The 72089-nt window shown below is 37.0% G+C and overlaps 1 protein-coding gene across 3 annotated transcripts; it reads right to left on the bottom strand.

Moving 5' to 3' along the window:
• Positions 1–19561: 19561 nt before the first annotated feature.
• LOC149564655 (NEDD8-specific protease 1-like) lies at positions 19562–58338 on the bottom strand. Of its 3 annotated transcripts, none has more exons than XM_089818216.1 (3): positions 58196–58338; positions 20072–21012; positions 19562–19818 (listed from the first exon to the last, which is right to left on the bottom strand). In XM_089818216.1, exon 2 carries the CDS (start codon positions 20775–20777, stop codon positions 20109–20111), a length of 669 nt encoding a protein of 222 aa, XP_089674342.1. In that variant the 5' UTR covers positions 20778–21012; positions 58196–58338; the 3' UTR covers positions 19562–19818; positions 20072–20108. The 3 variants fall into 3 exon arrangements, with proteins under 3 accessions (XP_089674342.1, XP_089674341.1, XP_089674343.1); XM_089818215.1 differs by having other exon boundaries at positions 19562–19809; XM_089818217.1 differs by lacking the exon at positions 58196–58338 and adding an exon at positions 58041–58166 and having other exon boundaries at positions 19562–19809.
• Positions 58339–72089: the final 13751 nt, after the last annotated feature.

Genomic DNA, 72089 nt, shown 5'->3' with positions numbered 1-72089 from the left:
AGATTTAATGTGGAAACCCAATTTGGGAAAAACCACCAATTGCAACTAGTTAATAATTTTCACTCTTCTAAAGTGAGCCCTATTAGGAGCCAACCCTATTAAAGGTTACAAAAAACTTCAATCTAGAAATGCCACCTTGTTAGAGGATTTATAAATAACTATTAAGCAAACTTTGTTAAGAGATTTAGATCACTACTACAATGGTTAGAGAGTAACAATGAGATTACCTAATTTTTGATACAACTAAATTGTTGATTACATATCTCAATTCTAGCTTGAATACTTGATCCTTCCTGATCGAATGTATCTTTGCAGCTCCTCAAGGATATTCTGCTTATCCTTCTAATTTTCTTCCTCTAAGCATCTTATATTCTTCCACACACTTCCACACATTCAATACTCAACTTGACCTTATACTTATATCATATCCATTGTCAAGTTAGCTTGAATGTAACTTAGAATAATTAATATTCATCTCCTTAGTCGGCTAGAACCAACAAACAAATCTATTGAACTCAATATGCCAAAATAAGAAAATCCTTTGTTAGTTGACCCTACTCGGTAGACACTAACGCAAAAGTGATTTTCCTATGTTAACCAAGTGAACTCGGTTAACACTACATCTTCAAAAAGTTCCTTTGGTAACTAAGTGAGCTCAGTTAACACTGCTTCCATCCAACATTTCCTTTTTTACCCAAGTGAACTCGGTTAATACTCAACTTCTACAAACTTCTCTTTGATGCCTTAGTGAGCTCGGTGGACACTGACTTCTAAACTTGGAAAACATTGGAATGCTTGGTAGACATAGAAAACTATCTTCATCACTTGAGTGATCTCAGCATACACTGACTAGTAAAGATATGATATTTTGTGTAACATTAAAGACTATACATAATTAACCAATTGTTTTCAACAATCTCCTTCTTTGGCATTGGTGGCAACACAACATGTCATAATACAATGAAATTTCAAATAAAAATAAAGTAAAGAAAATATCCTTAGTTTCATTCTGATTCTCATCCATGAGAACTCCCTTTATCAGTGTGAACTCCCTCTGCCTTTAGTTTCTCCCTCTGTCATAAAACTCTATCTTCAACATCTTCTTCGGATAGCAAACACTCCTTTCATATTAGACCAAATTCTTCCACTTTGACATCTTTGCAAATTCTCCCTCTTCACGAAACTCTCCAACTTTATAAAATTTCTACAAATATGACATTAAACTCTCCCTCTTTGACATCTTGTGTTGAGGACAATATTCAGTAAATATCAATGTACCTCATGTACAGATTCATATGCAATCTATCATTTTCAATATTGTGTCAACTTGATTGATCTTCAACATGCACTAGTTGATGCATCACTAAACTTCATATAGTGAGCTTCAAATAGGGGAATAACCCCTAACTTACCTCTTAGATACAAAAATACATCCTTTGGTAATGTCTTAGTGAATATGTCTACAATTTTTTCTTTAGTATTCACATATTCTAATCTTAACTCTTTATCTTGCACCAATTCTCTCATAAAACGATATTTTATAGCAATGTGCTTGGTCTTGGTATGCATCACAAGATTATTTTATATATTAATTCTACTGGTATTATCATAGAAGATAACCACTGGATCCTTGATTTCTATCTTTATACCTCCCAACAATTGTTTGAACCAAACAATATTGGAACAGTTAACTATTGTTGCAACATACTATGCCTCTATTGTAGATTGAGAAATGAAATTATGCTTCTTAATTGTCCAAGACACTAGTCTTTTACTAAGAAAGAACGCTCCACCACTAGTGCTCTTCTTGTCATCAACACTTCTTGTCAATTCAACATTTGTGAAGGCCTTTAGATCCAAATTTCCTCCTTTCTTGTTCCATAATCCATAGTCTTTAGTACCCTTCAAATACCTCATGATTCTCTTGATTTCCATCATATGATTTTATTTAGGATTTGTTGAGAATCTTGCCACCATACCAACTGCTAATGCAATATCAGGCCTTGTATACACTACATATTGCAATTTACCAATCATTGATCTATGTGTGGTCTGATCTACCTCTTTGGAATCATCATTCTTGGAAATCTTATGTCTAGTAGACATAGGTGTTCCAACTGGTTTTGAATCCTCCATTCCAAACTTCTTTAGTATCTCCTTGATATACTTAGATTGAGTAATGTAGATACCATATTTCTTTTGTTGAATCTGTAATCCAACAAATAATTTTATCTCTCTAAACATGAACATCTCAAATTCTTTACTCATCTCTTCTAAAAAAGCTTTGCATAAATCATCATTTCCAGTAAATGATGTGTCATCCACAAAGATTTTTTCCAACACAATCTTCTTGTCTAGTCCTTCTTTGATGTATAGGTTTTTGTTATCATTTTTTCTTCAAAAAGTAATCTTTATCAAATAGTTATGAAGTCTTTCATACCAAGCTTTGAGAGCTTGCTTGAGTCCATACAATGCTTTGTATAGTTTACAAACCATATCCTTTTTTGCTAGGATCTACAAAACCTTCAAGTTGTTCTATGTAAACTTCTTCTTCAAGAATTTCATTCAAGAATGTAGATTTCACGTCCATTTGATAAACTTTAAATCCTTTATGTGCAACATAAGCAAGTAAGGTCCTAACACCTTCTAGTCTTGCAATAGGAGCAAAAGTTTCACCATAATCAATACCTTCTTCTTGAGAATAACCTTTGCATACTAACCTTGCTTTGTTTATGGAAACTTCTCCATCTTCATTTAGCTTATTTTTGAAAACCCACTTTGTGCCAGTTACATTTTTATCCTTAGGCATAGGAACAAGAGTCTAGGCTTTATTCCTTTTTATCTATTCTATCCTTTCATTCATTGCTTCAATCTAGCTTTCATTATCCAAAGAATCTTTAACTGATCTAGGTTCAAATTCAGTAAGAAAACATGTACTTTTCAATTTATTTCTTATCATTGTTCCATCTGACTTGTCTCTAATGATCTGATTAGATGCATGGTGCCTTCTAACATATCTTGCTAACACAAGTACTTTGGATCTAGAACTTGTTCCACTTGCCTCACTGTGATCTTCTGTATCAAGATCAGGTCCCACTATTTGTGACTCGGGTCCTTAAAAATCAGTTTACTCTAGCAACAGCTCAGTAGCTTTTGACTGTGACTAAGGTCCTTCATATTGTGACTCAGGTCCTTCATACTATGACTCATGTTGCACTGGATGCAACTCGGTAGCCTCTGGAGGTTTTGGGGACTTAGGAGGTGAAGTCTACTAACTTCCAATTAGATTTGGCAATATATTAGGTTCATAGTAGATAAACTTTATATAATCCTCAGGTTCTTTTCTACTCTTTTCTTCACTCTTTTCTGCAAACTCATCAATTCTCACATGTACACTTTCTATGATCTTATGAGTAGATGAATTCAAACATTTATATGCTCTACTTCTACAATATCCTAGGAATATGCCTTCATCACCTTTGACATCAAATTTGTGTTTCCTAGATTCCTTCAAGATATACCATATTCTACCAAATACTTTTAAGTAACTTACATTCGGTTTGTAGCCATACCATAGTTCATAAGGAGTTTGATTTACATCTTTCTTTAGATGTACTATGTTGAAGGTATGCACTGCAGTACTGATTGCTTCCTTCTAGTATTTGATTGCAATATTCTTTTCTATCATCAAAGTTCTTGCACAATCCATGATTGATCTGCTTCTTCTTTCAACTATACCATTTTGTTGTGGTGTACCAGGGGCTGATACTTGTCTTTTAATTCCTCTTTCAGTGAAGAATTCATTGGAAATGAATTCACCACCTCTATCTGATCTTAAACACTTTATCTTCTTTCCAATTTCCTTCTCTACTCTTGCTAGATACCACTTAAACTTTTGAAATTCTTCAAACTTATTTTTAGATACATTACAGTCATCATTGTAGAATAATCATCAACAAAAAGAATAAAATACATATCTCCACTATAGTTGTCAATTCCAATAGGTTCACATAAGTCTGTATGAACCAGCTCCAAGACTTCTTTAGAATGATAGTTTTTTCTTTTGAAACTTATCTTGCCCATCTTACCAATTTGACAATTTTTGCATAGGACCATATCAGGTTTCCTCAAACTAGGAATACCTCTCACTCTTTTGTTTTTGCTTATCTTGATCAGATTATCAAAGTTCACATGACGTGAACAATCACTATCAATAATCTACGTATCATTTTTGCTAATATAAGAAATAAGTGCCATTTAATCTTCTTCATCATCAGATTCATCTTTTACAACAATATAGACCATCTCATCATCATCACTACTATCTAAATCTTTAGCCATAAAACAAGATTTCATACCTTTATCCTTGTAGTCCTTGAAGTTCTTGAAATCCTTCTTTCCTTTGAACTTGTTATGCTTCTTTTCATCTTTGTCTTCTCTATTTGGACACCTTGCAATAATGTGACCAACTTCTTCACAAGAAAAAAAATTAAAAGAATTTTACCTTTATACTTTCCTTTTCCTTCAGGATACCTTGCAAGTAATGCTTCAATAGTTTCAAGATCACTGATAGAACTATAATAGTTTCAAGATCACTGATAGAACTATCTTCTTCTTCACTTTCAGATTATTTTCCTTTTGACCTTTTAGCTTTCTTCTTGAGTGACAACTTGGCTTCAAATGCAAACTCAAGATTGCTAGAACTAGGAATATAATTGCCATTGTTGTCTAGCTCAAATATTGTCAGTCTTCCAACTACTACATCCAATGTCATATCATTCTTTCGATTGCATCTCATTTCTTGAATTGTTGATACTTTGATTTCCTATATAGGAAGATGTGTTCTAAGAAACTTACTTTACTGTTGTCTCATCTTCCATATAGAAAGAAGTGTTATAAGAAACTCACTTACCATTGTCTCATCTTCAATCTTTCCTCTGAAAGCTTTGCTTGCACAAACACTGGCTTTGATTTCGTCATTGTACTTTGCAATGTTCTCATCTTCTCTCATCTTTATTTGATCAAATTGTCCTCTAAGACTTTCAACTTTAGCTCTTCTTACATTATCATCTCCTCCATAGATGGCTTTTAGCTTGATCCACATCTAATAAGCAGTTCCATCGTCTTTGACTTCATCAAATTTGGCATATTTGAGAGATGAAGCAATATCAATCATATAATGTTATGGCTCTTCTTCTTTGTAATTTCTTCAATAGTCATAGTTCCAGTAGGTGTCATATATTTGGTGTCTAGGTACTTTAGGCTTGAATCTCCAATGGTTGCCAAATGTAGTCTCATGAGTTCTTACCATGCCTTGAACTTATCTTTGTTCATCTTAGGGATCTCCCTTCTATAAGACATCCTGATCTTTATCTTAGGTCCTTGAAACCTTTTCTACAAGCACTACAGGCTCTGATAACAATTGTTGAAAATATAGGAGTAATTGAGAGGGGAGGGGTGAATTATTTACCACTAAAATAAATCCCAAGTCCCTTAGATGTTAGTACAAAACATAAACTGTACAAAAATATTGTAGCTTGGCAAACACACAAGCACTCAATTAAAACTGATAATATGTTGTAACTCAGTAACCACTGAAATAACAACTATAACTTGGCAAATGCTTAACATGCAAATCTTAAGATATTATCTATGATTAACCTTAATCAACCTAGTTGCATACACATGAAAGAAATAGCATGAACACAAGTGACACCAATATTTAACATGGAAACCCAATTTCGAAAAAACCACCAATTGCAACTGTTTACTGATTTTCACTCTTCTTAAGTGAGCCCTGTTAGGAACCAACCCTGTTAGAGGTTACAAAACACACTGTTAGGTGTAACCCTATTAGAGGATTTAATCACCCTATTAGGAGTGGCCTTGTTAGAGGTCTTTAGATACTTCAATCTATAGATGCCACCTTATTAGAGGATTTACAAATAGTTGTTAAGCCAAGTCTATTAAGAGATTTTGGTCACTTCTATAATGGTTAGAGAGTAACAATGAGATGACCCAATTTCTAATTCAATTGAATTACTGATTAAAGATCTCAATTCTGGCTCGAATACTTGATCCTTCCTGATCGAATGTATCTCTGCAGCTCCTCAAGGATATTCTGCTTATCCTTCTAATTTGCTTCCTTTAAGCATCTTCTATTCTTCCATACACTTTCACACATTCAATCCTCAACTTGACCTTATACTTATATCATATCCATTGTCGATTCATTTTGAATATAACTTAGAATAATTAATATTCATCTCCTCAATCAGCTAGAACCAACAAACAAATCCATTGAACTCAATATGTCAAAATAAAAAAATCTTTTATTAGTCGACCCTGCTCAGTAGACGCTAACTCAAAAGTGATTTTTCTATGTTAACCAAGTGAACTCAATTAACACTACATCTTCACAAAGTTCCTTTGGTAACTGAGTGAGCTTGATTAACATTGGTTACATCCAACATTTCCTTTGTTCCTCGAGTGAACTCAGTTAACACTCAACTTCTGTGAACTTCTCTTCAACACCCGAGTGAACTCAGTGGACACTAACTTCTGAACTTGGAAAACATTGGAATGCTTGGAAGACACGAAAAATTGTCTTCATCACCTGAGTGAGCTCGACATACACTAACTGGTAAAGATATGACATTTTGTGTAACATCAAAGACAATACACAATTAACCAATTGTTTCAACACCAGGTTCTCTACATATCCTCCCTTCTCAAGGTTTTCTTCTCATTAAACATAGATACAAAAGACCTAAAATCAATATCACGATATTCCTCCTTCACTGGTACGTTGAATATAGACTACATCAAGGCCTTGCTTATCGAGAGAATGATAGGCTAATCAAGAAGCAAGATTTGATTTGTCTCTAGTTTATATCTTTCTATGCATTCTTAAACAAGCTCTAGAGCTTGCACAACCATGGGAAATCTAACTGCTTCCACCAATCCGCTTTCTTTCAATTTCTAGGTAATCAGGTGGATGGGCTAAGAATTAAGCCCAAGGTAAACTTTAAGAAACCTTCTTTCAGAAAAAGATATAAAAGATTGGCAAAATTTTCATTATTTTGGAAAACAAAATTATTTCTTTTGGCAAATCTCTCAAATATTGGACAATTTCAATCTTAATAGGAAGTTCATTAATCACCATGGAATATTACAAATCAAAATTGAATATATTTTACCTCATGGAATATTATGAGGATCATTGCATTATATTTTAAATCAATAATGAAAACTGAATATTGGTGATATATCCCTAAAGTAACTAATAATTATGATAATTATTAGTGAATTAATTTTAATTTTTCTAATAATATATAATATTTAGTTGAATCAAATCTAGTAATGTATTGAATATTTTGGCGAATCTTTGAGTTTAAATTTTCAATGAAATAATTTATTGAGCAATCTTAAATATTTTAAAACTAAATTTAATAAAAATATGGAGATTTAGGTTACATGAAATCTTAAATTATTAGCCAAATTGCTAGCCAAAATTCTCTAAAATTAGCCAATTGGTGAATATTAGCCACTTAAAAATACCTTCATTTAAGCCTTCTGTGAAGATCATTTAAATCATAGAACTTGAATGAGGTATCAGTAAGATCCTTAATTCACTTTCCAAGCCTATAAGTCTATCATAACCTATTGCCTTGATTTCCATTTTCTATGATTCAAAGAGGATGTGATTCTTGATAAATAGCCATTTAAAACAATGAGGAAATAAATTTGAGGCAATTCTGATGAAATAGATGCAGAAATGCGAATGTTGGCACCACACGAATGAAATTAAGCATAACCAACGATCATAAAGGCAACATTTGCAATAAATTTGATAATCAGCGGCTATTTGAAACTTTCTATTTCTATGCACATAAAGACTCATAAATTCGAAGGCCATATTACTTCACTTAAAGTAGTATAGTGAGAAGCCACTCACTAGAAGAAGGGGTTTTAGTTTAACAGAAAATGCCTTACTTCAAGATCCAGAATAATAATTCATACAATAACTCATTGCATACGGAGGAGAAAGCGCATATCTATCTTTTTGTAAGCTTATCTTTCCTTTTATTTGGGATCATAGTGTAGGAAGTTTGCCTTCGATACTTTGGGCACTTCAATTTCTTATTCTTTGTATCGAGAATTTGAACACTTGATTTCTTTTACATCAGAAATGCACCTCTTGGAATAACTTTACCATAAGCATCTTTTAGGCATATCCGTAGAATATGCTCATATTATAGTCACATGGTTCTTTATCCATAGGCTCGTTTCTCTTCATAGAAATGGATTTTACCTCTGATCTTTGACTTGAGAGCTTAACTTTGACTTGCATTTTCCTAAATCTTTTCAACATAAGTCGATTGAGTGTACATATGTTAACATTTATCATGACTTTTTTCTTTGGTACATGCTTGATGAAGTTCACCAAGTCAGATAGCTAGTTGAACTACTTAGAATCTGAAGGTCTCAAGAATGCTAGAGTAAGAAAGAAGTTATGGAAACAATGAGAACTCACTTCTCATCGAGAAAAGGCTTAAAACATATCCCAATCAAACCTATATCACCTAAACCCCGAATGCATTAAAATGACAAGAAACCTGCATGGAGGGATAAGGAATGGTAAAGACAAGGGAGGTCAAGAAAAGATGCAAAGTGGGATCCTTGGGAATTTGATGAGAAGTGAATTACCTAGGGGCTACCTTGACAAGCAATCTTGAAAAAAAATCTCCATGCAAACCAACAACTACAAGCTCACAGGGGAAAAATTGAAAGTTGGCAACACTATTGTTAGAGTTGTTTGGATCTTGTGTAGTCTTGTTGAACTATTACTGTAATTTCTTTTGTAATTGGTCATAACCAAGAAGGCCTTACAACTTGAATTATTGCATGTAATAAATTGTTTTATGAATAAAGAAGTTGATTTTGATATAAGATCTTGTCTCTTGCATTTCTATTGTAGTGTTATTAGCTAGGGGCTTGGACCATTCGTTTGGGGATTCTCTAGGCCCTGCACAGCATCAAGAAGTTGAACTAAGAATCAAATCATCAACATATAAAATAATAATGACAATATTATTTTGAGTATGTTTAATATATAAGTTAGGATCATTTTTACTTTTATCAAAACCTTGAGAAATAAAGAAAGAATTAAATTTGGAATAACACTCTTTAGGAGATTTCTTTAAACCATAAACAGATTTCTTTAGTTTACATACTAAATGTTCATTACCTTCTTTAACAAAAATAGGTGGTTGAGAGCCCTAGTAAAGGTTTATGAATTGAATAATTTGTCCAACTCCCAAGCTGACCGCCTACCAGGCAGTGGGAATATATTCTATACGTAACATGTCAATGTTGCCCCCACCAGATATTGCTAAAAGGTGCTCTGTCCAGACAAATGTCATTTTCGGGAATCCCAGGAGGGGCATACAAAAACCTTTGCTACGGCCTTTCCACCACCCCCAAGTCTCACCCCTTAAAATAGTAGGGGCTAGAATACTCTGAACTCACAAAATTCTATGGCAGCCTACGATTGAAAGGGGCCTGTCAAGCCCTTAGAATAGTAGGAAAGAGCCGATTATTGCCCCTTCAAATTTCCTACTATTGAAAGTGTGGGCCCCTATCAATTCTAGGGTTCGGCAAAAGCAAATAATTTGAAAGCCCTAGCTGTTAATCACGAATTCCCCTTTTGTATCTCGACTTGTAGGCATATTACATATAGAATATATCACTTAAAATTCTATGGTGCTTTGTTGTCTCACGTCCAAGCCATATAGATTACTTTTATGATTGTTATTGATAAGTTGCCTATCATTTTTCTTTTCAAAAGAATAATTAGTTAAATGACCATCTTTCCTACAATAAGTATATTGGGGTTTTCTAGTAGGAGTATTATGTTGATTAGGATGGTTATTATTAGAAACTTCAACAGTCATCCCTTTAGGAGTCATATTGGAAGCCTCAACTTCTATTTCTTCAAAATTAGACCCTCTTGACTATAACTTGCAATGCCTAATCAAACTTGTTTCTTTGGTACCACTATGATGTAGAAGTAAACGGTAAAAGATGGTTTTTATAGGCTTAACCCCACAACTTGCAAGGAAAATAAGAAAATGTGTGCAACACTCAAGATTCCCTACCCAATATCTTAGACTCTTCTTTAATGACAAATTTTATGCATGCTTTATATGAGAAACCATTTGATCTTTCCCTTTAATATAGGAACCCTTACTATTTCAAGGCTTATAAAAAATGATATGAGAGGATTCCTAAACATTGTGAGCGGATCAAGACATCTTCTATTTGCTAAATATGACTCAAAATCACCACTAAACTAACCCCAAATAGTACTAGCTTGATTCTTGCAGTATGGCCTATTAAGGAAACCTAATGGAATCAGGTCGACAAAATGAGTATTTTGGAATTAGTTTCCAAAACTCATAAAAATCCCCCCAAAACTAAGCACAATTCCTAATACACATTTGGAAGCTCTATCAAATTCAAGGTTTCAACTCCTAGTTTGATTATTGAGTACAAAACCCCCAATTTGGTCCTAATTGGACAACTATGCCTATATGTGTAGATTTAGACTACAAGTACTCTCTACAAAAATGGCACAAACTTGGTAGGGTTTGGGAAAGTGCTAATATCACTAGAACATTAAATCCACCATTACTTGGTCTTGATCCACCATTAAATGCTTGTTTCAACCAATTTTTCCTTTGTTCAATGGTTGATCAAATAGAGATGCTCGATTAGGGCTAAGTGGAAAAAAATAAGATTTTCTTGCAAAAAGCTTTTGGGAAAATGAAAGTGCATTGCCTCTACTTAGTTTTTACTAAAGGTCATTGAATTCCAATAGTGGAAACTCAAAATGTAAGCATTTTCTTGTGAAACCCTTGTTAAACTAAGGATTATGAACCAATGACTACTTGTCTATTGATATCTCTTTCAAAACTTTACCAAATTTGACCAAATCAAAGCCAAGTTAGTCTAGACTCATTCTCTGTCAAATTCAGACAATAATGAATGCAAATCAAAGCATGAACACAAATGGAAAGGATCAAAACACAAAAATTCTAAGAAAAGGTAGTTATTTTATTGCACTTCCTATACCAAAACTCCTTCATGTCTACTTATTTAGAATTCAACCCACGGAGTCTTAAATAGGTCGACACCCTCTCAATCAACCAAAAATTTGAACTTCCTAGTCATTGAGAAGGGTATTTAATCATTAGTTTAAGGGAAATTGCACTAAATGTTGACAATGTTGTCAAGCAACATTGTCAACATTCACAGCTTAAAATTCTAGGAAAAGGTAGTTATTTTATTGCCTTCACCAAAACTCCTTCATACCTACTTATTTAGAATTCAACCCACAAAGTCTTAAATAGGTCAACACCCTCTCAATCAACCAAAATTTGAACTTCCTAGTCACTGAGAAGGGTATTAAATTGCACTAAATGTTGACAATGTTGTCAAGCAACATTGTCAACATTCACAACTTAGAATTCTAGGAAAAGGTAGTTATTTTATTGCCTTTCCTTCACCAAAACTCCTTCATACCTACTTATTTAGAATTCAACCCACAGAGTCTTAAATAGGTCAACACCCACTCAATCAACCAAAATTTGAACTTCCTAGTAATAGAGAAAGGTATTTGGTCACTAGTTTAAGGAAATTGCACTAAATATTGACAATGTTGTCAAGCAACATTGTCAACATTCACTACTTAAAATTCTAGGAAAAGGTAGGTTTATTGCCTTTCCTTCACCAAAACTCCTTTATACCTACTTAATTAGAATTCAACCCGCAAAGTCTTAAATAGGTCAAAACCCTCTCAATCAACCAAAATTTGAACTTCATAGTCATTGAGAAGGGTATTTGATCATTAGTTTAAGGTAAATTGCACTAAATGTTGACAATGTTGTCAAGCAACATTATCAACATTCACAACTTTTCACCAATGGTGCAATTTATGTGCAAATCATTTGTAGACTTGTTTATTTAATGCCCTATGACTCAAAAATTCCTAGGAACACTAAATCATACTTTACAAGGGACCCTTTTCTTTTTCATTTGACAACTTCTGCATAGAACAATTTACTTTCTCTACATTTTGTTTTGTACTCCTATCACAATCCAAGTATGGCCCCTTTTTTCCTCTTTCTTTGAAAAATAGATCTAATTAGTTTGCCTATGCAGGAATATATATCTTATACTTGATAATTAGTGCCCTATCCATTTATCTACATGTCATGAAAGCAGCTTCAACTATAGAATTCAAATTAAGCGTGTATAGCTCATATTGGATGTGTTCCTTGAGCATGCGAAGAAAAATGTTAGTCAAACTTCCATCTCTAAATTGTCTCAATTACAATGATAGATTGCAAAAATTGGAAATATAATTCTTTACAAATTTTATTTGTTGTTGGTTTACTAATTGGCGGAAGTAATTATTTGTCATATAAAAGTTTACACACATATGAAATGTACTGGTTAATCACTTCCAACTATTAGAACCACTTTGATGTATATTTTTGATTAAAAAAATTAGTTGGGAATGATTCACAACCAAAAGCCTTTAACTGATTTGTTACCAACTTGTCGTGCACAAGTTCTATGTATATGTGCACAACACCAAAGGCTACAAATAATGATGTTCACACAACTCTATGGCCAATTTCAAACAACGTACATTTATTGTGTAAGGTTTAAAATGCTCATAATCACAACATTCAGTGAAAGAATTTTCTTTAATAATCAATAAATCCTATTACATGTATGTGAACATTTACCAATTCACAAAGCTGGCCATTTTTGTATACATTTAGTTTTTATCTACTTGTCCTCTGTGTTAGTTTGGGTAGCTTGGACAGATGTTCGTCCATATGTGATTAATTAGCAAATAATTGTTTTACTAACTAATGGGTTAGAGTCAAGACAAATATTTGTTAATTAATTGAATCCTTCTAGAAGCAACTAGTGACCTATTGGTTAGGTTGTTTTAATCAAGAAGCAACTAGAAACTTCTTGGTTAGGTTGTCTTTCGTCAAGAAGAAACTAAAAACCTCTTGGTTATGTAGTATAAAAGGGGATCAAGGGAGGCATTTGGACAACAAGAAGTTGTAGAAGCATTTGCAATGTTATCAAATGAGTTTGCAGTGATAGCAAACAGTCTTGCAGTGTTAGCAAGGGCACAGTGATAGTGTTGGGGATAGCAGTGGGGAATATCAGTAGGAGAAATTATGAGGTTGTCTCAATTCTACCAATGAGAGGCAAGGAATTTTGTATCTCTTGATTTGCTAAAGATAATGTATGTTCCATCTGCAAAAATGGTTTTCCCTTAGGGGTTTATCTAGGAACAATTTGTCCGAAAATATTGTGTTCTTTGTGTTGTGAATTTTTTTCCATATTTTATTGATGAAGTTGCAATTGTGTTATTTTTTTATATTAGTTGTGAATTATTTTTTCATCAGTTTAATAATCGTTTACGATAGGAGATTAATAATTCGTGGCTAGAATAAGAATTTTCACATGGTATCAAAGCATTGTTGAGAGTAGAAGAGTTTTGTCCTAGGAAAGAAATTAAGGGTTTATATAACCTAGATTGATCTCTTTAGATTTATTATTGCTTTAATCCTTTGAGATGGCTTCAGCTGGTTTGAGAGATTGGGATAGATTGCATGGTCCCTCAAATTTTGGTGTCTGGAAGGCCAAAATTTCTTTATTGTTGGAAGAGAATGGTATCAAAGATTATATTACCAATGTTGTAGCTGTAGCAACAGATGCGACACAGCTTGCAGCATATAAGGACGATGCCAAGGCAAGAAGCATTATCCTTGATGGTGTTAAGGATCATATTGTTCCACATATCTCAAAGCTATATATGGCAAAGAAGATGTGGGATGCCATTTTGAATATGTACAAGAATGCTACCACCAACAGGGAGATGATTCTCAGAGAGAAGCTAAAGAATACTCGGATGAACCAAGAAGAAGATGTTACAAGTTACCTAACCAGGCTTAGACTTGTCAAGGACGAGTTAGCTGTTGTTGGAGATAGTCCCAGTGATGATGAGCTAGTGAGAATAGCCCTAAATGGGTTTTCTAAACAATGGAGTGTCTTTGTTCAAGTTGTCAATGGACGAGATACCTTACCGAGTTGGGATCAACTATGGACTAATTTCACTCAAGAGGAATTTAGACTAAATCTTGTCAATGGGGCCAACAAGAGTCAGAAAAGTGAGGTGGAACATGAGAACGTAAACTTAGTGGGGAAAGGGAAAGAAAAGAAAGGGTCTAGCAAAGGATCAAATTCACAAAGCAAGAAGGACCTTTCTAAGATCAAGTGCTTTGGATGTCATGAGTATGGCCACTGTGTCAGTAATTGCCTAGAAAGGAAGAAGGCAACGAAGCAGATGGCAGCTTCAACAAGTGCAAAAGAACTCTCCAATAAAATGGAAGATGAGTTTGCACTTATAGCTTGTATGGTGAGCTCAACCTCATAGACTATTTGGTATATAGATAGTGGGGCGTCATTTCATATGACAGGAGTTAGATAGTACTTCTCTAGTTATGAGGAAAACACCAATATCCAAATTTCTATGGGAAACTTGTACAAACTCAACTCGATTGGGAAAGGGATTGTTCAATTTCAAAGGGAGAATGGAAAGATAATTCCAGTTCATAATGTGTTGCATGTGCCAAGATTAGATATGAATTTGATTTCTATATATGTTCTTTAGGATAGGGGGTATAATGTACTCTTTAGAGGGACACGTGTTGATTAAGCACAAGAATTGGAAATCACCCATAACTATTGGAGTTGGGAGTGGTCGCCTTTATAGGTTGCAGTTTGATACTCCTAAGGCACTCATGAGCCACAGTAATCCTAGAGATCTTGGAGAGCTATGGCATAGGAGGATGGGCCATATTCATCATGGAGCGCTTAAACTGCTTCGTGAGACAGTGACAGGTGTTCCAAAGGTGAGCACAGAGCATGATGATGTATGTAAGAGATGCGTGTTGGGAAATTTTGTGAAATCACCTTTTCCAAGGAGTGACACCAGATCTAAAGGTGCTCTTGATCTAGTACATTTAGATGTTTGTGGACCGATGTCGACAAAGTCTCTTATAGGATGAGTACTATGTTACTTTTATTGATGATTTCTCCAAGAAGACCTATATATACTTCTTGAAGACCAAGGATGAAGTTTTTAGTCAGTTCCAAGAGTTCAAGGCTCTTGTGGAGAACTCTATGGGAAGGAAGATAAAGGTTCTTCGGTCAGACAATGGAGGCGAGTATAAAGGAAATAACTTTCAAGAGTTCTATACTAGAGAAGGAATCAAGAGAGTGGATTGTTCCTTATAATCCATAGTAGAATGGAGTTGCTGAGAGGAAGAACCATTCTATATCAGAGGTGGCAAGAGCTATGCTACATGACTAGGATATGTCCCGCTACTTATGGGTAGAGGCGTGTAGTATAGCAGTCTACATTCATAACAGGGTTCCACATAAGGCACTAGGAAAGATGACACCAGAGGAAGCTTTCACAAGAAAGAAGCCAGATGTTGGTCACTACAAAATATTTTTGGGAGTTTGGCATATTGTCATTTTTCAGGTGATACACGTACCAAGTTAGATCAAACTGCAAAGAGAGGGTACTTTGTTGGGTATAGTGAAACCTCAAAGGCATATAGAATTTTTATCCCCGGGGCCAAAGAATTTTTGTCAGACCTGATGTAAAGTTCATGGAGGACAAGGAATTTAGAAGGTCCAGAGATTTCCCAATAGATGATCAGAGTGAGCAACCAGCAGAAGCTCCAAGGCCTAGTCAAGGGCCAAAAAAGCACAAGTATAGTTACCAGTACAAGTGTAGGCTCAAGTGGTGAAGATTCACGGAGTATGAAGCAATAGGTGCAATGGGAAATGCATCTAGAAGACTTAAAGGTTGATATTTCATCCTCTACAGTTGGCAGAAAGAATCGCGAGGATCAAGAGACACTAAGGGATACTCAGGAGTTTGTGGGAGCTCCTAGGAAGAGCACTAGACAGTGGAGGCAACCAACCAAGTTCAATGACTATGTGGCATTAGTTAGTCAATTGGTAGATAGTGAACCTTATAGCTATCAGGAGGCTGCACGACATCAAGTATGGCAAGATGCTATGGTTGAGGAGTATAACTCTATCATGCAGAATGATGTGTGGGAGGGAGTGCCTAGACCAACAGATAGAGCAATAGTTGGATCACGCTAGATTTATAAGATAAAACACAGTGCAGATGGTAGCATCGAGAAATACAAGGCAAGGTTCATGGCCAAGGGATTCTTTCAAAAGGAGGGAATAGACTACGAGGAGACATTTGCCCCAGTGGCCAGGTATACTTCTATACAAATTGTGATCTCATTTGCAGCACAGATGGGATGGCAGATCCATCAAATGGATGCTAAGACAACATTCCTTAATGGTGAGTTCAAGGAGGAGGTATACATAGAGCAACTAGAAGGCTTTATAGCACATAGCAAAGAGACCCACATGTGCAGATTGAAGAGAATGCATTGGACAATGGCCAAACATGTATTGCGTTACTTGTGTGTTACAGTTGAGTATGGGATCAAATATGTTCAAAGTGAAGGTATCAAATTGATAGGCTATACTAATGCAGATTGGGCAAGAAGTACAACGAACAAAATGAGCACTTCAAGGTGTTGTTTCAATTTGGGATCAAGAGTTGTATCTTGGTTCAGCAAGAAGCAAAAGTCCATGCTCTAAGTCAGTAAAAGCATAATACATAGCAACTAGCATGGCGACATGTGAAGCTATATGGCTTCAAAAGTTGTTAGTAGCCTTGTCTGGTCAAAAGGTTGAGACTACTATGATACACTGCGATAATCAAAGTTGCATTAAGTTGTCTGAGAATCCAATATTTCATGATAAGTCTAAACATATAGACATCAAATATTACTTCATCAAAGATTGTATACAACGAGGGGCTATTCAGCTACAGTACATACCTATAGAGGAGCAAGTAGCAAATATTCTAAGGCATTGGGGAAGGCAAAATTCATCTTCTTTAGAGATAAGTTGGGTGTCATGCAGAACAACTTCCTCGCTAAGAGGGAGTGTTAGTTTAGGTAGCTTGGACAGTTGTTCATCCATATGTGATTAACTAGCAAATAATTATTTTACTAACTAATGGGTTAGAGTCGAGACAAATATTTGATAATTAACTAACTCCTAGAAACAACTAGTAACCTATTGGTTAGGTTGTTTTAATCAAAAAACAACTAGAAACTTCTTGGTTAGGTCGTCTTTCATCAAGAAGCAACTAGAAACCTCTTGCTTAGGTAGCATAAAAAGAGGTCAAAGGAGGCATTTGGACAAGAAGAAGTTGTAGAAGCATTTGCAGTGTTAGCAAATGAGTTAGCAAAGGCACCGTGATAGCGTTAGGGATAGCAATGAAAAATATCAGCAGGAGATATTAGGAGGTCATCTCAATTCTGTCAGTGAGAGTCAAGGAATTTTGTATCTCTTGATTTGTTGAATATAATATATTTCCATTTGCAAAATTGGTTTCCCCTTGAAGAGTTTTCCAAGGAAGATTTGTCCGACAGTATTGTGTTTTGTGTTATGAATTTATTTCCATATTTTATTGATGAAGTTGCAGTTGTGTTATTTTTCGATATTAGTCGTTAATTATTTTTCGACAATTTAATAATCGTTTACGATAGAAAATTAATAATCATAATCAGTGGCTAGAATTGGAATTTTCACACTCTAAAATGTTAGAAATTTGGAAGCAAATGTTGTAAGTAATGATAAACATTACACGGAAAGACTATCAAGATACATATTTACCCTCTAACAACCTCAAATGGAGAGAAAACAAGACTCCGTTATTGATGAATTTTCAAAAGCTTAATTCCCTACACAGTGGCTATGAACATCTCAACTCCCCTGCGACAAGGTGAAATTACTCGTTGACTAAGCACGGATAAGATCAGTAACCATTGAATACATCTTGCTTATTTATGGGATGACGACTATGACACGCTAGGCGTATTTGTGGCGTAGAATGTGAACCGATTAAACCTTCCAAAAGCCCTTCAACAGCAGTTGGAATGGATAAGTCACTTTGTCTGGTGTGATGCTTTAGAATAATGTTGTAATGGGATGACCAATTTGCTCAAGGTGGCTCAAAAAGCCATTGCATCTATTTCAAAGTAACTGCAATTTTACTCTCATGGAAATTGAAACAACTTTCCCTTCTTTAACACACAATACGAAGAAAAAATGAAAAGTTCATTCAACAAAACAGAAACCAAATGTTTCTTTGAAAAAAATTCTCCCTCCGAATGACAGTACATTTTTATCTAAATTTGTTTGACTGGGTACATGAGACATTTTCGATAGCCTGCTTTTGAAATAGTAAGACCATTTTGCCCTCGACCAATTCCATCTTTCATTAAATTCTATTCGATTGCTGTGGCTTGGAAACCCATACCCCTATTTGGATGTATCAATGCAATTTAGCCTCAACTCTTAAACTGGAACATCCATCACTTTTTAAGCTGACACCACTAATAAGGATGACTAATCCATTCAATATTTTCTTAATTATTCCTCAATTACTCTCCCGGTGATAATATAGTTTTTGGTAAAACATAATTTTCTCTTGAAAATTGAAACAAAAATAATGTACTGTCTGGAACGAAACTAATTATTTTTTAAACCAAAAAGATTATAAATAGAGTTCAAATATAGTAAAGTCCGTATTCAGCAATCCTTTCGCTGTTACCAAATAATATTATTAGATAACGTATTCATAATCTTAAAACTAATAACAATAAAAAGCTCTCCACACACAGCACCTCGGGCTACTAAGACAGAACAACTCAACCCCAAAAAAGATCCCTACTGCCACCTAGGTCTTATTAATAGCTCGTGCTCCATCTTTACCTCTTATTCACTTTTGCATGTGAGGATTAAATTCTGAAGATCTATTAATTAAGAAAAATAATAATTGAATATAAATTTTAACACATGATGACCCACAGAAGGAATCAGTAACTAGCAGTGAAATGAGTTAACTTTAGACACTACAACAATGCTAGTGGTGGTTTGTCATGTTCTCTTTTTCCATAGTCCAATTTGTTTAAGAACAGCCATTGTATTTCAGATGGATGAGTGGCCTAAAAATGTAATTGAAGAAAGTAAAAGCAGTACATTAAAAAAATTGAAACATCTTTGATGATGCAAAAAGTAACACATACATTTGTTCTAAACAACTTCCTTAAAATATGCCTACAATTAAAGAAAAAAATTACATCATAGCATTGTATCTCAAGTTCTTAACTAGATAAATGACCATTTTTTAAATTAACATCGGTTAAGTGCTAAAAATTCCATATTATCAATGCCAAGAACTAAAAAACCAATTTAAGTCTTAACAATTATGTGAACATTTATAAAAATTCCATGCACAAGACATGAAAAGGATGACTCGTAGAAAGGAATTGGAAGAACATTACCAAAGAAATCAGGGTAAAAAAGAAAAATTCAATAATTGTCAAAATCATGCAAAATTCCAATTTAAATGGGGATCACAAAAAAGAACGTGCAGTTTAATTGCACTTGAAACCCTGCTATTTGAAAAAAATCGTTAACCCAATTAATGGACCAATTCTTTTTTTTTCTCAAAAAAATATTTTCTTTGGCAAGCAGCAATTTCTGATGCTTCCAGCAACTATAATGCTCCCTCTGCCACCTACCCTTTTTCCATGAAGCCTGTTAAAGCTATTAACATTAGCCCCAGATAAGTAAGTTGACAAAAACTGCATATGGGAAGTTCTAATAAATACTTCTATTAAAATATTTTTCCAATTTCTATCATGGAATGAAACTTTAAAGTAATAAACCATCAACAAAAACAGATCACTTCTATCTCTGGTTAGTTGTCTAAGTAGGGATACATAAGCATGCAGTCAATGTAAACTAGTTGATGGAGTTCTTTGGATGATAGCTCACGTAAGAAAGGAAGATTATTAACCTGTCCATCTCACTTCATTATCAAGAGCTGTAAGAACTTAACAAGAAACAGAACTCCCTTTCTGGTTGGCTAGATTATTGATAATCTCTAGGATTTGTTTTCTCATCTCACTCACTTTACTTGGGGTTACACGTGCTTTTAGCACAGATTCCCAGTCTTCACCAGAAGTGTCTCCTCTGTATGAGCATATCTCTTTTGCTATGGCAAGGACATAAAGACCACAATCATAGCCATTTACTTGCCGAGGCGTGCGGTGCTCAATAAATGTGGCAGAAGCTGAGGGAGGACCCATGAGATCTTTAATATTTGCAAATAATTTTAATGCATATGATTTGTTTAATGATGCACTGTCATAATGGTCAAACATGTTCTTCTTTCTGTCATATACAAGCAAGCTCCAATGTGCTCCACCTTCGGCCAGGCTGAAATCTTCATTATCATTGACAGGGAAAAGAACCAGCTCCTTCTCTGGAAGCATTAATGGATCAACAAATAGTTTGATGGAATCAACATCAGGAGTATTAAGAATCCAAAACGATACTGAAGGTGCAACAAGGTTGATTGCAGGAGAGATGAAAGAAGACAGATAACAGAAGTAGAACTCGATAATGCGATCATTAAGATGGTTTGGGCCTCGAAGAATCTTCAAATCAGATTTCCTTAATATTACATCACCGTAGCTCAAAATTTTTTCATTATCTCCCATTGAATACAAATCTCCAAAAGCCCCAGTGTATTGCAGTTCTTATTATACATCACCAGTATTATGACCTTAATTTGACTTGAAAATGACTTTGCCAGGCTACAACATGTTCTCCAGGATTATTCTAGAGCTGTTTAGAATTTTCAAATCTTCCACCGTATTACAGTTCTTATTGTATTCCACAGGGAATGATGGCCTGAAATTTAACTAAAAGTGATCTGCGAATCTCAAGCACATTCTGCAGGATTATTCCAGATTAGAAATAATTAGTGAAGGTGGTCAGAATTGCAAATTCTAACAAAACATCTGAAGAGAATACAGATAAACCACTAAATCAAGACAAACAAATAGGTCAAACTAAAATTAGTGAAGAGCTACGTTCAATAAGGTCATCTTAAATTCATGAATTACACCTACATGAGATTTTGAATGTCTTTAAAAAAATTAAAAATTTGTTTACATGATGACAAATGATAGCATATCAGTTGCACATCATTGATGTGGTGAGGCAAAAGTATAAATCAAACTCAGTTACCAAAAACTGGAAAAATATTAACACAAATTTAATATCAAGGGACCAAAAATGAGAGGTAAATACGTGTTTTGTATTTCTTGTCAAATATAATGAATACATAACAAATAAAAGCATAATATACTAAAAACAAATTAGGTTTTTTGGTTGTGGGCCAGCATCTCTCACAGGGTTTGCGACATGGCTTAACCGCCTAATGTGGTTCTATAAGACTACTGGTTGTATCAGACATTGACAGGTCGATCTTTTGGTGCAAAAGCAACCCTGACCAATTTAACAAGTGGTATTAGAACTTGGTCACAAGTACGAATCCACGCAGGCCGCTACATGGCCTAACCGCCTCCTGTGGTTGTATCAAGCATTGACAGGTCGATCTTTCGAAGCAATGGCAACACTAATAATTCCAACAAGGCTTTGGGTTTTATTAAAGTTTTCACTTATATGTAAGAGGGTTTATCCAAAAACAAAGAACTAGCCCTAAAATTGTAAGCAGCATTGCAGTGAACCACAACCAGACAAACCTTAATCCGGGTATATATTATAAAGAAGACCTTAAGTTTTTACGTTCAAATTTCTGATATAGAGCAATTTAATTTATACATAATCCAACTTTACCCTGACCCTGAACTTTACAGATTTAGTACATCTATATTTTCTACATTTAGCAGAAGAATGAACTAAAAACAAAGATTTCTGAATCATTTTTCCAAATGTTGCAAAACAGAACACAGTAAATTCAGTGGGTTGGAACTATTCACAATTAATCAGAAATTTACTTTATGTTGCTTGTCTTGATTATTCACAGGGTGCAGAGCAGATGAATATTTTCAAGACAAAAAAATTGGGGTACCTAAATCCTATATCTTATTGAAATTTGTATTGCTCAATTATTCCAAAGCACCACCACACAAGAATAAAATAAATATGGGCACCATCCAAAACAATAGAATCCCACCTTCAAAACCAAAAGGATGTAGGATAATATTCTCCAGAGATATGTTTGGCATAGCGCAGTCATTTTAATATGGAAATAGAAAATATAATAAAAAGTGGAAAAATGCTTACTAATAACAAAATTAGTAACTTCCTGCACAAACTACAAACAAATCATTTTGACTAGATACAATCAACCTATACACAACCTCTAGAATGATCTATGTCTGTAAGTCTCTTTACCATAATTGAAAAACTCAAACTCGGTCATAACTCAGCAAGCCCAAGACATTTAAAAAGTCAGGAATCAAAAATAACAGAGGACAAAAACATATTATTAATTTCATAGATAATATCATGGATTTCAATCACTTGGAGAAGGCTAAAACATTGCCAAACTTCATGGCAATTTGGAATGTTACCGATTGGAAGAACACAAGTGGCACTTAAACAAGGAATATCCATGAATACAAAGTTAGGTTTGCACCGAGTGTCCCCATGATTGAGCTTTAATGAGATCGCTATTAGAATGAATGCTTGATGTTGCTGGAGGTATCACTGTATAGGGGAGATTGTCAGCATGGCAGAGATGATTTCGAGAATTGGCATAATGACACCCTTTGTCATTGATGTCAATGGGGGAGAAGTATACATGAAAAACATTATAATGAGGGAGAATCAAACATTGTTGATCTAAGGGGAGAATCAAACATTGTATACATGAAAAACTCTTTACAACCTGTCTATAAGAGTGATATGTGTTTATACATTCATGAGCAACATGAATGGTGGAGCAAAAGAAGATAAGGTATAAATATATTTTGGTATTCATGGTACTTCAATGTTTGTCATCATTAGTTGTCAGCAATGCCAAAAGGGCAGATTGTTAGCATGAATGCTTGATGTTGATGGAGGTAGAACTGTATGGGGGAGATTTTCAGCATGTCAGAGAGATGATTGAGTGCTTATGTGTTGCATTCATGACTGTGTTTGTCATTGACGTCAATATATCAGTTCTCTTAGCTCAATCAGAGTTGCAGAGGAAGATTCGTTCAGCGACGTTCGTGGTCAAAGAGTTATGTTCTACACACTTAAGAGGAGAATTCAGGAACGTGTTCTGATGTTGTTTCCATGTTCGCAGAAAGAGATATGCAGATTTGAATGAGCTGCAAAAGATTTTGTGGAGACTGCTCTTAGAGTGAGTTTTTAGAAAGCGAGATCTTGTAATTGAGTTGTATCTTTCTGGTGAGGTTGAAGATCATTCGGCGGGCTTGGATTATGGTTGAAGACATATTCAGCATGCTATGGTTAACGTGGCAGAATCAGAGGTTCATTCTATGAAGATTTGTGATGTTTGTTCAGTGTGCTGTTCCCAAGAGGCCAATTGTTGTTAATATCATTATGGGAAGTGTATATTACTATATTGTAACAAAACATGTAATGTAATATCTTAGTGTGGTCTTATACTATTCTTCATAAATTGAGAAAGCCTCAAGGCCGACTAAATACTTGTTTTAGGACTTAGTTGTAATCATCAGTGAGATCATATGTTATGTTATGTGAAGCTTTGGATGTGAATTATGTAAGATCAGAGCAGAGATTGATGTTGAGGATGTATTGTGAGCTTCAGTGGAACTGTATTGGAAAAAAGGTTGTTGTTTAGTCAATTCATGTACTTCGATATGTTATCCAAAAGATTGTTTAGTGAAGACTGTCTTGAAGGAATATGGACAGCAGGTTAAATTGTCTTCCTATCAACTCCTAACAGGGTTGGCACAGTTCCTAACAAGGTTGAAATCTCCCAACAGGGATTCAAAGTCTTCTAACAAGGACTCATATGTACTAATTGTATTTCATTGGCTCCTAATAGAGTCCATCCTTTCACAAGTAACTTCTACATTAGTACATCATCTTGTGGGCATCATTCCCATTAGAGTTTTCCCTCTAACCGAGGGTTTCCCTAGTTAACAAATCTAGCATTATTATGTATGTTTATCTTTCTATCGTTGTTGCATCTTTTGATTACATTTTTCAGATTTGATAAAGTTATTATAAGTTGTTTTAAACACACAATTGATTCACCCACCACCCCACCCCCATCCCTTCTTAGTTGTGTTGGTTGGAGTTACTTTCTAACAATCAGGTCTAGGTTCATTGAATATGTAAGAAAGGAAAAGCATAAGGGGGAAAATTAACTAGATGAGTTGATGTAAGTCAATGTGTCAATGAATTTTCTTATTGGTTCCTAGATAAGTACTTCAGTCTAATTGGCCCATCAATTGATACTGTTGTGACATTTCCACCCCATTGCAAGTGGGGATCCCCACTATTTGTGTGTAATTGAATTGACATTTTGAAGCTCAAAGAGTTAAGGAGTGGATCATAACATTTTGGTCTCTTTTAAACTTAACAAGGTGACTGAACAAATTATAGTTACTACCCTCCATATTTCAATGCTATGTCAAGTTTTTGAATATTCTTAAATCCCGCAATGAAGGCTGTTTTGGTCTTTTGAAATGTTTTAAAAGTACACAGTACACACACACAAACTGGACAACTGAAGTTTCAAAGAAGTTATAACTCACTCCTCTCTGAAGAAGGCATTGGTAATTTTATCAACTTGGTCAAATTTCCAATGAGTTAACTTTGAAAAATCAAGTCATTGTAGTGATAATACAATTCATCTGGTTCTTCACAAACTTCAAAACTTTTCAAAAATGTCAATAAATAGATTGTAACTTTATAATGTTTTTGTCTTTTGAAAACGAATTGTAAACCCCCTTTGTTGGCACATTGTACAAGCTACACAACTTTTGATTGTTAAAAAAAATGCCCACTAAGATATAAACCCTGATATAGTATTCTCCCTTTTGGTGTTTTGAAGGAATTATTAAGTGAAGAGAAAATACCCACTTATGAATCAAGAATTAGTTATTCACTAATACCATATCTTCAACATGGAGTTTCCTTGAGTTTCCTTTAGAGTGAAAGTAATTATTAACATGAATGGACACACTTAGAAGTAATAGATTACTGATTTTGAGGCGAAAGAGAGTAGTAAGCTGGACATTTATATTAATAATTGACTCTTTCGCATGCTTTCTGGGTTGTTTTGAGAGCTTTTGTTTGTCTTTTGGCTCAGCAATTTCTTGTGAAGTCTCTCTGCAACTGTTCTCTGTTAACCAAGAGCTATTACAAAGCAATGGGAGGTCAGCGAAGATGCCATGAGCTATCTAACTGTAACAAATGGAAGAGGTGCACAAAAGTTTGGGAAATTCTAGAGAGTGGTTGCATTACCATTTTCATGGAGAGGCTTCATGCTGGTAACCCACATGTCACTCAACTCTTTCTGAGGAGGTGGAATGAGGGCATCTTGCATGTTAGTGGAAGGAGCATTACTATTACAGAGAAGCTAATTTCTAAGGTGATGAGCATCCTAATTGTTGGGAGGAGATTCTACAGAGACGGCATATTCTCGGACGCCGCCATCAAGGAATTTCCTAAAGAGCTTGGAGAGAGTGAGGCCTTTGTCAAGCAAGATTGTAAGACCTATTTTCAGCCTGATTGCATTAAAAAGCTCTAGTGTTTTGTCATACATGCGAATGTTTATTACATAACTCTGGATGGGAGATTTTCTAGGGTTTTCTCGCATCATTTTGTTTTACTGAATCATTTTAAGCATGCAATTACAATTTCCATCCCATTTTACCTTTATTCTTCCATGAATGCAAGTATTAACAATATAAGGGAGAAAATTCTCACTAATCCCCCTCTCCATGATGGCTTAATGCTTCTCATTTATGAGTACACTAAGGTCCATTCTGTGAAGTTCCCAGAGGTGAAAGGTATGGAGGATGCTGAGGAGGATGTTTCAGACACTTCTCATGACCTCTCTAATACTGAGGACAGTGAAGGGATAGACTCGGAGGATGAGGTGGATCTCTAAAAGTAAAGGAAAAGGTAAGGGGTTAGTTAAAACTTGGATGAAAGCAAAGACTCCAAAGAAAAGGTTTCTACTCCTCTTGCCAGGAAGCAGACTAAGAAAATGGTGAACTCGGATGAAGATTTCTTTGACGAGGATGATTTTCTTGCTACTAATAGAGAGTAAGTTGGCCATAGCAAGAAAAAACAAGTGAAGGGAGTGGATAAAAAAAAGAGGAAAATGCCTGCCTTAAAGCTTGGAAAAACCCATGTTCCCAAAAAAATGGCTAAAGTGGTCATCTCATCAGATGAGTATGAAGATGAAGGGGATGAAATGGAAACTCACATTGAGGAGGGTACCAGTAAGGCCACGAAGCACTCTAGGAGGAACCTGAAAATGGAAAAAGGTGGTGACAAAGGTAGCAAGGATTCGAATTCCCCTTTGAATCTTATCAAGGACCAGTATGGGGATGATTCTCCTACAGTGAATCCGGACCAGGATGTTGCTCCCTCCAAGGCTACTCAAAACAAGGCCTGTCATGACACTCCCATCCCTTTTAAAGGAAGGAAATTGGCATGGAAGAACATGAGTATGAATTCAATGAGGCTAGGGATCGCCACAAAGAAGATTAACCTTATGGTTGGTGAGGTGGAACCAGGTAAAGTGGAGCTCTAAGAATTAATTGACCCCTCTATGATCATTTTGAGTGATTATAGCAAGGAGGAGAATATCGACCTGCTTAACAATGCCAGAAATATTTTCTTGGACAACTTTAGGTCCATCAAATGGTTGTTTCACCAAATTATGGATTTAAAAGCTACGTTACCGGATTCGGACCTTGGAGCTCGGGTCCAGATCCAGATTCATCCGGGTCTAGATTCGAGCCCGGGTCCATGGCAGGTCTAGGTAGGGTCCGTGTTTGGGCTTGCAGGTGATTCATTCAAGTCCAAATTCGAGCCCGGGTCCGCGGCGGGTCCGAGCAGGATCGGTCTTTGGGCTTGTGGGTCCACACAAGCAGACCCGCAAGCCCAAATAGGGACCCTGTTCGGACCCGCAGCATGTGGGGCCATAAAGTGGCCATAAAAACATTAAAAAATGTGTTTTTTTTTTTGTTTTTTTTTTTGCAAACCCTAAAGTAAGGCATATTAGATACTTTTCATTCATCTAATCTCTCATTTTGCTCTCTCATTTTGGTGTGGCCATTTTGCAAGTTTGAAGAGAAGGTCGTAGAGATTGTTTGTGGAGTCTCAAGTCCTTTAAATAATCAATGTTGAGTGTTCCAGGTATGCATTTGATCCTTCCTTTTGCTTCTTTCATAGTTTATTTTTAGTTTTTTTAATATTTATTGTTCTAATTTTTTATCAAGTTTTGTTTAAGTTTTGAAAAAAAAAATTATAGATTCCAAGAATCATAGAATGAGTAGTCAAGGTTCAGTGGTTGGGGTGGGATCCCAAAGATTTAAAATTGATAAAAGCTCTCCTTTTTGGAAGTATATAACAAGAATTGAGCAATGTGTTGGAGAGGGAGGGTATATATGGAAATGCAATTTTTGCCAAAACCAATATAGAAGCTCATATTACCGGGTTAAACATCATTTGATAGGCCCACTAGGTCAAGGGATTAGCATGTGTGAAGGGCCCCCAGAGGGAGGTAAAAAGGGGTTGTCGGCTTCTCAAATGGTGGGCATGTTAAAAGAAGAAGAGGCTAATAGGTTAGTGTCAAAGGCGAAAAAAGATAAATCAAAGCAAAAACCACCAACACCACCCTCTCAAACAACCACTAGACCACATCCCTTCCTACCTACCCCATCTGTGGATGAAGATGAAATAAAGACACCCCCATCCCACAAGAGAGGCCCATTAGATAAGGCATTTGAAAATGAAAAGAGAGAAAATGCTGACATAAAGATTGGTCGTTGTCTCATTACAAATGGTGTTTCATTCAATGTTGTGAGATCACCTTGAAGCACCTCATGGTTACCGAGCCCCTGGATATGAAAAGTTGAGAACCACTATATTGCATAATGAGAGAAAAAATGTAGAAAACCTCCTCAAACCAATCAACAGGATTGAGCATTGTCTCCAATGGATTGAAAGATTGCAAAAACCGTCCATTAATAAATGTGATTGCTGTCTGCCCCAAGGGGGCAACGTTTTTGAGGACGGTTGATTGTGAAGGGCAAGTAAAGGATGCAAATTTTATTGCCGAACTTCACATTGAATCCATAGAGTCCGTGGGAATTGACAATGTTGTCCAAGTAATAACGAACAATGCTAAAGTTTGTAAGGCTGCAGGTGCTTTGGTAGAAGCACGATATGAGCATATCTTTTAGACACCATGCACTGTCCACTCCTTGAACTTGGTGATGAAAGCAATTGGCACCCAAATTGAATGGGTGAAAAAAGTGTACGAGGAGGGTGAGCAAATCCAAATGTTTGTGACAAACCACCATATCTCACAAGCAATCTTCAGAACTTTCTCCCGCTTGGAATTATTGAGGGTAAATTTTAAACTTAATTTAGCTTCATTAATCATTTTAATTTTTGTGTCATACTTTACATAATTTAATACATATTTTTAAATTTTTGTGTTGTTTACATAATTGATATTTGAAATGTGTTATTATATTAACTTACAATTTGAATTAACATGGTAATAGGTTGCTGAAACAAGGTTTGCTTCACACACAATCATCCTTAGACGACTTGTGAGGGTGAAAGAAGCATTGTGTCAAATGGTTATTAGCAACAAATGGGGTGGATGGAAGCAAGCTAATACAGAAAGGGCTAAAATTGTAAAGGATTTGATCTTGAGTGATGATTTTTGGAATAGGGTGGAATATGCATTAGAACTCACCGAGCCCATCATTGTTTACCGTACTGGGTAAAGAAAACAATGCATACAGATAATAGACAGAATAGCAGAACTCCTTCGATTATATTTGCATACACCAAGATATAACATTAGGTTCTGCTATGATGATTACAATGATCCTGAAGGGGGATATAAATACTATCCGAGGAACCTTCTCGAAGGTATCCGTCAGCCACATACAACATGTCAACTACAATAATAGAACCTTTCAAATACATCCTGATACATGTTGGCCTGACAGCATACCTCCCGATACTCCGACAGTTACATCCCATTACCCCGATGGGTACATCCCGTTACCTCGACAGGTACATCCTGTTACCCTAACGCATACATCCCGTTACATTATTTCCTGACGACATCGTCCCCCCCAAAAAGAAAAGTCATCACCCGACGACTAGACAACAAAAAAAACCCAACCACTAACTACATTATTCATAAAGCAAAAAGAACATGGATTTATACATCAGGAAGCCAAAAGCTGAGTCTTTGACAGTAAAGACTGGTTGCGTCGAAGCCGATCTGTTTGTATCTGCAAATCAGCTCTAATCTGTGAGTTCTCCTCCACCATTTCCTTCAACATCAATGCAACCTCCTGACACTCAGCTTCCTTCTGATCGTGAGCCTGCTGCGCTAAGTCCTTCTCCTGAAGTGTTGTTGCCAACCACTGCTCGGCTGCTGCTAGTTGCTGCTCCACTGTGGCTAACTGTTGTTCTGCCTGTTGTTTCCCTCGTGCACTCTCCTCGAGCTATGCTAACAGGGCTGTTCACTCTACTTCCCATGCAATCTACTGGGTGGTAAGTTGGTCGGCCATCTCCTCCCGAGCCTTCTCTGCCACCTCCCGAGCCTTTTGTCTAGCCTCTGCCCTTCTTCGCTCTATCAACACCATCTCCACTATGGCCTTGCTCTACTCTGCAATGACAGCTAGGCGAGAATGAATATCCATGTCCTCCTCCTCTACTGGTAGAGGATCTGACACCTGCGTTCCTGTAGCCACTTTCTCGGCTGCCGCTGCACTCTGATCCTCCACCTCTGGTGATGTTGGTATCTCAACTATCTCACTGTTGGACCAATTGGCCTCCAAGGGCATGTGCTCTCTCATGGGAGACTGAATGGAATGACTTCTGGTGACAGCGGCAAGTAGTCAACACCTCAAGTAGTCACTCGTCCGACTTGCTACGCTTGTTGCTGGCGCTTGGGGTGCCGCTTCAGGAATACTGGAATGAGCACCCTGATCCTCACCCAATAGAGTGTCTGCTACAGTGACTACCGCATCTGACCCAATCACCTCCAGCCGAACGTGCTCCTACGTGCCTCCCTCACTGACTCCTTCCTCTGTCACTAGCTTCACCACAGGAAGTGGCTAAGGCAAACTCTCTACTACAGGTATGGGAGCTGGTTCCTGAACTGTTGGTTGCATACCCATAGTCATGGCCACTGGTGATGTCATCCCCTGGCTTACTGAAGGTTGTACAGGTGCTGCTGCTGGCCGTGATGTAGGGTGTAGAGTGACCGGGGTCATCACCATTGGACGCCAAAACTGTCCGAACCCTGGGATGTGAACATCTGCCATGGTGTGTATGTGTGGTGCCAGAATTACCGGACCTGAAGTAGTAGTCACAGGTGCAGCTGTCAACTGTCGCGGAAAGCGAAGTGGGACTGCTGCAATCACTCTGCCTTCCTCATCTTCTTCCTCTCCATCCTGCTCCACCTCCAAGCCCTCAGAGTCGTCGTCCTCTTCGTCGGATGTGTCCTGACAGCCACTCTGTGTGTTACCCGATTCCTCCATCTCCTGCCGTGCCCTTTTCTTCTTTTTTTCTTTTTTTTTTTCCTTTTTTTCTTTTTTTTCTTTTTTCTTTTTTTTTAATTTTTCTTTTTCTTTCTTTCTTCTTTTTTTTTTGTTGTTAAATTATTTTTTATTTTTTATTTTAGACAAAATAGCAGATACAATACTATTGCTCGTTCACAATTTCGGATGGCAAAGGCTTGCCCTGTGTGCGATAAATTTTTTAACTTGCACCCGTTGACTATGTCTAGAACTTCCTGTCCGTTGAGCGTCCACAACTTGATTGCTCTGTTGTCGCCTACCTCCCGGATCTGATACGGCCCAACCCACTTAACCTTGAACTTGCCTGGCTTGATCTCATTCCTGCCGTCATACTTCAACACCCAGTGTCCGGGTTGAAACCTGTTCAATTTCAAGTGCTTATCGTGCCACGCCTTCTGCCTGTTCTGTGTTACCTCAGTCGCCCACTGTGCCAATAATCGCTTCTCTTCTAGCCTGTTCAATTTGTACAAACACTCCCTTAAACTTTCCATGTTGCCCAACTTGTTTTCTAGTGCTATCCTGAGGCTCGGAATCATAAATTCCGCTGGTACTACAACCTCCTGTCCAAACATCGGTTGAAACGGCGTGTGCCCCGTTGTGACTTTATACACCGTGCAGTAAGCCCAAAGGGCAGAGGGTAATTTTTCCTCCCAATCCTCACCTTCAACCACGCAGGATTTGTATATAATCGAGACCAGGACTTTATTGGTAGCCTCGACCTGTTTGTTTGGTCTTGGGTAGTACGGGCTTCATAACGAATGATAAATTTTGAACTCCGTGGTGAGCAGGCGGATAACATGATTTACAAAATGTCCTCCTCTATCACTTGTTAACTACAATGGGATCCCGTACCGAGTAATAATTTGTTCATAAATAAACTTTGCTGTGCTTACCGCTGAGTTGTCTAGTAGTGTGCCCACCTCCACCCATTTGGTCAAGTACTTTGTTGTGACGACAATATAATAGCACCTTCTGGTTCTACTCGTCTTCAGAGGTTCTATGAAGTCCAAACCCCACCGTTCAAAGAGCTCCTGAGCATGAGAGGGATTTAGAGGCATGAAGTCTCTCTTCAAAGGTTTCCCAGCTCGCTGACATGTATCGCATGCAACGACCCATTCCCTGGCGTCATTGTATACCGTTGGCCACCATAGTCCAACCAAAAGTATCTTTTGTGCAGTTGTGTCTGGCCCCATGTGTCCTCTTGTTGGTCCTTCATGCGCTTCCTTCAATACCCGTGGGATTTCTTCCTCCGAGACACAACACCTCAAGATCTGATCGGGTCCCATTTTATACAACAGTCCATTAATTAGCTGAAATGTTCTGCTCTGTATCACCAACTTTTGTCTTTCATTCGATAGCATGTTACATGGAAACTGTCCTGTCGACGAGTACTCGCCGATGCTTGTGTACCACTTTGGTAGTGCAGCAATTTGAAACAACTGCGCATTAGGAAAGTCATCATTCACACCGTCTGTCGGTTCTCCTGTTCTGATATGTGACAGATAACCCGCGCTTACGTGTTTCTTCCCTGGTCGTACGATGATCTTGAAGGTAAATTCCTGCAACAGGAGTAACCATTGGTTGATCCTTCCTTGAATGACAGGTTTGTTGATCATATACAGTAGAGCCTGATGGTCGACATAGAAGACGAACGGTGTCGCCAGCAAGTAATGACAAAATTTCTATACTGCATAGACCATCCCCAAAGCCTCCAATTCGGTCGTACTGTAATTTTGTTCGACTTTTGATAGTAGTCGACTGGCAAAGTAGATCAGGTGATCTAGCCCGTGGGTACCTGTTTGTGCTAGGGTTGCTCCAATTGCATAATTGGACGCGTCAACATGTACATCAAATTCTTTGCTCCAATCTGGATACGCCAGGATGGGTGCCATAGCCAACCGCACTTTGAGCCCTTCAAATGCTTCATCTTGATCCTTTTCCATCGGAATGATTCTCCCTTGCACGTTAACCTGTCCAGTGGATATGCTACCTTGGCAAAAATTTTGATGAAGCGTCTATAATAGCCTATATGTCCAAGGAAAGATTTTACCTCCGTTACATTGGTAGCTGGCTGCATCTCCAATATCACTTGCACCTTATTCGGATCTGTCTTCAAGCCCTCCTTACAAACTATGTGTCCGAGCAACCTTCCCTAGGGAACCATAAACCTGCACTTCTTTGGGTTCAAAGCTAGGCGCACACATCGGCATCTCTCCATACACTCGCCCAAGGCTGCGAGATGTTTGTCCTGCGCACTGAACACCAACCAATCATCCAGAAATGCCTTGAAGTTTCCAACAAACATCTTATCAAAGATGTGTGGTATGATTCGCTGGAATGTCGCAAGCACATTGCGCAGACCAAACGGCATTCGATTATAGGCGTACACCCCATCTTCTATGACAAAGGTCATCTTCAACGTATCCTCCTCTGCGATTGAAATTTGATTGTATCCGGAAAAACCATCCATAAATGAGTAGATATCGTGTCCCGCCTCCAAGATGCTATCGATGAATGGAATTGGGAACGGATCTTTGATGGTGACTGTATTCAAGCATCTAAAATCGATGCATATCCGGATCTGAGTGGTATCCTTCTTCAGTGAGATCACTATTGGCGACACCCATTCGCTAGTTTGCACTTTGAAGATAATGCCAGCTTCCAACATCCAGTTGATTTCCTCCGTAACCCGTGCCGCATAGTTCTTGTTCATCCTGTAGGGCTACTTCCGTACAGGTACGGCGCCTTCGGCCACATACAACATGTCAACTACAATAATAGAACCTTTCAAATACATCCCGATACATGTCAGCCTGACGGCATACCTCCCAATACCCCGACAATTACATCTCATTACCTCGACGGGTACATCCTGTTACCTTGACGCATACATCCCGTTACATTATTTCCTCACGACATCATCACAAATGTTTACCGTACTGGGTAAAGAAAACAATGCATACAGATAATAGACAGAATAGCAGAACTCCTTCAATTATACTCGCATACGCCAAGATATAACATTAGGTTCTGCTATGATGATTACAATGATCCCGAAGATGGATATAAATACTATCCAAGGAACCTTCTCGAAGGTATCCGTCGGCCACATACAACATGTCAACTACAATAATAGAATCTTCCAAATACATCCTGATACATGTCAGCCTGATGGCATACCTCCTGATACCCCGACAGTTACATCTCGTTACCCCGACAGGTACATCCCGTTACCCTAACGCATACAGCCCGTTACATTATTTCCTGACAACAATCATGTCTATGCTTCAGTATGCCGACACTGATGAGCCTTGTTTGGGGGACATATATGATGCCATGGACTCCATGCTAGAAAGAATGAAATCAGTAAGTTTAAATTTTTATACAATACTTTATCCTTGTTTATTGAGAGATTTTGATTTTTTATTTTAATTAAGCTATTAACACTACATCAAGATAACTTACATGTACATCATTTGAAATCCCAGGTCATTCAAAGGATAGAGCAGAATCCTAAGGATACCTTCTACAATGAGGTGAAGAAAATTGTTCTACATTGCTGGAACAAGATGACTACACCTTTACACCTCCTGGCATATGCACTTTCTCCCAGATATTATAGCGGTGAAATACTTTCTATTCCTGGTAGAATGGCACCATACAGAGATCCTGAAGTTTCTATTGTGTATAAGAGGGCATTTAGCAGGCTCTTTAGTGATCCCAATGTGGCATCGAATGTTAGGAGAGAGTTTGTAGATTTTGTCTCGGGAAAAAATGCAGACCCTAATACAATCAATGACCAAAGTAGAATGGATGCCATTGGATGGTGGTACTTACATGGGCAAAGTTACATGTTCCTCCAACCTCTTGCCATTAAGATCTTGTCACAAGTATGTATTTAAGTTTTTTTTCCTTTTCTTATGGCCACTTAGCTTGTCGTATTAGCACTCTTAAATTCCTATTGTATTGTAAAATTACAATTTCTAATTTTTTTTAATTGTGTTGGTTGTCTCTCTAGGTTGCGAGCTCTTCTACAGCTAAGTGGAATTGGAGTACATACTCCTTTATCCACTCAATGATGGGTCCGAAGAAAGCACAGGGCTTGGAATTTATTCACAACAATTGGCACCTCCTATCACGCAAGGATCCAGGAAATAAAAAGGGACCAAAGAAGTTGTGGGATGTACTACCCGAGACTTCGGACTTGGATATGACTGTCTAGGATATATCTAGAATTGCCTTACTAGATGTTGAGGAGGAGGAGGAGGATGTGGTTGCATCTGGGGCTAGTGGAACCGGTTTGGGTTCCAATGATGAGGAAAATGATATAGATGAGGATGAAGCCATTGATCCCTCATATTTTGATGACCCATTTGACCCTTGAAGGGCATTTGCATCTTTGATAAACTATGTTTAAACATTTGTCATTGACTCATTTATGATTTATCACCATGTTTCAAACTTTATTAAATTATAATTTATTATCTATCAATCTGATGAAGTAGTCTATGTTTTTAAATTCCATTTTGCATTTAAGTAATTCAATGTATGATTTTAATTTTTATTTACAACATTAACATAGATTAACGAGTGAGTATTTAATGTTTATCTTTGACATTTGGCATTGATCAATAATCAAGTAGCATTGATATATTCATACTGTGAAATGACTTAGTTTTACAACTATGCGAGTTTTTTTTTTTTTTTTTTTGCATATATATATATATATACTCACAAGCCCACCCACGAACCCAAATGGGGAAAAAAAATTGCTCGAACCCACGAACCTGAACCTTGAACCCGAATCGGCAACTTAGTTTAAAAGATAGAATAGGATTTCTGGAGGGGAGGATTGATGGACAAAAGCTCATGAATTGCTGACAGGGAGAACCCTTCTGTGGGATCATTGACTCATATGGTGGCTTTCTATAGGTTGGAGGCCAGGGTGTTGAAGCTAGAAAATAGGGTCAATAGTATTGAGAGTACTTTGAAGAGCATCGTTGATCAGAGCTATAAATTCTCAAAGTTTCCAATGAACATGTCAAAATCCTGATCAACAAGTTGGAAGGCAATCCTGGGGAGAAAGCCATTGTCACGGTTTTTGAAGATCAAGGTGCCATTGAGAGCAAGAAAGGGACTGGGGTGAGGACGAGGGCTAGCACGAAGAAAATAGCCACGGGGCCTCCTCGAACATTAAATAGATCAAAGAAGCTGCAGAAGATGGACCAGCTGGAAGAGCAGGCAGCAGCGCTGATAAAGAAAGTGAGTTAATTCCCATTTTATATCCTTTTGTCTCTAGTTTTTGTGTTTTGTCTGTTGTTGTCAAGTGGTTAGTGGTAGGGGTGTTGTCCTTTGTAGATGGATTTTGTTTAGTTGCTGGCTTTGTTCCTTTTTGTTATGTTTTGTCTTGAGGGCTTAATGAAATATCTTTAATTTCACTATGTGCATGGTTTCAGGGGCCCTTCAAAACCTTTTTTCCTAATAAAAAACATGCAGTTTCCTTTGCATCTCTCTTTGAATCTTTTCTATGCATGGATGATAATACCACTCAGAGCCAAACCAATGGACCAACTTCATTTAATGATTTCAGTAATTCCACCGATAAAAAGTTGAAGTTTAAATGTTTCATAAATTGGGAACCTTCTTTAGCTGAAAAGTTTGCCACATAGGAAAAATGTTACCAAGAACACTAAGATCGTTGGTGGTTTGGCTTTGCATCACCATAAAACTTGAACATTTTAACTGGAATCAGAACTTTTCAGTGCAAATACAAGTTGGCTTAAAATAACTTGTAAAGGTAACTCTAGGAGCCAAAAATGCAAATGGAGGTTGAAATCAAGTATTCTTAATGCAAATACAAATAACATGACTTGCAATTCAGGTCTTAATACCCAAATTTCAAGTAATATAGCATATGGCTTGCTCTTATGGCCCAGAGACCTAGTTTTGCACTCAAACTTGCAATTTAACGTCAAAAACTCAAAATCGAAGGAAGCACCAGCTTTTGGATGATGAAACTTGAAAATGTTTACCGTACTGGTAAAGAAATCAACGCATACATACAATGGAACAGAATAGCAGAATTTTATTCGCATATGCCAGAACATTACATTATGCTTCATAAGATAAGATCAATGATAGAAGATGAGATACAATGATCCCAGAGGGGATATAAATACTATCCGCCGAACCTTCCCGAAGGAGTCCGTCAGCCACAAACATTATGTCGCTAAAAACTATTTACCCGTCGGCTACAGAATACAGAAACACCAACGACAATCACCCCGTCAGCTACAGAAACACCGATGACAATCACCCCGTCAGCTACAGAAACACCGACGACAATCACTCCGTCGGCTACAAAAACACCGACAACAATCCAGTCAACTGACACCAGCCAAATGTTTACCGTACTGGTAAAGAAATCAACGCATACATACAATGGAACAGAATAGCAGAATTTTATTCGCATATGCCAGAACATTACATTATGCTTCATAAGATAAGATCAATGATAGAAGATGAGATACAATGATCCCAGACGAGATATAATTACTATCCGCCGAACCTTCCCGAAGGAGTCCGTCGGCCACAAACATTATGTTGCTACAAACTATTTACCCGTCAGCTACAGAATACAGAAACACCGACAACAATCACCCCGTCGGCTACAAAAACACTGACAACAATCACTCCGTCGGCTACAGAAACACCGATGAAAATCCAGTCAGCTAATAGAAAATAGTGGAGGTCAAGGACAACAAACACTAAGGGTCTGTTTGGTTACTGGGATTTGTTATTCCGGATTTTGTCAGATTCCAGATTTGATATTCCGGATTTGTTATTTTGGACCCATTTGGTTCACCCAAAAATACCATACAGAAATACCTCACTGTGAATCAACATATTGCACTAAGAAGGCTGAAAACCTCAAAACAGAGATTCTGTAAGGACTAAGGAGTACATAACTCAAATATTGTTGAAGACAAAAACCATTTCTTTCTATACTGTGACAGGAGACGCAGTTAAACATGTATTGAAACTGTACTCAAATGCAACAGAGAAGCTTTAAAATGTTGTAGTGTCAAATGAGTCCTAGTCTTTCCTAAGATTTTAAAGCTACTCCAGCTCTGCTATTAAAAAATGGATATGGAAAATTAGTCAATGAAACCGCCTACAAATCCTACAAATCTGATAGAAGCCAGTGGTGGTGTGTGGATGAGACCGCTGGTAATAGGGTACACAGACTGGCTCTAATGTGCGTGTTGCCAAAGCCACAAAAACATTTGGGTCGAGCTCTACGCTGTTGAAACTGATTTGTGTGTTGCAAAGCCACAAAAACATTTGGATCTGAGTTTGACATTGCCAATTGCAATTCCACCTATTTAGGTTGAATATCATATTCTCATTTTGGTTACAAAATGGAAGTACGAATTTCAATTCCCAATTCCGATTTGGTGCAACCAAACTGAGAATTAGAAAGTTTAGGAATTTGTTGATTCCTGTTCCAGTTCAATTCCCGAAAACAAACGGGCCCTAAGAAGATGAAATTGCACCTTGAAATGCTAAAATTCCATGGGTACCCCCACATTCATGAATTTGCAAAAACTTGTGAACAAAATATAAATGAAATAACCCAATAATATCTCCAAATTGTCAAAAGCACTTAAATGATATATATTGCATGTCTGGTCATACCAAAATGACATTGAAGATACAATGTATGCACGATTATGGTAGATGTGTTATGCATGGAATAGTCTAAGGTTTTGATGTTGATTATGATGGATGAAAAGATTAAAATGATAAATGGATAGACCAACAAGTCCATATCATAAAAGTTATATGAAAATGGTCTCCTCCTTCATGAAGTTTGGAAAGCACCCAAAAGGTCGGATATCAATTCTAAAAGCATCAAAAAGCTCCATCTAACCAACTAAACTCAACCCCAAGAATAATTGCTCTACAAGATTGGCCAAGAGCTTCAACAAGAACATTGGAGTTCTCCCTATCTAACTAGTTGGCCTCCAAAAACTTGAAGGCTAGCTAAATATGCACAAACTGTCTAAGCACCTAAGAGAAGACACTACAATATGAAGTTATATGAAAATGGTCTCCTCCTTCATGAAATTTGGAAAGCACCCAAAAGGTCGGATATCAATTCTAAAAGCATCAAAAAGCTCCATCTAACCAACTAAACTCAACTCCAAAAATAATAGCTCTACAAGATTGGCCAAGAGCTTCTCCAAGAACATTGGAGATCTCCCTATCTAACTAGTTGGCCTCCAAAAACTTGGAGGCTAGTTAAATATGCACAAACTGTCTAAGTACCTAAGAGAAGACACTACAATATGACTCGCAATTCCTTGTTGTCATGACAATCTTTGTCCATACAACGTTTGATGCTTCTCTACAATCATAATTGAGAAAGATTGCTAACATTTTGGTTTCTGAAATTTCTTAGTATTTTCTGAGTATTTTCCTTAGCTTTTCTGAGATTTAACAACTTCCTCCCTAATCATCATAATAGATCTAGTCCTGATCCCATAAATGTTCAGGACTTGCCCATTATTTCACAGAGATAAGCTATAAATTTATGACTAAATATAAGTCATATGCCTTTGTTTAAAAGAATATATATATATATATATATATATACACATTCATTGCTCCAAGACTCTCCGCGAGTCGGGCAAGTATCCAGGGTCAGCGAGTTGGGTCAGCTCTAGGCACATGACATGACAATGTACATATCCTAGACACATCAATGCATGCCAGATTTTATCATGTTTTCATTGCAGAAAAAGAAGTCATGTTTGCTACATCTTCCTCAATATTTACCAGAGTAAAGATTAAAGCAAAAGCTACAAACTGCTGTACCCACACAACAAATTCTGTTTTTACACAATCATACATGCATTGAGGTACACCTGGCTGTATGATTCTTGAACTGTATCTCTTGTTGTTTAAGGAGTTCATATTTTATTTTTACAATCATACATGCATTTGATGTACACCTGGGCCTGGCTGTGAAGAAAACAATTTCAAAGTTCAAAACACTTGCATTCTAGTGTTCTAGCACACACTGAAGTGATCAAGGGCTACAAATTGAATTGGCATTACGATGTCCCAAAGCACCGTTCTGAGTGCATTAGTGAAGCCAAGCATTCAAGGGTTTACATGTGAGCGAAAACACAAAGTCAAATGGCCAAAAGCTTGCAATTACACAACCAAACACATGCCTGGAAATGTCAAATTGCAACATCCGCATTCTAATGTAATAAAGCATGTCTACAAGACCGCAAGTGTACTTCTCTTATCAAACAAATGTATACATGTGGAGATGCACTATTCAGTACAAGGTCAACTGATTGTTACTCGCCTATGTTACTTGATCTGCCTATTGACCAGCCAGATTTGGGTCCAATCTGAACCAGATCTGTGATTCATATTGGTCCACCTGACTCAAAGAACTCAAACAGGATCCTAGGCAAAGATATGCAGTTTAGCTGGGATGAACACAACTACAACTGAACACAAGACAAATTTGGGAAAACCAGATTAATGCAACTATCCCTACATTCCTTTGCTTTCCTTTTTTTATTTTTTCCTATGTTACCCCGAGTTTCGGGGATAGAGACAGGGACAGCAGGACAGGTTTCTAGGTCGGCAAAAAAATTTGCTGATTTTGGGGATGGGTGGGACGGCAAACGGGGACTGATATTAATACAAAAAAGCCCTCTATAGTATATACACTTCTGATCATGATATAGGTTTGTTGCAGTAAGACAGTATTGTGCATGTCATATTAAAATAATAACATAAAAATTTGAAATATACTTAAGAACATAATTTAGAATTCATTTTCAATAGCAACAAGAACAATAACCCACCTTCCAATTTGAAACACACTATTATCATTTAATTCTGAAACTACACTTCCAATAAACTGTAAGTGGACTGAAATTAATACAAAAAAGTCCTCTATAATATATACAATTCTGATCATGATATAGGTTTGTTACAGTAAGACGGTATCTTGATGCAACTTCCAATGCTCACCATATCTTCTGCAAAGGACCCAGATCAACCCAAGACCAACCAAGCACTAATGTATTGCCAAAAAATGACATAAGAATGCATGTTCTAGGTCTACAATGCAATTTTCAGACTTTCCCAGCACCTTGCAACCAGTCTGCTATATAATTCTGAGCATGTACCGTGACTGTAACAGCAATATTAATTCCATGATTCTTAACATAATGTTGTCAAATACTAATCAGAGGGCCCCAAATAGCAAGAATTAACTACCAAACAGTAATAAGCATGTTAGGGTAAACTTGGCAAGAGGGGCCCACTTTAAAATTAAAAAAGAAAATGTTTTATAAAAGAAAAATATTTTATAAGTGCTGATGTTGTCTATAAAATTGGGGACGCTGATTCATCCCAATCGTCCTAGGGTCTTCCAAGCCATCCCCAACCGTCCATAGGACGTCCCCAAAAATATTTCTTGAAGTACCAAGTTTTTGGGACGTTTCTTGGAAATTTTCAAAAAAGGGGGACGAGGTGGGGACATCCCCTACCCGTCCCCCCATCCCGAGTACGTCCCCGTTTCCGAAACTTGGCCTTTTGGGGCGAGGATGCGTCCCCGAGGAACATAGACTTTTTCCTTTGATTTCGACTTGGGCATCCCAAAACAATTTCTTAACCCTAAAACTCACTTCTAAAACACATCAAAATCTAAAAGAAGTCCATTTTAATTCATGTATAATGCAAAAAAATATATCATTCCAAAAGAGTGAACATGTATTTTCACTTTATTTAACGTTGCACCAATTCTAAAAATTGCAATTGTAGAATAATTGATATCATGCAGAGAAGTTGTGAACGCATGTTGGGCTAGGGATCCCTTGTGTTTGCTCTGTTTGTTGTCCCTTTTTGGTTGGATTGACAGTTTGCTAGGTGGAGTTAGTGTGGGCTTCACATTATTGGAGAGCATTTGCAGCCATTGTTGAATTGGGGTTTTCATTGTTCGCATGGCAAAGCCTGGGTTTCTTCTGCGTTGGTGATGGCAAATGGATCTTCTCCTAAGTGCATGCAAGTAGATCTAAATCGTTTTATGTGGGAGAGAGCTCCAACCTAAAAAAATTTAATGGATGTATTCCACAAAGTCAAGATCCCCATGTTCTGGTTAATCCTCCAAAGGCAATGATGGAGGACATTGATTATTGGACTAGGCATCCTCTGATATGTAAATTTCTTGGAGTTCGGATATCCTTATTGGCTCTCCAGGCATGGACTCATTGTTCGTGGCGGGTGGACAAAGATATGGAGATTATGCTGGTTGGTATTAGCTATTTCTTTTTATTGTTTTCTTGCATGTCTGATCAGGATCGTGTTTTTGAAGGGGGCCCTTCTTTTTACAACCATGTGTGGTTATTCATTAAACCTTGGCATTCAAGATTTAATCTAGCAGAGGATCTCCTCTCAAGAGTGCCAGTTTGAGTTCACTTGCCACGTCTTCCTCTTGAATTTTGGCGAGAAGACATTCTTCGTCAAATTGCAACTTTGCTTGGAAAGTCGGCTGCAATTGTACACCAATCCATAGATAAAAAGGTTATTTCTTTTGCTTGAATCTGTGTTGAAATTTATTTGAGTAATCCAATACCAGATTCTTTGGAAATTTGTCTTGGGTCTTCTTCGAGGGTGCAACAATCGGATTATGAATCCCTCCCCTTCCAATGTCAGATATGTCATGAGTATAGTCATTTGCAACGCTAGTGCCCTCGGGCTTTAGCTTTTAAGGGGGTTGATGGTTTTGTTGCTGGTAATAGTGGTGGCCAAACGAATAATGCAAGAAAAGGAAAAGATCAAATAGATAATAGAGCCAAGGGGAATATTCAAATGGGTAATGCAGGAATAGGAAAAGCCCAAGTGACTAAAGTTGGCTCTAATAAGGATGGCTTTATTTCTACTCGCCCACGAGCTAAGGGGCATGGACAACAAAGACCCTTTATAGATCAGCAATCTGATTTTGGTTCTAACCAATTTGAGGTGCTCGATAGTATGGTCTTAGAGAAGGGTATTCCTCCTAACATCTCTTCTGATCCGGTTGGCTCAAATGGGGAAGCTCCACCTCATGAAGCTTGTGTGGCTTCCCAGATGGTGGTTCATCAGCTGAGTGAGATCCCTATTGCTCCTAAGTGTGGAGCTTTGGTGACTCCTATTGTGCCTCAAGATAATGACATAGTTTTGGGAAAATCAGTTTAAGGATGTGTTGGCATCTAGTAAGGGTAAGGAGTCTACTCTGCCTTTGGGTTTGTTGCAAACGCCTTTTTAAGAGGGTTTCTTTCACTCCTTTAAAGACTGGGTGTAAAAAGGACTAGGAGAAGATCAAAACTATAAGAGATGTGTTGGTAGAGTCTGGGGCTTTGAAACCCTTGGAAGCTCATTTCCCCCACTCTACTCAGTGATGATTATTCTCTCATGGAATATTAAGGGTTTAAATAGCATCCCTAGAAAAAAGGCTACTCACAAGTTGGTGATTGATTGTTTTCCAAAAATCTTTTGTGTCTAGGAGACTAAGCTTTCAGTGGAATCTTTGGTCCGATGCGCCTCTAGTATTTCACCTCATGGACAATGCTAGTGTGTAGGGGCTATGGGGAGTGCCAATGGTTTGGGTTTCTTTTCGGATCCACAAAAAAATTTCTCCCCTTGCTTGGGTATCTTCTCACTCAACCCTTTCTATGGTAGCCTCTTCTTTGGATTCTGGTGAGGTGATTCTAATTACTAATGTGTACACAGCAATGGATTTTGTGGGAAAGGTGAGACTTTGGTCACACATTTGGTATGTAAGAAATTGTCATCCTTTCCATCCTTAGGTTCTAGTAGGAGGTTTCAATTCAATTCTTAATCTTGAGGAGAAGGGGGGGGGTGGGTTTGCTCGGTTGGGGCCTTGCTCTAATCTTCTTTGTCAAAATATCATTCTATTGCATCTTTCTGATATCAAGCTAGCTAATGGGCTCGTTACCTACAATAGTAGAAGGTTTCAGGCCGAAGCTATCTCTGAACGTCCGAATAGATTCTTGGTTTCCTGCTTCTAGGTTAGTAGCTCCCTCACTCTCTCTTCAAAAATTCTAGACTAGAGGGAATCTAATTATTGGCCAATTAAACTTCATGCTACTAGAGTAATTATTCCTACAAATCATCCATTCAAATTTTAGTTGATTAGCTTTGGTACTCCTCTCTTCATGATCTTATGGCTTGTTGTTAGAGATATGGTGCCCCTACCTATGGTACAACTATGTTTTCTCTCTCTAAAAAGCTTCAATATGTCAAAAGGCAGCTCAAAAAAATGGAACAAAGAATGTTTTGGGAACCTTCATACCATGAAGGGGCGAGCTCAAGGGCGTCTTGATGTCATTACGAAGCAGATTTAGGGATCTTGGTTTCTCTAAGGCTATGGGCAAAGATGAATCCCTTGCCTTTGGAGATCTGGAGGAATGGGAACTTCGAGAGGATACTGGAAGCAAAAGGCCAGAGTTGATTGGCTCCAAGAGGATGATAGGAACACTGCCTTTTTTCATAAAATTGTGCAATCCTGTTAGAATTAGAACTATATTTCTTCTTTGATTAACTCAAAAGGTCTTTAGCTGTCTCCCTTGCTAGCTTTGTTCCAAGAGGCTACTTGATACTTTTTTGCACTCTTTTCTAAGGACTTTGCGCTCTTTTCTAAGGACTTTCCCCAACTGTCAATGAAGAGACTATTATTTTGTCATGTATTCCCTCCCGTGTTACACAGGCAATGAATGATTATCTCATACAACTGCTCTCTTTGGCTATGTTAGAAGAGCTGGTCTTTGGTATGCATAAAGGAAAGCTCCTGGCTCTGATGGATTTCCAGTTTTATTCTTCCAAGAATTTTGAGATATGATTAATTAGGAATTTGTTGGAAGTGGTTAGGGAATCTTATTCTAGCAAGCAGATACTTTGAGCCTTGAATTCCACCTTCTTGGCTCTTATTCGAAAAAAATATGGGGCTAATCAACTAGAGTTTTTTAGGCCTATTACTTTGTGTAATGTGGTCTACAAAGTTATTACTAAATTGATTGTTGAGAGGCTTAAAAGGTGGCTCCCCACTATTCTCTTAGAAGAACGAGGAGGTTTTGTTGCAGGAAGACAAATTTTAGATGGGGAGGTTATTGCTACTGAGGCTATTCACTCTATGGCTAGTTCAATAATGCAGTCTATGTTTATTAAGTTGGATATGGTCAAGGCTTATGATAGAGTTAAATGGAGTTTCCTAAGGAATATTTTTCTTGCCTTTGGCTTTAGCCCGGAGTAGGTAAGTTGGACTATAAGTTGTGTTACTACTGCATCATTCTCTATTCTTCTTAATGGCCAACCTTTCGAGTTATTTGGTGCCTCTAGGGATCTGCACTAGGCTGATCCTCTCTCCCCCTATCTCTTTATTATTATGGTTGGGGGCTTGGGAAGATTCATCAAGTATCAAGTCTCTTAGAATTTTATTTATGGTTGGCATTGGAATAATGGGTTACCTTCTCTTTCTCACATTCAATTTGTTGATGACACTACTCTTGCAGTTATTGCCCATATCCTGAAAGCTAGGACCAATAAACATATCTTGACATTTATTTGGTGGCGTCAGGCCAGAAAATTAATGAAGTACTCAATATATTTTTTAACACTCCTGAATCTATTTAAAGGAGGATTGCTAATGTCCTGTGGTTTCAAATTAAGTCACTCTCTTTGACATATCTTGGCATTCCTATCACTGTTTCTAGGCAGCCACGTCTCTTCTGGCAGAATTCACTTAACAAGCTTTGGAAGAAGATAAATAATTGGACTCATAGATGGCTTTCTACTGCTGCTCGGTTTACGCTTCTTCAATCTTTTATTCAGGCTCTATTTATACAAGCATGGTTTAGGCTATTCCTATTTACTTTCTCAAGGAGTTTGATGCTCTTTCTCGACAATTTCTTTGGAGTGGTAATTTTACGTAATTATAAATGGAGTCTAATCAGCTGGCAAATTATTTGTAGGCCTAAGAAGGAGGGCGGTCTTGGTTTGTGCTCTACTACCTTAAGTAGCCAAGCTTTAGCTACTAAACTTTACTAGCAATGGTGCTATGGACAAAATCAACTTTGGGCCCATATAATCACTCAAAAGTATTTCAGGGGTGCAAATCAATGTTTTATTTTCTCGCTTCCTTTAGAAGGTCATGGCTCTATGCTATGGCATACTCTTAAGAATGGTGCTCAGTTAGTTAAGAGGGGTCTTTTCTAGATGTATAAAGGAGGCTCTAAGGCTTTGTTTTGGTTTGATGCTTGGGATGGCAACCCTCCTATCTTGTCTATGTACCCTCATCTTCAAACTCTCTATGAATCTTTTCTTGTTGCTAGATAAGGTAGTTCATTATAAGACCCCTTTATTACTTGAGCCTTGTTGTTGGCTATAGATGGAAGGACTCTTCATATGGGCCACCTAGGAGCTCAGAGGAGGAACACCAAGAGTGCTTTGAAATTCTAGCATCTAGGGAGTATTGTTCATTATTGGGGCTAGATGTTTTGGCTTGAGGTGGTACTCCGTCTGGTAAATACTTTGTTTCTGTTGGGTACTAGGAGCTTACTAGACAATTGTTTAGAGATGTTGTGGTGCCTTGGTGGAAACCAGTTAGGAATAAGTTTTCTTGGTCCAAATGTAATTTCTTCATGTGGTAGGTGGCTCATAACCGATGTCTTACGTGGGATAATTGAGAGGATTTTGTCTCCCATCTTTTCTTCCATTGTTCCTTTTCTACCCAGATTTGGCACCCTTAGTGGAATGCTTGGGGCTGCCCTTGTAGGCAATCTCCCTCCTTGTCTACTTCCTGGGACCGCTTGGGGAGTGCCCCCACTAAAGCCTTTCCTCTTCAACTGCATGGGTTGCTGGTCCTTTACTTATTCTTTAGCATATTTGGTTGGAGAGGAATAGGCAAATCTTTCAAAATGTTTGAACCGGAGCCAAACAACTCCAATTGAAAATTTCCCACTCTCTGCACGAAACAATTTAGGCTAAGTGTGTACTAGATGGAGCTATGGCTCCTAGTGACCTTACCATTTGCAATTGCCTTAATTTTTATCTTCAAGGAGGGGTCCCTATGGCTGCAGGTCAATGCTTCCATGGTTTGCCCAGACAGCCTAGGCGGCAGATGAAGCAACAGATGAATTATGAGGGGCATTGGACTCCTCCATCTAGAGTTCTAAAAGTCAACACTGATGGTTCTTCCCGGGGGAATCCTGGTCTTGTTAGCATTGGGAGAGTGGCTCATCGCAATTTTGGCAAAGTTCAGTTTATTTTCTCAGTGCATAAGGGTTGTCATACTAACAATCTTATAATGGCACTAGTTATTTTACATATTGTGGAGCAATGTTGTTTGAGGGGATGGCACAAGATTATCTATGAGTCTGGCTCCCAAGTGGTTGTGACTTGCTTAGTTTGCAAGTGTTTGAAGATGTTAGTTGGCACTTGGCTTCAGTTGTTAATCTGACTCTTCTCTTTTGTAGACCTTTGGAGTCTATGTGTTTGCCATACATCCCTTTGGAGAGCAATGAAGCTGCATGGGCTTTTGACCATGTGTAGGATTGGAATGTTACGGATAGTGGGTAATTACTACCCAAATTGTCTCGTGAATTAGATGACCTTGTTGATTGAGATGAGCTCCTTGCTGAGCTCTCCCTTTTGTATCTCTTCTTGTCTTAATAAATTTTTTCCCCTCTTTTAGTTAAAACATGTATTTTTTGCTTGTTCAATCAATCAAAGGAGTTGAAGATTGACATTTAAAGATTTTACAATGATTGCACTATGATTCCTACATATTTACTAGTGCCTATTGGCTGCTAAGAAGATTATCGTAGAATAGTTTTGCAAGAACAAGTCTATTTCATTTTTTCCTCATTTGTGTTATGCAAACAAGAATCAAACTCTTTCACTTTCTATGTTTCTTCATTCTTCTATGATTCTATTATTTATCAAAAGAGCTTGGTTTTATATATCCAATTTTATATATATATATATTGTTTTAAGTTGTTTTAACTTGGATATATTTTCAAGTCTACTCTAGCCATGGAGTTAGAACTAGTTGCCATTGTGACTCCTATGGCAAGAAATCTTATGAACAACTTTAATTCTCTATGGAAGTATGTTGACATGATACAATTGATTCCACGTAATGAGAGTTATGATTGAGTTTAGCAGAGATGAGATATTAAATATTCAAGTTTATATCGTTGGGAACTTGGGTGAAAACCCATTTGTGTGGAACACCTGGTCAAGGCATCAAGTTTGCTCTAGAAAGAATGGTGCACCTATACCATCAAATCAAGCGGTAGCATATATTAAGGAGCAAGAGAAAATGAATGAACCAGCAGGCTGTAGATCAAATTACCTCTTAGTAAAAAGAAGAGCAAAGGTAATTTATCAGCCCCACTATCTAATGACCCATTAGTCATATTATGACTTAATTTTTCTTAAGTCTTTTAGTCTTTGCAGAGACCAATGCAACGATGACATGTGATAGCTAAATGCACACTCATAACATTAAAAGATAACTATGTCTAAACCTATCAGAGGCTATACTTTGATAATTAAGAGATGTATTCTTCATATGGTGGTTACTTCGGCTTGTTTGGTGTGTCTTATATATCATTTTCCTTCAATGGTCACATTTCTTTAGATGCTCCTTGGTTTCTGTTAAAATTACACTTAAATTTCATATTTTGCAATTATATTATATTTTAAATGTTTAGATTTTAATATTTTCATTTATTACTGTTATAATCCACTTCCAAAGAGGGGCATTACAGACCTCTTGTCTATCTAGAAAGAGGTCAATACAAAAGCTAGATGCACATTTTTGAGGGTGTAAAAGGGGTGTTCCCCCAAATGTCCTTTAACAGTATATACTTATAGAATGATGAAATAACCCACCCGACAACTTAATATTATAGACAAAAATGTTTTTTTTGATAAAGGCAAAGCCTATATATTTACATTAATATAACAGAAGGATACATTGTCACTTATAATTTTGAAGCTTTGAAAAGCCAAGACCATTACATCAACTCCAATGATCAAGATTCAAAACTAATAATGATCATATTTCATCTGAAAACCTATTAACACGGGCATTCTATACAAAGAGCCTATGTGGATTACAAAATGGCCGAAAATTCAATCTTATACAAAAATGGTATCCTCAAAATGATAGCAAAAAACATTGTGAAATTCAATCTTTCACTGACAAGGGTGTATCTTGTTTCCTCTATATGTCCCAGGGATGCAAATGCACATTAAAGGAGAAAAGGCATATGGAAGGAGAAACCAACATTGGAATGAAAGTTCAAGATTCAGTCCATCTACAAGCCAAACAAACAACTCACTCAGGAATAATATGCAGACTCCAAGGATAACTTTGAAAACAGAGTGACCCATGGTCCAGGACCTTTTCAAGACTCTGTTTTGCCCATCAGGGTTCTTGAACAAACCATCAAGGGCTCCATACCGATTATCCTAAAACTAAGTATAAAAACCCACAAATTTTTACACCACAGGGAGACCACTCAATTATCAAAATTTCTTAGAAGAGAGACTCTTTTGTCATTGCAACATTAATATTTAGTCCTCCCTTAACTTTTCTAACCAGATCAATCATTTCACAATTAGGGGGCAAAACCAGTAGTTTCTTAAGGCAAGAAGGTTACCTTTAAAATAGTTTAAAAGATTTATTGAGAAGCAGAAAAGGGCAAGGAGAAATATAAGGGAGCAAATGGTATCTAACATAGTTCGAGCAGAGCTAAAGAAGGGAGATCAGCCTCAAGAAGATCAGTGTTGAATTTGTGTTGTAATCAAAAGAAAGTGATCCTAACATGTTGTAATCCCATTACAGCAAAATGGTGAATGTAATTCTGATTGGGGAACATGTGTATTGAATCCAAATGATTATTATAAGATTGATATTGAGTATCACTGTGAATGAATTGTATGTATTTGTGATTGAGGCTACCTGTTTGGAGTATTATTAATTGGAGCTTCCATCCATGACTGTATCACAAAGATTACCGATCTATCTAATTTGTGGAAAGGACACTTATAGGCTAAGTTGCCAGTTCAGACTAGAGATCAGATGCAGGTTCAAGAATCGGATTTCAAATTTGTTTGAGATTTTTTTTGAGTGGGTTTGAATTTGTTTTGAGTTCATCCATATAAAACATATGTACACATATACATATATGTGTATGTGTACAGCAGAAAATATCTTCATACACAACTGTGATAATAGTAAAGTAATATACAAAAATACACCACCATATGTATACATATATGTAAAATATTAACATTTTAGTCTATAAGGCATATATTTTCTATTTTTGGCCTTTTTGGTGGTCTATTTTAGGGTTGGATGGTTGGATTGACTAAGATAAACCAAAAAGACTTTAACAAAGTGAAAAAAAGTCCATTGTTTGGCAAAATTCAGCCCGGGTCCTGCTACAGATTTGGAAATTTGTCATAGAAACAGAAAAAATTGTGCTAGGTTTGTCTAACAGAAATTGGGCAGACTTTTGCAAGAAGATGATAAGGACCAGACTTGTGCAAGAGTGGGACCAGACTTTAGACTTGCCATGGAAGAATTTGGTAACACAGCTTATAGAGAATGATTGTTCATCTTCATCAACCAACTGTCAAGCTCTCATCCACCTCTACCCAATTTGTGAACTCATATCCTATGTTTTGGCTTTTGGTGCCTTGTATGCTAGCAAACTCCAATAAGATTGTGAAGTTGAAAGGCATTATCTTGGGCTCGAATTTGGTATTCAATTACACATATCAAATACTTGATTGCCGAGAAAGACAATATCTTGAGCTAGTAGGTCTAAAATCACTTATTAGAGAAAAAATTTCTTTCTCGGTGATTTGAGGAATGTTATGTTACCCACTATTACGATAATAGAAAATCGTCTATTATAGTTAATGGTAATCTATTGTAAATATTTAGTTAGCTTTAGTTATGTGTAGTTTTTTAGCTTTCTCAGCTAGAATAGAATGTTTCTATTCTTTACAATCGTTTCCTAAAAAAACATTGTTCCTTTCTTTTCTATATATAGACCTCTCGGTCTCTGTTAACAACAAGCAAGTATTTTACCAATTACTTCATAATATGGTATGAGAGAAAATGCTTCAAATTTTTTCAAAAAATCTATAATTTCTTTTGAAATTATTTGTTAAGATTAATCAAATTATTTCTACTCTCTCAAAAAACCCATCTAGGGTTTCCTTTTTTTTGTTTCATCTGTTCGAATCTTGGAGATTTGCAATCAAAAAATTGCACCAATAATAGATTCGGCTAGGGTTCTCAGCGAAAAAAATCACCAAATTTTTCTACAATCAAATGATCCCTAGTTCGTGGTTTGTGGATGCAAAGTTTCGGCCATTTGACTATATCCTGTGCAAATTTCTCCACTTGCGATTGGAAAAAAACGCATCTAATCTCTACCCTAAGCGATTTTCTCCAAATCATGTCTATTCATGTGTGTGCCGAACTGGTGTCTGTTCATGTGCGTGCCGAACTGTGACACCTTTTTTTGGTGGTATAAGGCAGCTCGCGACTCTGCATTTCTCCGATTTTTTACCAAATAAAATTGTGCCCTTCGCAACCTTTGTCACCTTTCAAATCTGCCTTTTTGTTGGTCGACTTTTGCTACAAATTTTGTCCAAATCCGCCATTGTTTGGAGCTCATTTTGCAACCGACTAGGGTTTTCTTTGAAACCCTAATTTCTGAGCTCGAAAAATTATTTTGATTTCAAATTCTTAGTGGGTTTTGCGAGAGCTACACTAGGTTATCGTTCGTTTTTTCTAGGTGCCTCAATTTTCGAGCCAACAGATCCAGAAACCGACAACATATTCCTTTTGGGTTTTCAAGCTCTCTTTTGGGTCACTCTCCGAATTTTCTGGGTCTTCCATTTTTTTGCCTCAAAGAATGTGTCTTCTGTCTTCACAGATTTTTACGTTTTTTCATTGAAAAACATGCCATGGCATCTATGACAAACATTCTACTCAAGCACAACTCTAAATTCAATGGTCAAAATTATGGCACTTAGAAGTAGTAGATCATCACAATTTTTTAATATCGAAACACCGATCAACTTGTTCTAGGTGTTACAAAGCGTCTGACTACTCCTGGTCCTGATCAAGATACATGGGATCTAAATAATCGGGAGGCAGTGATGCTCTCAAGTTATTCGTGGCTCATGATCAACTCTCTCAAATTCCATCAAGCAACATAGCAGCCAAGATTTGGACACATCTCAAACATCTTCATGAGACTTTTGACAAAAGCAAAACTTTCTTCTTGAAGAACACTCTGTTTTCTATTATCATGGATGAGTGCACCTCGCTCCAAGCACACGTGAATAGGATTCAAGAAATTTGTGATCAGTTGCTTGCCATCGATCGCAAGATAAAGGAAGAGGATATTGTGGTTATCACTCTTCGGAGTTTACCAAAGTCCTATGAGCATTTTATCGAGACTCTCAACATCACGTCTTCTAGTGCTGATTTGAAGTTCACTGATCTCTACACACTTTTGCTTCAGCAAGATTGGTGGAAACAACAATTCGGTAGCAACTCCACCTCCACCTCCACAAAGCAAGCCTTTGCTACTAAATACTTTTAGAAGGATAAAGGCAAGTTACAATAGCCATCTCAGCAAAAGTCTTATGCTCTAGCATCAGATGGTTCCCGAAAGAAGAACATTCAAAGCATCTACTACCACAAGTTTGGACACATGAAGGTTGAATGTCGGAAATGCTTAGCTGCACAATCTATGCAATCAGGTTCACAGCCCAAAGCAAACAATGCAAAGCACAACTAAGCAGACGGAGTCTGCCTTTTACACCTTCACGGCTAAAAGACCTGCAGATCACCTAAAGTCATTTGCTTGGTACATTGATTTAGGTGCTTCTCTTCATTTTACTCACCGCAGAGACTGGTTTACTGACTACCAACCTTATTCTAATTCTGTTATTTTTTGTGGTGGAGAAGAGTAAACTATTGTCGGCAAGGGCAACATTCAGATTCAGTCTGCTGGGAGGAATCTCATATTCCTCAATGTGTACTACATTCCAGGGATGGAACTAAATCTACTCTCAGTTAGTCAGTTGCTGCGACATTCTACACACTTAGATGTCACCTCAGTTCACATCAGTGCACCATCACTAATCGGGCGACTCAGTCTACTATTGCAGTGGGTCTTGAGGATCATGGTCTTTTCAAACTTACAGATTCTGGTGATTCTCAAGACTTACTATGGCTGCTCAGTGGTCTTCTATTAGCACACTTTGGCATCAGCAATATGGGCATTTAAATGTGTATTATCCCTCGCAGCTTGCTCGGGATGAGCTTGTTCTTGAATTGCCAGATATTCAAATTCAACAGCATGGAGTTTGTGATGCATGCCAAGTTGGGAAGCAACATCGCACACCTTTCACCAGTGGCAATTCATGGCACACTTCTCAGGTACTTCAACTTGTTCATGTCGATATTTGCGGCCCTATGGCCACTCCTTCTATACTTGGGTCCACGTATTTTCTATTGTTTGTTGATGATTTCAAAAGAAAATGTAGGTGCATTTCCTTAAAGAGAAATCAGATGCATTTCCTGTATTTCAGAAGTTTAAACCTTTAGTTGAAAACGAGTCTGGGAAATCTATTACTATTTAGTTGATAAATGTGCATTATCTCTCAAAGCTTGCTCGGGATAAGCTTGCTCTTGGATTGCTAGAGATTCAGACTCAAAAGCTTGGAGTTTGTGATACATACCAAGCTAGGGAGCAACATCGCACACCTTTCACCAGTGGTGATTCATGGCGCACTTCTTAGGTACTTCAACTTGTTCATGTCAATATTTGTGGCCTTATGGCCACTCCTATTCCTGGGTCCAAGTATTTTCTGTTGTTTGTTGATGATTTCAGTAGAAAAATGTGGATGCATTTTCTTTAAGAAAAATCAGATGCATTTTCTTAAAGAGAACTTAGATGCATTTCCTATATTTCAAAAGTTTAAATTTTTAGTTGAAAAAGAGTGTCAGGGAAATCTATTATTACTCTTAGATCAGACAATAGGGGGAAATTTTGTTCTAATGCTTTCTCTAGCTTCTTGGATACTTATGGCATCAAACGCCAGTTAACAACACCACGCACTCCACAACAAAACAATGTAGTTGAATGTCGAAACAAAACAATCACTGAGATGGCTCAATCCATGCTCAAACACAGACATGTTCAGAAGAAGTTTTCGGCAAAAGCAATTAACACTGCAGTTTACCTATTGAACCAGTCACCAATAGTAGCAGTCAAAGGTAAAACTCTTGAAGAGGCATGGTCAAGTCGCAAGCCCAGAATCAGTCACCAAAAGGTTTTTGGCTCCCTTGTTTTTTGTCTGGATCCCTGATGCGTCACACACCAAGTTGGATGCCAAGAGTCAAAAACTCATAGTTGTTGGATACAATAGTCTTCACAAAGCCTACCGCCTGATCGATGTTGAGACATCTTGTCTCATCTACAGTCATGATGTAGTCTTTGATGAGCAGCAAAGACCTTTCATGCCTGTTTATCTTGTTCCTAATCCAACAGACCAGCCAATGAAGGCTCATCATTTGGGAGTTCGGCTTCCATTAGGTCCACCTGATGGGAGGGCTCCAGTAGCTCCTACAGCTCCAATTATACCAATGATCCCTATACAGACACCTCCAGCTTCTCCTGCAGGATCACCTCAATTTGTAGATGCTTCACTTGAGTTTGATCCCGATTCTTCTAATGAGGAACCTGATCACCAAGCATCTCCTAATACTAATGTTGGTCATTCTCCTCTCCGACCTAAGTGGTGGGCTAAGACACTTGTTGATCTTCGTAATGATGAGCTCATTGATGGGAGAGCTGCTCAGAAAAAGAGAAAACCTACAAAGTCTGTTAAGTTTGCTCTCATTGCCAACATTCACAGTGTGTTTGAACCTTAAACATATTCCAAAGCTAAAGGAATTCCAAAGTGGGAACATGCCATTACATCTGAACACCAGAGCCTGCTGAAGAACAACCCCTGGGTCCTTTCTAATCTTCCACTAGGGAAGAAACCCATTGGCTGCAAATGGGTTTACAAAATCAAATACAAATTGGATGGTACTTTGGATAAGTACAAAATTTGTTTAGTTGTGAAGGTCTTGACACTGATTATGAGGAGACCTTTGCTCCTACTGCAAAGATGAGCACCATCAGAGTAATCCTAGCCATAGCAGCACAGTTTGGCTGGAAGGTCCATCAGATGGACGTCAAGAGTGCTTTCCTAAATGGTGATCTCCATAAAGAGGTCTACATGACGCAGCCTCCTGGTTTCAAGGTTATTGGTAAAGACCATCAAGTTCTCAGATTGGTAAAAGCTCTTTGTGGCTTGAAGCAGCCCCTCGGGCATGCTACATAAAAATTGATAAGTACCTCAATGATCAAAGCTTCAAGAGGAGTTCTTCAGACTCAAATCTATACATCAAGACTACTGACCATGACATCATCCTTCTGGTTATTTATGTGGATGATTTGATCATCACTGGCAATTCAACATCTTTGATTCAAGGAATCAAATAGAATATATGCCAGTCTTTTGATATGACTAACCTTGGGCTCATGCATTATTGCCTAGGTGTTGAGGTTTGGCAACAATCTTCTAGTATATTGATTTCTCAGTCCAAATATGTCGGGGCTCTATTGGACAAATTTTGTATGTAGGATTGCAAGTCTACATCTACACCTATGGAGAAAGGTCTCAAGTTATCCGCAAAGTCTGATTTTCCTTCCATTGGTGATACTACACACAGGCAACTAGTAGGCAGCCTCATCTACCTCTCTGCTACTAGGCTTGACATCAGCTTCACAATCAGCTACATCTCCCTCTTTATGACAACTCCTAAGGCTGATCATTGGATGGCAGCAAAGCGTGTGCTTCGTTATGTGAAGGGTACTTCAGATTATGGACTTTTGTACTCTCAAAGTTTTAATCCTAAACTTAGTGGGTTCACAGATTCAAATTGGGCAGGCTCAGTTGATGATAAAAAGTCAACTTCTGGATATGTATTCAATTTGGGATCCGGTGCAGTCACATGGACCAATAAGAAGCAGCAGGCAATTTCTCTCTCCTCTACAGAGGTCGAATACAAAGGGACTGTTAAGGCAGGATGTGAAGTTGTTTGGCTTCATCAGATGCTTGGGCATATGCAAATGTCAGCAGCAAGTCCGACTACTCTATTTGTTGATAACGAAGCGTTATCAAGTTAGCACGAAATCTAGTCTTCCATGAACAAACCAAACATGTGGATGTTCACTGTTCCTACATACGATAGCTGGTTGAAGATGGGACAATAGGTCTATAGTATGTTCCTACCACAGATCAGACTGCAAACATCCTCACCAAGCCTCTTGGTCTTGAAAAGTTAGTCAAATTCAAAGGACAGCTTGGTGTTCTAAATAGATTAACTATTAAGGAAGGGTATTATGCTGATCGATAATCGTCTATTATTAGTTAATGGTAATCTATTGTAAATATTTAGTTAGCTTTAGTTAGCTGTAGCTTTTTTAACTTTCTCAGCTAGAATAGAATGTTTCTATTCTTTACGATCATTTCCTGAGGTAACATCGTTCCTTTCTTTTGTATATATAGACCTCTCAGTCTCTATTAATAACAAGAAAGTATGTTACCAATTACTTCGTAATACCCACTAACTAGTTCTCAACTTTCAGCCTTGAAACAATTTCTATCTATTCACTAGTCACAAGAATAGCAGCCTTGAATCAGCCCTGTTCAATGATTACACATCATCCTTGATTAGGATTGAACGAGTGATTTGAGTACTAGCTACTTCCTCCTCTGCTTCTGCCACTTCAGTTTGGATAACTGGTGTGTTTATATCCTTTTTCCTAATGTCATGTTCAATTCTCTTTGGCAATATGGATCCATCCTTGCTTGGCACCATGAAATCTAAGCATTTTCCAAGAGATCCATCACAATAAGGTTGTAATGAACAATTTTACTATCTCCATCCACAAGCTTCTCGATAACATCAACAGCCCCATATTTGACCTAAAGAATGAAGCTGAAAGCGGGGAACTTCTTGAAGACCACTCACACACTTTAAATATAATTAACACAAATGTTGGTAAGTAATTTCAGTAAAGCTTGTGTTTTTTCGTCAATGATTTGAATAGCCTAGAAAGGCAGATCCATTATTGATTTATTGGATACAAAGTCGAAGTAGGCGAGTTGGGTATAATGAGCTACTCTCGGATGAAGTTGGAAAATATTTTTGACGAGAACCTGTGAAACTTTCTTCTATCATCCTGCATATTGTCTTATGGTAGTGGTTATCTAGATAAGGTGTTATTCTTTGCTATAGACTCTCCGTAATAATGACATTTTTTCCTTTTTTAAATGAACGTTGGTCTTCACCAATAACAATTTCGGATTTCAATATTCAATCGTTTTCCATGATCACTGTCACAAACGTTAGTATTATTTGAATTTAAGCTATTTAAAATTTCTAAATATAAAATTTTGGGATGGGTTGATGGCAGATCACTGAGGTTTAGGTTCGTGTTCTTTTCCATATTTTGATCTTTTCGCAAATACTGCGGGCTCTACTCCCCTGTTATTGTTGGGTTTTTCTATGCTGTTTTCTCTGCTTATCCAGCAACTTGTAGGTTTGTCATTAGTTTTGGATGTCCGTTATGGACTGGTGTTATCCACTTTTTCGATTGATATGACAAGAGTCCAGTAGATTTCTCTCCATTGGTACTTTTTTAATAAAAAATTAACATAACATTGAAAAGTTAATTCAATATCTGAGATTTGCAAGCCCCCTACTCAATTCAAATTTGGAGAAATTTCGCCATCTTTAAAATGTATTCCCATGGCCCCTCGGACCCTAATCCTGAATCACAAAGATGCCCTTCCAAGATCTTTCATCCCTTAAAAATAATGTCTAATCCATAAACAGATATTATTTTTCTTAATATGCAAACCATGATCAGATTTTTAACCCTTAAACTGTTACCCAGTTTATGGTGTTTTGGCGTAACGAACCTTGCACGCTTTTAAAACTCGAGAGCCCTTCCAAATACAGGACGCACCTTATTTAACAGGCCCAATTCACCAACTCATCTAATGGATTATTCAACAAAAACGGAAAAAACGCAGGTAAGATGACGCCATTTCAAATCTGGGCTGTTGAAATTTACCTTATTGGCAAACGACCCGATTATGCGCTGTCAAGGCTCCACGTAGCAACTTTCGATGAACGCAATCGCCAACAGGAAAATCAGACTGCACAAAAGGGGAATAAAATGAAAAGTCCTTTCAGGTTTATAGATTTTCATAATAATAATAATAATAAAATCCATTATTTTTATATGTCTGTGTTGGATGAAATTGAATGAAAGATTTTAATAATGTCCACCACGTTAAGGCAGCTTATGGGACCCACACATAGCACCCACCCCTAAAATAGGGGACAATTTAATCTAGCTGTGAACTTTTGTTTAATTCGTCTCTCACTCGATGAATTTTGATAATCAAGTTGATGTTCTCCTCAACTGATGCGCATCAAATAAGTAGTTCAAGTCTCTTTTCTCTAACATCTCAGCATATCCAAATTTGAGGTCACTGTATGTTGGGCACTCTTTGACAAAGTGGTGCTCCATCTCCACCACCCCCATATTACAGAATAAACATGTCATGTTTGCCCACTCTTCTTTTGGAATCTGTCATCTACCGGTTTCACATCTCACGTGAGAACTAGTTCTGAGTTGAGCTATAAGCATTTTTGCTCTCCATTTAATAGGTGTCATTATTTTCATCATGACTAGAAGTGGGGTTAAATAGTAAGATTTTTTCCACCCCTTGTGTCTTGTCCAAATGATATTACGAAATTTTTACATAACAAACTTCTTTATTTCTTTATTACCACATGGGCAAGTATGGATGTTAACATCCCATTTTCACATCCACTTGTCATTTTGTTTCATCCAAGAGCATTTTTGCCTATCAAGCTTTTCATCAGTGACTACCCTGGGCCAACGATGTTTTGAAGGAAAGTAATTGTTTTTTAAACCACCATACCTAAAAAAATCCAATGTAAAATGGTAAATGTTGCTTGGCTATAATAAAATCCATTGTTTTTATGTCAGTGTTAGATGTTTTGAAGGAAAGTAATTGTATTTTAAACCGTTATATTTACAAAACTAATTCCAATTTAAAATGGTAAATGTTGCTTAGCTAGTATACTTTAAAAAATTATGCAATATTAATCAAACTCAACTTACGACCTCATTGGTATTTTATCTTCATTCAATTGAACAATGTTTATATTAAATATAATACTAACTGAAGAAATATATTTCATTAATTATAAATATTAAAAGTGAATATTAGTAAGTTCAATAAGTAATTATAATCTTTAAGATCAGTATTTATATTGAGCATCTGCAATCAAACGCATGTCCATTGAGGTACCTTCCCTCTGGTGGAAGGTCCCTCGTTAGTACTCTCATTTGTTGCTAAGTCTATTCTACCCTTTATGGGATCTTGCATTAATCAAAATGGCATTTCCAAAGACAAGGTAGGGAGGGTCGACGACAACGATAAATCGTTTAGAGATGTTGTTGAAGGTTCTCCTATAGTCCCTGATGGCATGTGTTTCTTCATGCATGACCAGCCACGATCAGTTTGGCCTCAGGAGGAGGATGGAGGTAAAGTTCCCAATAGGTCAGCCTATTTGTTATCAAACCAAATGCACAAATGTCCATAGCAGTAGAAACTAAAAAATGTATACTTAAGAATACAACTATTTTCTTGGTAGATCAGGATCTTAATTGCATCCCCTCAAGAAAGTAATTGAATGATTAGGTGCTTAATGTCAGGAACAAAATAATATGGATTTCAAACCTTGTTGTTTTGCTTGGTTCAAAAAGGCCTTTTTATTTTATTTTTCAAGAACCCTAACCACCAGCAAGAAGTGGTTAGAAGGCAATACTAGAGGATTGAATCAACCATGTTTTGAGCAATACCATGGTCTCCAAAAGCCATCCTTCATGAAATCATTGCATTGTTGTGCCCTAGATGGATCACCTTAGGAGATATTCCCCCTTTCTTATGGAATCTCATCCCACAAGCCCTATCCCTAATTGGATTTGTTATTAGAGTAGATCATGCCATTAACCTCCTTACTCGTTATGATGCAAGGGTTTTAATTGCTAGCAATCTGGGTATTGAGATCCTCTATAAAATCCTATTTGAAATAGAAGGTTGTCAATTTGCATGCCCTATTGCCTCCCTTGGTGGGCCTACTGTATGAAATGAACTCAAAAAGGCCCTTGGAATGCCCAAAAAATGCTCCAAAACAGAAAAATACCCCTCTACCAACTACTAAATGTGAAGGAAAAAGAAAACCCATTCTGAGTGATATGCATCCATGGTAGAAATTTTTAAAATGCCTCCTATCTTGTAAATTGAACATCATGTGTATGTAAAAAAAATATATCCCTCTTTTGAGCCATATCTAACCCATGCAAAAGAAAGAAAAGACGCCCTTCTTAAATTTGACTTCATACAAATCCAACGCAATGTTTTATCACTAAGTAACTATAGTTAATCTTATATATAATACCCATATTATATTTAATATTTTTTATATTTGGTAAAATAACTTTACTTGATATTAAATATATAGAGTATAATAATGTTATTTTTATTCAATATCTTGAATATTAAGTAAATTATATTCATTAACTATTAAAAATATTAAGAATATTAAATGTAATTATTAACTATCTTTAATCTTAATAACATATTATATATTTCATTTGTAATTCATTTCTAATAGATAATAGGAATACTTATGAAATATAAAAGATAGATAAAAATGAAGTGTATTATATATTATTAAGATTAAGGAATATTTGAAGTGTGGATATTAAAAAACAATCTAAACCTATTACAAATCACAAAGTGATAAACATGGGATTTGACTTAATTGAATTTGTATCATGTTTGACGTCCGCTCCATAAGACAAGGGTTCCTAGCCCTAATCAAATTATTATGTGTTTTAACTCAAATATTACGGAGACATCTTGCTTTGTGACAACCATTGGAAAATGTATTGGGTTTGTTGGAGGGATGGAAATTTGTATGCCTATGAATTTGGTACATGCTTCACTCTCGGCTACTCTCTTCGTTGCAATGGGGTTTCATCTTTGAATATCATTGCTGTTATATATTCCATCGTGATTTGTTGTAAAATACAAATGGGCTTCCAAATGTTGTGAAAAAATGTATTAAGATGCCCATTTTTCCTGCCCTTCTACTTATTTTCTTGTTGTGTAGACTTTTCTTCTACCATTTCTTTTACTCTGTAAGATATTTGATGAATACATATTTTAATTTATTCTTCAAATCTACTCGACGAGGGTTTGTATCCTTCGTACATGTCATTCTATGTTCGAATATTTCTTTTTATATTTATATTACTATCTTGTAATATCGTTATATGTCATGACTTCTACTTTTGAACATGATAATTGTTTTTGCTCATGAGACCATTGCGACTTTGGCTCTTTATATTTGTACATACCTTGTCATCGGGATTGCTGGCAAAATCTGAACAATTGGCTTTATCATTCAAAGTGGGCTTCTTTCCATGTTCTTGTCTACATATGTTGTGCTAGGTGTTAATTTGTTTGTGCCATATACTGATATCTCTTAGTTTGCATTATGTCAAGGTTTGGCATGAAAAGCCATAATTATTGCTTTTTTTAAACTAAAAATGTGTTTGTTCATTGTGATATGCTACATAAGGAGTCCAATTCTCCCAATCTAGAGTCCAAGTATACAAGACTTACAAAAGGATGCAAGAAAACAGATATCATCTTTTATTCATGATATGTTGCACAAAAAATGGAAATGTAGAAAAACTAAAGCTATAAGGAGGAGCTGTAAGTAAGCTTTGGATGTCTTCAAATATGTAGTTGTAAAGCTTAAGAGAAAGGAGGTAAACCTAGATGGTAACGTGTATTTTCCTACAAAATAGAAACTATTAAATTCAATGGAGTCATTAACAACAACATGATGTCACAATTTCCCAAAAAGAAAATTAGAGAAGTGTAGCTTTTCTCTACAAGTTTCATATCAAAGCTTTCATAGTATTATAAGAACCAAAAAAAAGACACCCGAGATACAAAAGTATTTCACTAGAAATTAATATTCCAAATATCAACAAAAAATAACTTTTAGAATTCAAAGAATACACAAGGTACAAAAAATGGTAAACCCCTATGAAGTTCTTTTATGAACAATCAAAGTGAGTGAAGCACAATAACCCTCCAAACATATATCAAACAACATGTAGAGCAACCTCAGGACTCTATTTTCAATAGAAAATGTCATTCCATTGAAAAGAAACAAAGATGACATATATTTTACCACGTCCCTTTGCACTTCTTATATACTTTTACTCCAGATTGGGTGGATTTCTTCACTTCTACAAATTTTCAGGAAAATAGGCTACAGTTGTGCTATTGTTGACAAGCTTGCCTTCGTTGCTACAGGAATCTTTTCTAGTTTTCTACTATGGCTTCTCCTCTCTCTAGAACTAAGCTCACTCTTCTATAATCTTTTACACTTCTCCTCAATTTCCAAGCTAAGGTGTTTAGTTGTCCAATAATGTCTTCTTCCTCATCCTAGAAACCCAAGTTCAACTGAAAGATCAGGATTATGCCCTCATGAGGAAGTACCATTTTTCCTCATAGTCTAGGGTGGATGATCTTCTATTGACTATACATTTCCCTAGTAGAGTTGTCAAAAAATTGTTGGTTGATAGTTTATCCTCCACTCTTCCTCAATTGAAATGGCTCTCTCTCTCTTGCCCAATAGGTGAGAGGACAAAGAGTCGCCAACATATTGAGAAGCATTTTTTCTTTTGCTCCTCCTTTAACTTCTCTCTTAATTTTAGAGGTACTACTCCTCCTAGTATATTTTCAATGAGTTTTCTTTGGAATAGTACTCCCAACTATGAGGTATGCTCTTAACTAGAGAACAGTAGAGGCTATTTCCAAATTTCTTATTTCTACAAGAAACTTGAGCAAGATTAAGAAAAACAACACTATTACTCTAGCACCATGAGAATAATAGAGCCTCTTTTCAGCATGTCGACTACTTCTACTTCTACTGTATGTATCTACTTAGCTCATATAATGATATGTGATTCTACTTCTAAATGCAAGCACAAACAAAGGAAATGAAGATAGAATAAAAACAAAGTGTCTATCTAACTAGCAAAAACCATCAAACTAATGACCGTTACACTCAATGATTTCCCATTTCCTTCATATCTTGATTCCCTTACACAAGATGAACATGCAACACAAAATAGACAAGAAGAAAATGGAAGAAACTACAACAATACACATATTACTAGAGCCATTAATCCTAATGACCATTGAATTTATTTTTAAAACTCCCAGTTTCAAGTACAAATCAAATTCTCCATGAACAACAATTCTACTGCAAACTTTTGATTCTCACTCATTAGTCACAACTATAGGGGGGAAATTCACACCAAAATTTGTTAATCCTTTATTGATTATCAAAAGGTTAGGCCGTTTCTCTTTGGCCCTTACAAAAGATTTACATTTTAAAAGAAAACAGAGAGAACCAAATAAAAAGGAATGATGCATGTCATTTGATAGAGAGTAATGATTTATTAGGGGGTGTTGGAATATTTTTGCTTCCACCATCTATTACTTTGGCAACTTCTTGGCTTGTCTTGTGATGCTTCATTGTTGCAATAATTTCCATGAGGTCCTTTGGATTTGGTATTGACATGTTGTCTAATTAGACCATCCAATAATCATGGTCTGTACCCAAGCCTCCCACAGTGTCAACACTCTTCTACAATGCTTTCGACACCTTTGTCAACGTTCTATTCATAGCAATTAGAGTGTGGAGGTCTGCAGACTGGAACTTACTTGGATGCACCATCTCATCAATGAAGCCTTCGTAAGTTGTTTTCATGTTATTTACATCTACAACTTCACCACATTTGCTAATGTGGGACTCTATATATAGCTCTTAAAGGCAGACATAGATTGTGTCTTCTATATTCTTCTTAACTGATTCATATATTTTCTTTTGTTGCTTCTCAGCCCTCATCATACTTTCTCTCTCAAACTTGAGGGACATCATCCAATGGGACTATAGTTCATTCCCATCTTTCACAATACCTAAATTGATAGCATTCTCTTTCTTCATACTTATAATTTCATATAACAAGGATGCAGAATCCTTGTATTTCTCAATATCTATCTTTATGGATGTCATATTGCTTCTCATAGTCTCCTTCAATTTATCTATTCTTATGCATAGGGCTCCCAATTTATCATACAAGGGAAGACCCCTCACATTCATATCTTCTAACCACCCCTAGCCCACCTAAACAAAATGTCTCTCTTCCTAGAGTTTAGCTAGTAGAGCCTTGTTTTCCTCTATGGATGGATCAAATGGCCCACTATCTAGTGACTCTCGCACCTTGCTAACCAATGGGGCAAACAATTTCCAAATGCATTTTGATAGCTCTTTGTTTGTGGCTTTGAGTTGAGATTTAGAACTCTTTAAGTCATTCAACTCCTCACCTATCTCTTGATTCAAAAAATTCCCACATAAGGTGCTTCGTATCATGCCTTGGTTGTCCCATGTTACATTATTGGATGCTAAAATCCATCAGGCCAAGATCAACTAAGCTTTCATCTTTTTGACCTTAGGTGATCTTCGTGATGTAATTTCTCATGCTTGCATCTTTACCTAAGGGTGCTAATGTAGGGTCCACCTCTACCTTCTTAAGAGTTGGAGTTTGCTTCATTGTCTAAGTGATCAGATCCTTTGGAGGTGCACTTTCCTTAGTTTTCTTCCTTTTCCACTCTAAGGTGGTCTCCAACCAGGATTCAGATGGAAGCATAGTTAGAGAAGATTGGAGTGTTGTAGCATCAAATAGTATCTTCACCATTGGAGGGATACATATCTTCCTTGCTAAGAATGGAAACACAATAGTTTTAGTGGAAGAAGTGGAGGCTGAAATATTACTTTGAAATTCTAATGCTTGAGGTGTCTGCTAAGGTAGAGGTCCCACATCTTGTCCATCACCTTGGTCGGCTCTATCGGATCCATCTAAGTTAATCACTAGGATAGAAGAGTCCTTATCTTGTGTCCTTTTAGATTTTGTCACTTTCCCCTTCTCCACTTTCGTTTCTTTCTCTTTCTCTACCCCTCTTTTTGAGTCAATCACTAGAGCTAGCTTGCCTTCTCAAGTAGGGGTAATTAGAGTGTTCTTCTTTGGAGGCTGATCTCCTCTACTTCCTCTAATTATTTGAGATGGACCCACTAAAGTGGTTATTTTAGTGACTATCATACTTAAGGAAGTGGTGATGGACGATTGCACTGGTTGTGATCTCAATGAAGAATCATTGGTTCACTTTCTCTAAGCCTTGGTCCATTCAACCCATTTGTCGATTCTTTTGATAATTCAAGAAGTTAGCTCCCTTAAAGTACCAATAGTGGGCCATAGAGGAGGGGTCAAATCTATTACAATGTTTTTAATATGGTTCAAATATGTGGAAGATTGCATGTTCTTCTCATCATTCTTGACTCCTTCCACATCAATATTTACGCCATATAGCTTTACTTGATTGACAGTCATTCTTGAGAAAAATATCTCTTGATTCTCAAACTCATTCACACAATTGGCCCAATAGTCTTCTAGGACGGGAACATGCCTAAATGAAGACCCCAACTATAGATTGTCCTTAATATATTCTATAGGGTTGAACTTCATCCCGATTACTTTATATGACTCGGGCTTATACTTCTCTTCAAAAGCTTTTAACATATTTTTAGCATTTGATCGGGAAGCACATGAGTATGCTCCTACTGCAATTAGAAATAGAATTCCCACCTTATTCAAATTTGAACATAGCTCATTCACTTCCAGGATCTGCCAACACAACTCTACTAACACAATTCAATCATCTGGATACCTAAGAAACTTTAACAGGAAACTATCAAATATTGTGATTCATATATAGGAGAAGGCTAAGAATTGGAAAAAGTGTTCTACAATGTATTCTGATCAAGGGAGAGCAACACTTTATCCCTTGACATCTTAATATGTCGAGTGTCAGGATCATAGTGTGAGATGCACTCCATGATGAGCTCCAGTGCCAATAGCACCACTAGGAATCCCGCTGCTTTAACCAAGCCACTTTCCTTCAGTCTCCAAGTGACTAGATGTATAGGGTTGGTTTGCAATCATTGATGCAAATCACCCAAATCGTAGAATCTCAACTAGGTATCACTTAGATTCTTTAGAGTGAAGTTGATACCATTCAAGTTTTCATATTTGATGAATCTGATGGTCATGACTAAACACTCGAGCAATTTAACAAGCTGCAAAATTTTTAAATGACCATTAGAAAATGAGATGATGAAGTATGCTAGGTAATCTTTGTTTATAGATCTTTCTATTTGATTGTTGGCTAATAATCTTGACAACCTAGTTTGCATTAAATTTGAGGGCACCTGGAGCTTAATGATTAGATTTTTAATTAATGTAATAGCTTAATGGGTATAAAATACATCATCGGTGCCTTTTCCATACAACCTTTTCCTTAATATATGAAAGTCTTCTGCCTCAAGTGGAGAGAAAAGATCTTGACTTCCTAACATTGAAATTCAACTAAGACATATGATCTTTGTCAAGCTCCCAAAAATTGGATACTAGGAGTACACATTCTGCTTTGAGCATTGAAGAAGCGCTTTTGCTTCTTTACTGGTCACTTTGATTTACATATTTTCTTTATTGTGGGAATCTCAAGGATGAGGTGCTCCTCTAAAAAATGCCTTCATAAAAACTCTGCTTGATTATCCTCTAAACTTTGGAATTCTACCTTGTCGTGGGGAGGAAATATTTAGTTACGTAGGATCTCCTTGAGAACACTTCACCTACACACATGGGAGAAGTGGAGTGGGGGAAAATTTGAACTTTGCCACTTAAGAGCAACATTGTAGACTTAGACAATTTCCTTCTCATCACGGGGAGAAGCCTAAGACTCTTGTAAGAGGGAAACAATGTTAAAACAAGGCAACCCACACGTGCACCCAACTTAGTGATTTTTAGCATAAAGAAAGTAGGGAAGTACTGATGCACTGAGATTCTTGAAAACCAAACTAAAAGGGAAAATGGACTCCTGATGAGAGATGATTCCTACTAAAGCCTGACTATGGAATTTGTCAATTTTTGGAGCAGGGGTTTGGTAAAACAACTTGCTTAAGGTGACTAAGGAGGAACTTTTAAAGATAGGGTGACCAAAAAATTAGGCAACAAGTGACTTTTATTGGGGTCTTATGCATACAAGTGCTTGAGACAAGGACCTAGCATCTCTAGTTTTGCAAAAGGACGGCAAGATGCACAAAATAGGAAAGGAGACACACACAAAGAAAATAAAAGCAAGAAGCAAACCTAGCCTACTATGTACAAAAAAAAGGTTCCCTGATTTACTTCATATCTAGTAGAGCTTTAAGTCCTAACCATTATAGGACCATGGTAATACTTCTTCAAATGGATATGCCAACTTGAATGAATTGTACTCGCTCACTTGATGTATCCTGAATGGCCCTTTCTACAAGCTCTCAAACATGGAATGCATGCTTTTCAACCCCTACCTCTTATCTCAGAATAAAACAAGATATCATTCCATGAACTTGTGGGTTTGTGCCTTCTTGTCAAATATATTCTTTATGCACATCTAGTGTTGCATAATTTTGTCCACCATTTATTCCCGCTCTTCTTCTAGCCTTAACAGATACATAATTTCACCGTCATTTGCAACTTGGACATTGAAAAATTAAGAGGGAGTGAAATATTAACCTTTGTTCCATATACCAGCTCAAATGGTGAAATCTCAATGGATCTCTTTGAATTTACCTTGTCTACCCACAAAGCTTCATGTAACTTCTTGTGCCAATTCCCTTTGTTATTAGAAGCAAGTTTTTTCATAATCTTTACCAAATTCTTATTACTTGATTCTTCTTGCCTATTTCCTTATGGAAAATAGTTTGATGAATGGCTCAAGTGAATGTCATGGTTGTAGCAGGATTCTACAATCTGTGTACAAAAGAAAAATATGATGCATTGTTAGAAACTACAATTGGAAAATTTGTTATGTTGTCATTGATGTCAAGCCTACTAGAAAGATTTTTACTAATAGTGGAGTGTCATATCTCTTGATTGATGAAGAGGATTTGAAAAGAGAGGTAACTAGATGAATTAGTGAAGTTGTTGAGTGAAGAAGAGAAAGTATGTTGGAATTACAATGGGAACTTGATCAATTAAACTTTGACAAGATAATGTGTTGCTTATTCATTATATGAAGAAAAGAAGATTGTTCTAATGAATCATAGAAGTATAAAGTTAAAATGAGTCAAGAGGCACACACATTGTTGAGTGACAGTCTTACTAGGTTAATGAAGCGGAAGATTAAGGAACTTAAAAATAGCCGAGTAAATAGTATTAATAGAGTGATAGTTGTAGGGTAAAGTTGGTGTCTTTTTTTATATGTTATTTTAAAATATAGTTTGGACTAGAATACCCTATGAGTGTCAATTCGAGATTCGTAAACTAGTGAGAGATATAACAACTATTTGCTCAAGGGGTGAAGATAATAAGCCGAGTAATTATGAATGCATTTTATATGCTTAAGAAATCAAATTAAGAGGCTTCTAATTAATAAAATTGCAATTCATAGTATAACAAATGAAACTGAAGAAGCACTCACATGTAATGCTTGAATGAAAACATTTATTTACATTGATTAATTATGGATAGTAACAATCATAATAGCCAGACCATTCAATTAAACATTAAGCATTATCATTCATGAATATGTCCCAATTCGATTAAATGTCAATACTAAAAAAATTTAACTTTTAAATATTCTAATGTAATGAAGATTCAGATGGACTCTGTTTTCTATAAGAAGTTTGGTTGTAGCAAGAAGTTTATGATAATAGTTGGAAGGTTTAGGTAACAATTTGCGATAGGAAGTTCACTAAGAATGATGCGTAGTGACAAGAAGTTTGGGGGAAGATAATGGAAAGCAAGAGGAAGTGTAATGTAGCAAATGATATTTTAAAATGAGTCGAGTGATCTGGCTTTTGCTGGAATAGGGGATTAAAAGGATGAATGATGATCGGTAAAATGGAAAGACAAAAATGGTTGCAAACCAATAGTCCAATAGATAATTACTTCTTTGTTGTCCCACTTTTGACCCTGTACCCATTTTGTAAAAGTGGAAAAGTTTGTGTCTTAGTTTGGTCTAGGTATGTCTAGGTCTACTTTTTCCTCATTAGGTGAAGAGACTCTCCATCGGATTTCCCATCTTTTCCTTCTTTTGCATTTCATGGCCACGTGGGTTTTCTCCTTGACGTCGTATGGGTAGCTTAGTACCTAATTCATTGGCGACTCTTGCATTTCACAAAGTTATTCACAAAACTGAATTTGTTCACAACTTACCTTATTTTTCCCATGAAAGAATGAAGTTTGCAGAAAGTCTACAGAAAGTCAAATATGGCCTTCTCCTCGGCAGATTTTCAACCCGTGAAGGCGATTTCCCATAGTGGTTAACAAATGAGGTTCATGGATCAAGATAAAAAGATAATGAGTTGTTTTATGGAAAATCCTTGTTTCATTGTAGTCCTTTACCTTGAGAAACACTTGGGATTTATTGTGACACTCAAAATTGTCTTAAGTGGAAAACCTAAAAATCACTTCTCCTCAGCGAGCTTTTGACCCATCAAGTTCATTTTTTGCCAAGAGAAATTGTGAAGGAAAGAAGCAAAGAAGTGGGCCCCCTTTCGACTTTCACAGTCCTTTTGAGATTTCTCGAACCTAGAGAAAATGTTAACTCAAAAGGTAGAGTGTAAATAAAGCTTGGGAGGAAAAACAAAAATCGTCTTCTCCTTAGCGGGTTTTCAACCCATGAGGGCGATTTTTCGCATTCACAAAGAAATCAACTTTTTAAGCAGACTGAGCTCATAAATTACACACAAAGCATCCCTAGATGTTAATGGAAATAATCTAACCACTCTTGGAAAGGTATACTGGGTAGGATTAGGTTAAGAGGATATTTCCTTACGGAGTACTCTGTTCTTAATTCTCCCAAACTAAATGGAAAATGGAAAGGTAAATATGAAAGGAAGGAAAGTTACCGTTGGGCCAACGAAAATAGTGAAAAGACACTAAAATGTCCATTAGAGGCTCTCACATTTACCGATTCAATAGATTTATCCTTTAATTCATTCATGTAGCGCAGATCTTTAAGGTTAATGGATGAATAAGGATTTCTATATAGAGGAGAACATAACAGTTTTTCAAACTACCACTTTTTCTTGAACTGTTATACTGTTGAATTGCATAACACTTTCAAATATTATGTGTTGCAAATTCGATTTTCAACACCTTATCTAAATTCAAATTTTCAATCTACTTCATCCTCTGATAAAATGGCAACCAGATTTGCTAGATTTGACGGACTTAATGGAATCAAATCCACATTGCAAAGTTTCACAAATACCTCACTCTATTTCTATAACATGCAAGATTTTCAAAGGAGGTTGAGGTCAGAGCCAATTCATCCTATAATCAAGAAGCTTTGAGGAAGTGGGCTAGTGGAGGCAGCTGGGTTCCCGGTGGTAGTCCAAGCCCTTGAATTGATTATTGAATGCATAAGTCACTACAACCTGAATACCAGATAGATTCTACTACCTGATTATATAGTTCTAATATCTATTGATAGGCAAACTGTGGTGAATTGCCTCTGTGTCCCAAAATGGGAGGAGTTTTTTGAATTGACAGTAGGAGGAGCAGTCTCTAAGTTCTCCTTGAAGAAGATGGTGTGGAGGAAAGAAATTATGCGATCCTAGTTTCAAAAGTTGCGAGGCACCAAGAGTAAGGTTCCTATTACTCTATCTAGCACTGATCTCAAACCTGACATTGTAGACGTTTTGGTTCTCCAACACAGATTGAAAGGTGAGGTAGAGACTCTTAATTTTATTGAACAGTATTTCTTTTTGGTAAAAATTATCTGTTCAGATACATAGTATATTGATTGGGCCTATGAGGTAAGTGAGAATCTGTCCAAAGCTCTCAATGTCATGAAATTTTATAACAACTTTTATATGCCTTCATTTCTAATTTATATGTTAGCATCTCTATAGTTGTGGCCAAGCCTTCCAAGAATAGAGAACTTTCTTGATTGTGTGAAAAGTTATGAGTTCTATCCATGTTTGCAATTGTATAATAGTTATGTAGAATATGTCAAAGTTAATGATGTATTTACAATGAGAATTTGTAGGGAACTCCAAGGATGCCTAGAGAGGAGGTTCAACTCAGAGGCAATGGCAGCTATTAGTCAATTCAAAAAATATTTTATCTAGTTCTCATCTTTTTCATATTTGCGTCTTGCAACTTTTGATGGATTCCCTTTGAAGTTGCCCAGGTATCCAAGCGACATGATTGTGCTGATAGAGATTGTAAGGCAGGCTATCTAGGTGAATGTGCTGAGTGGAAGCCTGAAGAAAAAAGGGTATGAATTCCCTATGAAAATTGGAGCTTACAGTTGTGAGTCTCATTCTAATGCAAAAAATATGCTCAAAGCATTTGAGACTAAGTACAAGTTGGGGGAGTATGAGGTCGTGAGACTTATGTTCGATTCGAATGGATATGCGAGAGAGGTGTTGTAGATTGGGAGTGTGATCAAACACATTACCACTATTGAAAACTATTGGGCAGACTGTAAAGATGAACTTGAAAGTAGAGATTGTGCCTTCACTAGGCTCATAGTGGAGTAGATTAAAACATATGGTATCAACTTTGATATAGAAGGCTTGGAGGACGATGGACAAAATATGTATAGTAATACATATTTAACTAAGTTAAGCGGCTTTCTTATCAGTTTAGAGCCTTAGGTAGATGTTGAGGAGGATTTAGATATTATGATGGCCAGGATCATTAAGAGAACTGGGAAGTGGGT

The sequence above is a fragment of the Cupressus sempervirens genome, chromosome 3, assembly GCF_028749045.1.
Source record: "Cupressus sempervirens isolate cs-2001-9-10 chromosome 3, ASM2874904v1, whole genome shotgun sequence".
Taxonomy (NCBI): domain Eukaryota; kingdom Viridiplantae; phylum Streptophyta; class Pinopsida; order Cupressales; family Cupressaceae; genus Cupressus; species Cupressus sempervirens.
Note: the sequence above shows the minus strand (reverse complement) of the source record. Positions and strands in the feature narration are given on the sequence as shown.

What these genes read in the sequence shown, in the direction of transcription:
- LOC149564655 (XM_089818216.1), bottom strand. Translation starts at nt 20,777, where the DNA reads ATGGGAGATAATGAAAAAATTTTGAGCTACGGTGATGTAATATTAAGG.